Consider the following 72,089-nt stretch of genomic DNA (forward strand, 5'->3'; position numbering starts at 1 on the left):
CTTAAAAATTGCCACTGTGCACTCTTTCACTGATAATGCTCATGTCTGCTGTGGCCCTGTATTATGCAATTTGAATAAACACTATTTTGTCATATCGGAAATGTGTGTTAGTTCAAGCAAAAAACAGGTTCCTCGACAGGTGTGTGACTATTGCTACCTATAATTTAGCATTTAGCACCACAGGTAGTGTGCTATATGAAGGTTGGTCAGCAGCCAATGTACAAACGGAGATCTCTTCAGAGAGCCAGTTGGATAAGGCTTAACATGCATGAGGAATCTGGCCCTTTGGTAGGAATCCTAAAAAGAGATTAAGGCCACAGTCACAGCTGCCCCCTGAACCACCTTACTGTGTCACAATAGTTCTCTGTTGGTACAAAAGGCCATGACTTAATATCAGAGGTTGTTGCCACCTAAGACAAATTGAATGCCTTCCCTTACCCATTATGTGTCTGAACAGGTTGAAAGTCAGCTAAAGAAACAATGTGGCTTACGAAACAATAAAGTAGCAGATTGGTATAGTTAGCAAATAGTCCGAGCCCATGTTACTCCTGTGGTAAGGTCACAGCACACTTGCACTGACTGACATGCATCCATGTTTGGGATCTTCCTTACCTTGATGGCTGTGTTAGTGATGAAAATTAACTGAAAGGGTGCGCTCCACAAAGGAGCAAGAGCAGATTTCGTCTGTAAGCTTCTGACCATCACATTGTTCCAGAAAACAGCAGTATATGGAGCTAACCAAGTAAATACGTCTATTAATATAGACGAGTAAGACATCATCAGCTAGATTAATGTTCATATGAGCAACTTCAACAGCAGGATAAGACATCATTTGTATAGTTCTTCCAAATAGGACTTCATGAGGTTCTGTTTTTCAATTTGGTGCACTGTTGATCATTTCCAAATCCAAAGGAAAGGCATCTGGCCACTTTACCCCAGTCTCTTGACACAATTTGCATCACTGATTGTTTTATAACATTGTTTGGGTTTCTACTACTCATGCAGTTTGTGTATGGCGAGGGCAATGAAGGCTGTGTTGCACATTACAATACGTAAGGAGGTATTAAATGATATGGTTGACAAAGTAGGTCAGCTGGTCACTGTTTATGGTGACTGGGTCATTGAATCTCAGTATTGAATCTCATATTGAGATCTTTGCAACAGTTCTTGAAGCTGCTCAATGGCCTTGGTATGCCGCTACACAACTGGAGGAGAAGTACATGTTGAATGCTAACACAATAGGGTAACTCGAGGAAATCAATTTGAATTGTCCATAAGGGAAGGATGTGCCCCAAAGGTGGTTGGAATAGAGACCACCATTGTTTTGAAGGCAATTGGCACATTGTCTGCAAATTCGATGCAAAAGATGCAATGTCAGGATCAAACCAGTATTTTATGAGGGTGGAAATCGCGTGGCATGTGTGTCCAATGAAAATTGAGAACTTTGATCATATGCAGGATACAAATCATCAAAGCATGTGAAAAGACAATCGATCAGTTTTAGTGCCCCACTCATACATGTTAGGTTATGACTTTGAGGGGGGAGCTAGGTTCCAGGAACCCTGCTTGGTGCATCCATGTAAGGGTGATGTGATAGAGTGCACCCTCCAGGGGAGGCCTACTGCCCCCAGAAAGATCATTCATGATGTATGTGTGGTCCCAACCGACTGACCTTGGTTTTGAGGTGGATGATCAAACATTGTCACTGGTTTGTGATTTGTTCGAATATCAACTCTTTTAAGAAAGGACACACATTGTCAATAATGTTTTATGTGGCTGAACAATAGTTTTCCCATTCGATAATTGATGGAATATAAACTAAAATGCATTCCTCTACTTTACTTTATAATAGGTTGTGGGAAACTCTGCATAGAAGATCAGACTATCTTTGTGTACTATGAAATGGCTGAATTTCACAAGTCTCCACACTTCTGCATTTATTCTACTTGGAATACTCGGAATGGAGTTTGCCCACTTCTGGATTGCATTCTCATTTTGCTTCATGTATGTCTTAGTACTTCTTGGCAACCTTCTTATCCTACTGATTGTACAAATGAAGTGAGCCTTCATGACCCAATGCATTTTTTCCTGTGCATGTTACTGGCCTGACATTGTCCTCTTCTTTTGTGCCCAAAATGCTTGCACATTTCTGGTTTCAATCCAGGGAGATCCTCTTTGAGGTGTGCCTTCTTTAGATGTTTTCCGTTCATTCATTGACAGCCATAGAATCTGGAGTTCTAGTTGCAATGGCCTTTGACCGCTATGTTGCCATTTGTTTTCCACTAAGATATGTGTCCATCTTAACTCACTCCAACATTGGCAAGGTTATCTTATCCATTCGAGCTGTGTTCATGACCATGTCCTTTCTCCTACTTCTGGTGCAAAAAAGGTTTTGTGAAAATAACATCATTGCACACTCCTATTGTGAGCACATGGCAGTTGTGAAACTAGTTTGCGGGGATGCCACAACAAATGTAGTTTATGGTTTGGTTATGGCCCTCCTGTCGGCAGGATCTGATCTGGTGCTTATTGCTGTGTCGTACTTCTTGATCCTGAGAGCTATCCTATGTCTTCCAACCAAGGAGGCATGCTTTAAGTCTTTCAGCACCTGTGGATCACACCTCTGTGCCATGTTGCTCTTTTATGTACCAGCACTATTTTCCTTCATAGCCCACCGGTTTGGTCATCATGTGGCTCTTCACATTCACATTATCTTGGCCAACAGTTACCTACTGCTTCCACCACTCCTCAACCCACTGATTTATGGTGTGAAGACACAGCAGATTCGTAAACGAGTACAAATTATGTTCTGTAGGAACAAAGTATGAACAGTGTTTCCACTCTGAACTTTACATGCTCAATTAGGTTTGTCATAGATCCATTTGGGTTTGAAATTTCATGCACAATGTCAAAGTTTTGTTTTACATTATTTTTAATAAAATGTGTTTATGTCTATATATATATCTTCCTGCATCTTTATTGAAAAACAATGTACAATGTGAGAAATGAGTGACCCCAAATGGTAAGGAATGATTTAAGTTTCAGAATGTTACGGCCATTTTACACCATCCAGTTTGGAAACATGATGTCAAATGCTTGCAATATGTAAATGTTTGAAAATATATGTGGTGAATCAGAAGAAGGACTCTGACTACAGTGGGCCATGATTCAATGGTGTTTATTTGAAATGAAAGAGAAATGCCCAGCTGGCCCTACCGCTATGAGGAAAATTCCCTACCTTCTAAAACAAAACTAAGGGTGTTCATCGAAGTCCAAAATAACTATTCATGAGTCCAAATCCTGGTTAACTAACTACGCCTACCACTTTAGAAAATCTAACTAAACCAAACACTTAGATGACTTAATTTCAGTTTCACAGTTCCTTTAGAATATAAGGACACAGTTCACAGTCTTCTTGTAGATTATGTTAATTAAAAAGACAAATATCCACAGTATTGCTTTTTCTACCACCTAGGAAAAGAATGATTCTCCTTAGATCATTTTTCTCTGATTTTCCGGTCTTCCTCTCTCTTCAGACTTGTGGTTCCTCGTCCTCCATGTGCCCAGTCTCGCTTTTGATCCTTTCAGCTTCTTGTTCCCCTTAACTGGAATGCTGTTCCACTCTCACTTCAATCTATCGCTTCCTACTCTCTGTTTCATGCTTCCCTGAACATTCACCTTCTTCAACATCCCTGAATGAATGCTATCTGGATTTGATTGTTTAACTGTCTAACCATTTTTATTGTACTGTATTCTCTTTTACTTTTTTTTTAGTTAAGTCTGTTTGTTCAGTTTAATAAAACTGCTCTAGATAGATATGTTTCATAAATAAGGCCACCCAATGACCCAATGCATTTTTTCTCCCCCTTTAGTAGGTTCCACCAGGTCTCTTTGTCGTTGGTTGAGGAAGAGTTAAGATTTTTCCGCAGATATATAGATCTTAGTGCCTTTGTTCCTGTACAGGTTAGTAATAGGTGTCGGCTGGTATCGGCTTTTTCTGTGTCTTTACAAAAGCGGCATTTATTCAAGTTCGATTGACCTCTTATTGCCATTATTTCATTCGTTTTCAACAAGTTCAGGCAAAATCGAAGAAATAGTCTGCCCAACTTTTTATCTGGGAATTTTCCTAAATAACCTCTGACTTTGTTTACTTTCATTGGAACTGTTGAAAAGTTTTTGGTCAGCTTGTGTGTCTCCGCAGTCTCTAGGGTTTTTATCCAGTCCATTTCGGTCAGCTTCTTTAAGACCTCATTTGGGTTTGTTAAGAGGTTCTCTCTGGTGGTGCATGGATCGTCAAAGAGTTTGTTGTTTTTCGCGGCCCTGCTTGTCAGCATCTGGTTCCTGCCACTGCCGATTTCTTTCTTTACTATGTCAAGTTTTTTCGGTCTTGGCTGCAGGATGACCTTTCTATACAGCATCAGTGTGTTCCTGGTGTTTGTTGTTTTTAGCGATGTCAGGCATAGTTCACGCCTGATGAGGGCCATTGGAGTTGATTGAGGTAGACCAAGAACTCTTCTCCAAAAGTATCCCTCAAATTTTAGCCATGTTTTTTTGGGAATTTGTGGCATGGCTTCTGTGCCGTATAGTAAGCTTGTCACTACCTTAACCATTTTTGTGCTGGGATCAAGCAAAAGCAGCCAAATTTCCTATCGACGGCCACTTCTTGACTCGTTAGTATTTTTTGTTGGTTAAACAATAAATCTTGCATTGGTATTTGGAGAATGTTTAAAGTCATTCCTAGGTATTTAAAGCAGGTCGCTTTCTCCTGTTGCACTCCTTCACTGTACCAATTTAGTTTTTCTGATTTTTTCGCTCTTTTTTCGAAAGTCATGATTTTGGTTTTTGATTTATTCAGCTCTAGATTGTTGGTCTCTAAATAGGTCTCTAAGTTGTTCAATTGTCTTTTCAGACCGCTGTGAGTGTAGTTCAGGAGAATAATGTCATCTGCATAACAGAGTCTCGAAATCCTAGAGTCCCCTAACAATGGTTGAAAACTTCTTACGTCCCTTTCAGATTAAGCGAAATCGGCAATGTAGGCGTCATATTGGGTTGGTGCCAAAGGGCACCCCTTTTTGACTCCTCAAGCTGTGCAAATTTCTTCTGACAGATGTCAAACCCGGCTGAGTATTGTTGTATCTTGGTAAAGGGCTTTGATGGGTCCCAACACTGGTGGCGGGCAGTTTTCTTTGACCAATTTTTCCCATATGCGTGCTCTGTCGACCCGGTCAAATGCCTGGACCACGTTGACAAAGGCCATGTAGATCAGGGGGCCACCCTGTAGTACTTTCACCTTTAGGCTGCTTAACAAAAGGATACTCATCTTGGTTCCAGTGTTTTCAACAAAACCTGTCTGGAACATGTCGATGTAGCCTGCATCTTTTAGCCATTTCTGGAAGGCGTCTAAGGCAAAAGAACCAAAAACGTTTCCGATGATGTCCATGAGTGATATGGGCTGGTATTGGTACGGATCTTCTTTGGCGCCCCTTTTGAAAATTGGGATGATGTTTGCCGTCTTCCATGATGGGAGAATTACTTTACCCTGATTGCAATTGTAAAAGATTTTGCCAATAAGTCTCACCCATTCTTCCAGACGTTGCTTTAAGTCCATGTTACTGATCACGGCTGGGCCAGGGGCTCTCGAGTTCTTCAGTTTTGTAATTTTGTTCCTGATGGACATGGGATTTCCCAGGCATCGTCTACTGAGGTATCTTATTCAAGCGTGTGGGTTGCTTTAGTTGGTGATTGATATCGTTTTGAAAAATGTTCCACCCACTGTAATTCACCAACATTGTTTTGGAGCTGATCGTTTTTGTTATTGGCGGTTCCCTTTATTAAGGACCAAAACTCCTTTGTCTTCCTCCCGCACACTGTTTGAAGCATTGTTTCTGAATCCTGCTGGTATAGTTCACAACAAAGTGTTCTGGCTAACTTAAATCTTTTTTGATTTTCAAGTGAGTTAGTATTTTTTAATACTCTTTTCGATTGTCGTAGGATTCTTCTTCGTTCTACTACCTGGAGATTATATGCGTGGGTGTGGGAGTTTACCTTGTTTGTCTTGTTTTGTTTTTCACAGTATACATAGTAAATAGGGGTTCATTGTCCACCTCCAGGTAGACAATGTTTGGGCTTTGGTCGTCCCTCGTATTGGTCGCTTGATATACTTCTGCTATTTGTTTAATTATCTTCCCATATAATTTTAAACGGTTTCCCCTGTGTTTACTTCGATGTCTTGATGCATCCGATATTGGAGAGGTTGTAAGGCTGTCCAAGTTGTGATCAAGATGTCATGATCACTATTTAGAGTCCTTTTAACTTCAAAGTTTTCTATCAGAGCTAAAAGCTCCTTCGAGACGTAATTATGGTAGATGGTTCTGCTTTGGTCCGCTCTTTCCCAAGTTGGAACTAGTAAATTTGATTTTTGTCTCATCCATTGAAAATTGTGCATGTCTCTTTCGGCCATCAAGGCCTCACATCTCCTACCTCTCTTGAGAATAGGAGACGATATTGGACGATGTAATTTTACATCTCCTATCTCGGGGCATATTGCGTTTAAATCGCTGTTGATTATCACATTGTTACATTGGTGAGTCAAGGTAGCTTCATCCAACACCATTTCTATTGACTTCAAGTACTAGTTGTCTGTGATTGCGTCAGAGTTCCAGTATGTGTTTATTACGAGGATTGTCTCCTCCCACTCCTCGTTGTTTGGCCCAGATAGATGTTTCCAGTTGATCCAGGATGCTTGTAGTAGTAATGTTGAGCTCAACTGAGTTGAGAATTGAAGACCATTTCCCGAGAATATCGCCGTCAGCAAACTGGCTGTCGGACAACCAGTGAGTCCTTTCTTGGCCGGAGTGAAAAATATTTCATAACCGTCTAAGTGTGGTTTTATAGTCAGCCAAGTCTCCTGTAGGCACAAAACATCCGATTTCCCGAGGGTGACATCAGTGGTTGAGGTTAGATGGCTAAAATCTCTAGTATTCCAAGAGACCATTTGCATGAGTTTTTTTGGGCCATGGAGAAGAGTACCATGTTTACGTTTGTTGATACATGTGTTACCTTTTTTTCTAATTGCTAGTTTTAAAGGTTTAAAGGGTAGGTCAATGATCTCCCTGCCCATTTCTTTTGGACTAGTCCATTCGGCTTGCTCCCTGTATTGGTTGAGGTTTTTGTCAGCCAATGATCAGGGAAATGAGGTCCACTGTTAATTTCAGTTTCTTCAGTGGGCCAGGCGGCCTCCTGTCCGAGTCTTTATCATCTTCGGAGTGCTTTCTTCTTCAAAACAGCGGGCTATTTGACTGTTGTTTTTTTCCAGTTCGAACGTAGTATGCCTCATCTGTTGGTACTGGGCTTTTCTTTGCGTGTTTTCCTGATTGCTTGAAGCGACTTCTTTTGACAGCTTATTAGCCGATTGATTCCGGATCTTTGGCTTTTCGTGGTTAAGACCCAGCCTTTGAGTGTCTCGGTCAAGGGTTTTTCCTGGACAGTGTCTGGGTTTTCCTAGATTGAGATCTGTTCTAACCTGGGGGGCACTGTGGTGGAGTGTGGGCCCCCCCCGGGGTCTGGGCCCCAGCGCGCGTATGCGGTTGGTACCTGGGCGAGCTCCTCTCGAGGTTCTCTGGCCTCCCAGGATCTTCGGGCGGTTCAACGCCTTCCGGCGGCGCCTCTGCCGCTAGTCCTTGGTCGGGATCGGGTTCTTCCTCCGCTGCCACGGGTCCTATGCGCTTGAAGAAGGACACATTTCTGGTCACCGTCCCACGCGCGTTCGCAGCCGTGACCATGGAGCCTTTGACGTGAGTTACTCCCATTGGTTGGGTTTCATAAGTCATTGAGAGTTTTCCTTCCGGTTTCCTGTTCCGGACAAGGACGGTGTCTCCTACTGCTATCTCTTTCTCCGGCAGCCTCCGCCTTGTTGTCTCGCTCTCGTTTCTCACGGCTCTGTCTGCTGCCACCTGTGCGCCATCGATCATTCCTGGATGTCGGTCTCCCGCTTCCGGTATCAGCCCTCTGGGTATTCGCCTGAACAGCGCCTCGGCGGGTGTGATTCCGGTGGACCGATGTGGGGTGGACCGGTACTCACGGAGAAAGTCGATTAAGTTGTGGCGCAGGTCCTCCCCACCATTGACAGAGATACGAAAGATTTTGTTAAGCGTCCGCATGAAACGCTCAACCTCTCCATTGGCCCTCGGCCACAGCGGGGTCACCTTTCGGTGCTTGATGCCTCGTTCCGCGCAGTATCTGGCAAAGCGCTGCCCTTGGAACGGCGCTCCATTGTCTGAGCAGATCTCAAGTGGGAAACCATGGGTGGCGAAGATCTTGTCCATGGCCAGGATGGTGTGATCGCTGGCGGTGGATTCCACGAGTTCCACTTCCGGGTACCTCGACCACTGGTCTGTGACTACCAAGAAGTATAGACCTCTTCCGGTCGAGCCGAAATCTGCGTGTACTGTTCCCCATGGCACGTCGCTCCGTTCCATGGCCTGAATGGGCGGACCCTTTTGCGCCGGACTCGTGGCCTGGCAGGGGATGCAGGTCCTCACGAATTCGGCCACCCTGTGTTCCAGATCGGGGAACCAGATCTTCAGCCTAAGGCGCGCCTTCATCCTCGCCATGCCTTGGTGCCCTGTGTGGGCCAACTGGAGGACTCTCATGACCAGGGACCTGGGGATCACGATCTGGTCTCCACGCAGCAGCAGGCCGTCCGTGGACACCGAGAGCTCGTGTCGAGCTTTCCACAGCAGTTGTAGGTCCCTTTGCACCTCTGGGTTTCTTCTGGCATTGTTAAGGAGGACGTCCCGCCACTCCCCCGTGGCCACCGCCTTTTTCACTCGTAGGAATACCTCGTAAGAGTTTGAGTCGTCCGCAATGTCCTCTCTTGACAGGGCCACTGGCAGGGCTGATTCTACGACGAGATGCACAGCGTCCCCAGCGTCTGACACCTCTACAGGACTCTGGGCGTTCCTCGTGCCTGGGTGGCGAGACAGGTAGTCAGCGGGGTTATGAGTGCCCGGGCGGTACACCAGCTTGACGCCGTATTCGATGAGGGACAGCATCCATCTCTCGATACGGGGAGGCGGCTTGGAAGATGTTCCAGACAGGATAGGAATCAGGGGTTTATGATCTGTAACCACGACGACGAGTTTGCCGAGGATGTAGATTCTGAAGTGTTTGCACCCCCACAGGATGGCAAGGGCCTCTCTTTCAATCTGGGAATACCGCCTTTCCGTGTCGGTGAGGGCTTTGCTGGCGTATGCTATGGGTCTCATGGCCCCTAGTTCGTCTGCCTGCATGAGGACTGCCCCTAGTCCCACTGGGCTGGCATCGACCACAATCTCTGATTCCCGGCTGGGGTGGAAGTAGGCCATTGTCTCCTGCTCTGACAGGGCTTATTTGATGGCATTGAAGGATCTTTGTTCAGTCACTGTCCACTGCCAAGCCACGTCATTTCTCGTAAGTGCCCTCAGTGGTTCTGACAGGGAGGCCAGGTCTTTGATGAATCGGCCGCAGTAGTTGACCATCCCCAAGAAGCTCCGAACCACCGCCGGTGATGTGGGTGGAGGCGCATCTCTTATGTCTTTCACTCTTCCAGGGTCTGGGGATATGCCTCCCGCATGGAAGGTGAACCCGAAGAATTCCAGCCGGTCTTTGAGGAATTCGCACTTTTCTTGGTGCAGGGTTAGGCCTACCGCCTGTAGCCTCTCAAACGTGCGCTCTAGCCGTTTAAGGTGTTCACTTTCCGACCTGGCGAAGACCAAGATGTCGTCGGACATGTTAATGCCACCCTTCAGACCGGACAAGGCTCCTCTGATGGCATTCTGGAAGACCTCAGCCGCGGACGAGATCCCAAAGTTAAGTCTCTTGTACTGGTACAACCCCTCGTGCGTAGTGAACATCGTAATGTACCTCGACTCGGGGTGCAGTTCCAACTGGTGGTACCCAGACCTGAGGTCCAGTTTGGAGAAGACTTTGGCGCCTTGAAGTTCTCCGACGATGTCATCTAGAGTGGGTGTGAGGTGGCGCTCCCTTTTGATGGCGGCATTTGGGAGCCTCATGTCCACGCAGATGCGTACTGCCCCCGGCTGTTTCGGCTTTGGGGCTACTACGATGGGAGAAACCCAAGGGGTGGGGCCTTCCACTCTTTCGATGATGTCTCGGTCGACCAACTGTTGCAGCTCCTCCTCCACTTGGGCCCTTAGGTGAAAAGGGATCCGGCGGTGTTTGAGGGCTGTCGGCCTTACGGACTTGTCGATGTGCAGGCGGATGGGCTCTGCGTTCAGTTTGCCAATGCCCTTGAAGAGACTCTCAAACTTGTGTAGCATGCTTTTCAGATCGGCGTGGTATACCCCAAACGTGAAATGGACAATATCGAGCGCTTCTGACGCCGCACAGCTCAACAAGGAATGTGGGCTGACGTCGGTGACGAAGAATCTTGCTTTGATGGTGTTTTGTCCATGAGAGACTGGGGCAACAAACACGCCTTGGATGGGTAAGGGTGTTTCCCCGCCGAATGCATATATTCTTGCCGTGGATGTTGACAGTTCCGGTGGGCCTGGCAGGGCCACATAATGTTTGGTGGCTAGCACGCAGACTGAAGCCCCAGTGTCGATGAGAATGGGGGTGGGAACGTCATCGATGTTGACAGTGCATGTGGGTTGGCGCCTCGTGCCGGGACCTTTCGTGATGCTGGAGATGGAGAAAACTTCTTCCTCCTCCTCTTCTTCTTCCGCGATATCCAGGTCCTGCAGGCCCTGATCGATCGAGGAGATGCCTCTCACTCTGCGAGCGCCTCCTCGTCCAACTCTCTCTGGTCCCCTTCCTGCTGCAACGGGGGAAGCAGCTCGGCACATCCTGGCAAAGTGCCCCGGTGTGCCACACCGGGCGCATGTTCTCGACTTCGCCGGGCAGTCACCGCTGTGGGGGAGGTCATACCCACAGAATGAGCACAATGGGGCGTTGCTTGGTGTGGGTGTGGCATCAGGCCTTCTTGGCGCCCATCTTGACCTACCCGCAGCCGACCGTCCTACTGCAAATGCGTCTTCGTTATTCCCTGGTCGTGAGGCAGCGTCCATTTTCGCACCTCTGGCATCCGCCAGCTCATGTGCTCTACCCAGGTCCAAAATTTGCTGGAGGGTCAGGCCAGGCTCTCTCAATACCTGCCTCCGAAGTTTTCCGGAGCTGCACCCCTGCAGTAGTTGGTTGCGGACCATTTCCTCCTCGTTGGCCCATCTGCAGGAGGTCGCCAGGTGTCTCAGGCGGACGCAGAATTTGTCTAGGGGCTCGTCGTCCAATTGTCTCTCAGCGCCCATGACAAACCTGTCAAAATCCATGTTAGCCATGGGGAGAAAATGGTCTTTGAGTGCCTGCTTGACTGCGTCATACGTGACCACGGGGATGACGAGGGAGTCATAGATCTTGTGGACTTCTGCGCCTGCCGAGTAGATCATGGTTTCGATTTTGGTGTCATCATCGTCCACCCCAGATGCCCTGAAGAACATATCTAGTCTTTTGACCCACAATAGCCACTTCGGGCCCAGCTTGGAAGGGGGGCCAGTAGTATCGAATTCCGGCATGGGGGCTAGGGAGCTACGAGCTCTGCGAGGGATTGGGGTGGCGGCACCCTCATCGTCAGCTCCTTCACCCATCTCAGCGCCACGTACTCACAGTTGGCTGTCTTGGGAGAAGGGTGGCTTGTCCTGGCCTCGTGGTAGGGTTGGGGTGTGAAACCCCCTTCTTTCTTCTTGATTGCCACAGCCCTGCGGCTGCAGGACTGTGGGCTTTCCAAAAATTATTCTTCTGTGTTCTCCAACACCGCTGGCGAGTGGCGCACGAGCACCCAGTCGGGCCGCAACCACTGTCGCCACGTGTGAAGGGGAGCGAGTGAAAAGAAGATGGCCGCCGGCGCTCCGCGGGTCCGTAATACGGCAGACTTCCGTCTCTCCGAGGTAGTCGGGCACGGAAGCGGACCGTACCTCCTCGTCGCCAGTGTTGTAACCTGGGGGGCACTGTGGTGGAGTGTGGGCCCCCCCTGGGTCTGGGCCCCAGCGCGCGTATCCGGCGCGCAAGAACGCACACCGGAGACGTCTGCCTGTTCCGGCGCTCCGGCGCGAACTGCCCCGGGCGCCGCCTTTATTAACTGGCACGCATGCGCCGGCCCGCTGGGCCGCGCATGCGCGCTTCGTGTACCACGTACACAACAAGATCTATAGGTCTTTGTGTCTCTTGGTTCATTTTGCTCAAGTCATATTCAAAATCAGGAGGCTTTCCGCTGCCTTTACCACTTTTGAGTCTATGTGTAGACTATGGACGTTTTTGCCTTGTTCCACAATATTCAGATCCTCGTTGTCCAGTTGTCTCAGGCAAGGAATGTGCCTGAAGAGGTTGATTATGGTTTTACTGTTCAGTGTCAGGTTAATATCCTGGTTTAGTATGCGTTCCAATAAGAAAATACCAGCATTTTTCTGGTAATTGATCTTTCTGGTTTTTCTTTTCTGTTATAATCTCTTCCTCGATGGGCAGGAGAAAAGGCTCTTGTTTTTCCGATGTGATTTTGATCTTTTGATCTTGAGCTCAATCTTCTAGATCTGATCCTAGTTGTCGGTGTGGTGAGTTTTGAGATTTCTTGTTGGCCTCGAACATGTTCCTTGAGCTTACCTCTTCTTGAGAGGTAAGGTTGGATGTTGCAAATTGTAATTTTGAGGCTTTCTTTGAGGTGATACATGCTAAGGACCAGATAGAGTGCTACATATAGTGTTCTGCGTTATTTTTTCTCTCTTCTCCTCCAGCATTTCGAATATCGGCGAAGGTGGTTCAATCAACTTTACCTACCTGCTAGGCTCATCAGTCGAGGAAGTCTCCTCAATGTCCTCAATTTTCCTTTTTAGGGCCAAGGAGTTTGTCAATTCGATTTCAGAAGTTTCCACTGAATATGTACTAAGCTCCATTAAATCTGCAAGATCAGCTTTTCTGACTCAGTCTCTAAAGGAGAAAATGTACTTTTTGTATCAGTTTGCTTTTTCCCTTTAAGGGATTTGTTTAAATTGCTTAATACTTTTATTCATCTACTCGTAAGGTTGTTTCCTGTTGGTCCATCTGTTTTCGAGTAGTTTGTTGGTTCACTGCAGACTTCTATTTTTTTTATAATTTTCAAGATGGTCCGTCCCTGAGCGGCAAGTTTTTGATGGTTGAATATGTCAAAACAAGGTTGAGTACTTGAATTTAGAGTTCCTGGTTATCCAGCAGCTTCAGTGGTGTTGGTCATTTTCTGTTAAAGGTCCCAATCGGTCGATAATAATGCACCGTTTGATATTTGTCTTCCTAATCTTCCTAAGTTGTTTTTTTATTGCCTCTGAGGGCTCCGTTTCGGCCAGAAAATCATCTGTTTGCGTTTGGGTTACTTTAGTCATTGTAAAGGATGGATTACGGACTTTTGCTTGCCTCAGTACACTGTTTAGCAGTTCCAATTTGCTCCTTCTTGGAGGTTCCTCTTCCATTGTCTGCTGTCCCGCTGAAATACAGGGAGGTTGTTCATTGTGGGGTTGAGAATTCTCCCTGAACATCTCTTCCGTTAATTTTCTTCAGGATTCAGATGTTGAATGAATTTTTTCAAGCCTTTCCGTTTCTCTGGCCGTTATGTATCCCTCCAAGTATGTTAGCATTGAGTGCATATAAGCTATCATTGTTGTCTGGTCTTTCAATGTCCGTTGAGAGCTTCATAAAGCTTGCTAAATGGTGCCATGGTGATTGTCACCGTTGACATGATGGTCATTAAATCCACTTTTTTCTGTGGTGTCTCTTTGTTTACGGTTTGTGGTGTTTCACTTTGTCTCCTTGATTGAATTGGAGTACTTGGAAAGACTGTAGACATAATGTACAAAATAGAAGACAATGAAGATTCCAAGTGGTTCCAATTAGCTCTCTATCTTCTAGCAGAAAACAAATACAAAATGACTGACCGCTTAATACTTTGCAGTTACTGCACTGCAAAACTTGACAACAACCAAACACCTTCATGTGCTATCACAAATAACTTGGAATTATTCCCACTACCAAAACCCCTGTAACAACTCAACTCGTTTGAGAGCATCATAAAACTACCTCACTCTGAATTACTGAAAGGCATTTGTGGCAAAGTAGTTTATTTGCCATTAGATCTCAAAGGAATTGTACACAGTCTGGGAGTGCAACGTCCAATAGATCAATCTTTAATTATCTTAGTAAATGGCGTACCTTCAAAAGACAAAAAATTTGGCAACATCTCGTGGACTTACATAAAGTTAGACAAGCCCTGCAATATCTAAAATACAACAATGAATACTACAAAGAAATACATATTGAAGAAAATCTTACTGAAATAATTCAAGACTCATCAGAAACTGGTGAATTTCAACTTCTAGATCCTGCTACAGAATCCAATATTTTAGACCATTATACATTTCGCCCATTACACTCTAAAGACACCATAGATGTTGCACAGGAAACGTATCAAATGGGACAAGCCAAAGGATCTCCACTCAGCATATGGGAAAAAAGTATAGAAGCATGTGCATTTCCTCTACTCTTTCCAACTGGAAGAGGAGGAAGGTACTATGATAGACCCACACAAAAAACAGCATCAGAATACTGCTCTTTATGAATATATTCTGAAGATCCCAGATTCAGATAAAATGTGGAGTATATATTCCATCTTCTCTTTGAAAGTGAACTAGCAACTATATGCTACGGAGTTGCAAACACATTGAAATCAGGTACCAATATTCAAAATATGCCAGCTATGCAATTACTAAAAAAAGTGCAAGAAAAAGATGAGGTTTTACAGTTAAGCATTAGAAATATTTTAAAAAACATGTGGTACAAAAGAATACTGGTTCCAACGGCACAGAGATGTACGCTGTATGGTAAGAATCCTTGGCCCACCCACTTGGTTTTGACATTAAGTTGTGCAGAATATGCATGGGAAGATTTACATAATTTCCTATGCATAGCAGAAAAAAACAAAACAAATATTGATATAAAAAACTCCAGGAGAACTCTGCGCTCTAGATCCTGTAAATGTAGGAACATATTTCCATCATCACTTCTTTGCTATGCTACACTTCATTTGTAATAAAACTGTTCCTCCCCTCGGAGAAGAGCAACACTTCTTTTGGAGAAAAGAATACCAAGCCAGAGGAGCGACACACATCCACATGCTTTTGTGGATTAAAGATGCTCCTGAATTTGGTCAGAACAGTGTTGCCACTGTTTTGCGGTTTTTCTAAAAATATGCCACTTGTGAAATCCCTTCACAAGCGACAAATAGTGACATTCATGCACATATTTTACAATTTCAAAGACACAAACGTATTGTTGCTGCAAATATAAAAACAAAGGGAAATACTACACCAAATGCCACTATGGTTTCCCTAGACCAGTTTCACAACAGGTCAAGTAAACAACTTAGTGTCTTCAGTTAGACATAGTGTCAAAGGTAAATCAGCTATGAACACATATTAAATAAAAAGAACAGAAGAATCAAAAAACATCAATGATTACAATGCAATCATTGCTCTTTTATGGAATGCAAATATAGATGTGCAGTACATGGCAGACAATTCCACTGCAGTTGCACGATATGTCACAACCTACCTAACTAAAGCAGAAAAAACAGCGTTCCAAGACCTCTGGGATGACATATCATCTAACAAAACACTATCACAGAAATTGTACAGCTTAGGCATACAAATGCTCTCCCATAGAGAATGTGGCTACTATGAAGCTGCTGACTGTTTAACCGGTACTGCCTTGTATGGAAAATCTGAAAATATAGTATGGCTAAGCCTTGGACCTGCTAAATCTAGAAAAAGAGTTCTGAAATCATATGAAGACGTAGAAACAATAGCCAATACATTTTGAAAAACGATTTACTAGACATATAATACCCAAACAGGAGTACCACTTTGGAAACCATGTGTCTATGCCACATAGCCCAAAACTTCACATACAAAAATAATATTAAACCAGATGAGAAGAAAGCTAGATACAGAGTGGAAAATTATGAAGGCAGCTTAATGAAACTTACCAAACAAAGCTGAATTAATCATATCAAATTGTCGTTAAAAACTCCTCACCATAAATAACTGTATTACATGTCCCTGTTACAACTTTTTAAACCATGGAGAAAAGAATAGGATTTACTAGATACCTGTGACTCCTATGAAGACACTTTCAAATCAAATGAAAGCACTATAACAGATGTACACTTTACAAAGTACAAACAATTTTGCACAATGAACAGCAACAAGAAAACGAACTCCAGGTGCAACTAGATGTGGACACTCCTGACAGTAGTCAACCTTCTGTAAAAGGAAGCCAAGAACCACTTGGGCAGCCTCTAATAGCAATTGAGGCAGAATTAGCCATGCCATAAGTAGAAAACACCATGTGTCAATATAAGCAATCTACAGAAGTCTTTGCTCTACTAAAATCACAACTAAACAATGAGCAGCGTAGCATTTTCCAAGAAATAACAAAACAAATTGTACATGGTGTGCAGCATGAAAGTAAAAATTGTACCTGCCAAGACTACAAACCTATATGCTATATGTGAGTGGTCAAGCTGGTTCCAGCAAAACTTTCTTAATCAAAATCATCAGCAAGTTCCTCCACCAATTGACAAACAACAAACTGTCAGTTGTTGTAACTGTCCCCACAGGTTTAGCTGCCTACAACATAGGCAGTGTCACTTTACACCAATTACTACTCCTTCCAGTAGAACACAAAAACAAATTATATTATTACAAATTTTCTCCAGAAGCTGCAATGGAACTACACAGAGTTTCCAAACACATGAAAATGCTGCTATTAGATGACGTAAGCATGGTTTCCAATCTAATGTTAGCCTTCATTCACCGCAGATTACAAGAGTTCCTGAAAACAGACTATGAAGAACTCTTTGGAAGAAAACACATTATAGTTTTGGGAAATATTCTTCAAATAATGCCTGTTAAAGGTGAACCTATTTTTAAAACCTTAGGGCACAAACTATGCTGTAAAACTCTTGGCAGCATAGGAAATGTCAACCTTTGGCAACATTTCCAATACAGAGAATTAACTGAAAACATGTGTCAGTCTGCAGACCGCACATACGCCAACATGTTTTAAAGTATTAGAGTCAGTGTCTCAAGAAGCACAATCTATATTTAAAACCAGGCACATCCATGCACTCTATGGCCATAACTCATGTGCTACCGATGTCATGGAACAATAAGCACACAAACCTGTAAACTGTATGTCCTTGATGCCAACTCTTGCAAGCTGTTCAGAATTCAATGAAACAATGTAAAAAAAAAGAAATGCAACCAATAGTTTAAATTTGCTCCACAGACAAACTGGACGTACATGGTATGGCACTACCCATGCGTCAACAAGCCACAACAAGGCTAAATACCTTAGAAAACTCTATCTCTAACACAGCTGGTTTGGGGCAAATATTAAAATTATCTTTAAACTGTAGAGTAATGCTTGAACAAAACCTTAACGTGGACCAAGGGCTAGTTAATGGAGCACTTGGTACAGTTGTTGTCTTTCAAACATACCCACGTGACAACAATATTCAGTTTGTCAATATTATCTTTGACAAACTAGCAGCAGTTAAAAGGATAGGACACTCAACAGCCCGTGACCATTGTCGCAGGTTGTTCTTAAAGGGGTTAGTGTCGGCATAGATGGTCACGTTCTCGAACATCTCCACATATAGGTTAGCCAAATTTGGAGCCATGGCCGTTCCCTCTACTTGCTGGTAAAAAGTTCCCTCAAACTGGAAAAAATTCATAGTAAGGGCATATTTTGTGCACCATAAAATGAAGCTGTTACTCACAGGGTGATTGTCTTTGCGGCCCAGAAGAGTTTCCTCAACCACCTCAAAGGTGGCATTTTGAGGAATGACTGTGTACAAGGACTGAGTATCCAAAAAGATTAACAAGTTAGTACCCGGTACGAACCTGGCCCCTTCAATTTTGTTGATGGCATCGGTTGTATCTTTAAGATAGCTTTTCATTTGACGAACAAACGGTCTCAGATAAAAGTCGTCAAATTTTGATAATGGCTCTAAAATGGAGTTTAGTCCCGACACTATCGGACGCCCTGGTGGTCTAGTTAGATGTTTATGAATTTTTGGCAGAATATAGAAGACTGGTACTCTACCATTATTTCTTCTTAAATATTCATATTGAGCTCGGGCTTAGGATGTGTATATTGAGGCTCACTATTGGTGTATATGCCTTTATTTGGGGACGCACTTTGTAGATCATTTATGTGCCTTTTTTCGTGGCCTCGGAACTGCAGGAAAATTGTTTGTTTAAATAATACCCTAGTGAACACTAGTGAACACAGCGGTTGATTACTTCTTAATTTGTTTAAACTCCACACATTGTGTTTGAAGATTTAGAACTTGACACAGTAGCTGTTTCACGTTAAAGACTGATCATTCTCCTCAAAGGTTTATTCTCTTTTGGGAACACATTTGGCTACCACATTTTGCAAGGTATGTGCAAGCATGTTCCTTAGGGGGTGTTTTTACTTTTTATACTCCGGTATGATTATAGTGTGACACAGTGTGTCGTTATGTTTTCTTCTCTAGTGTGTTCTTACTCAAATCCATTGAAAAGGATTACTAATATAAGCGGCTGATATCCGGCTGGATGTGACTTTATTATTGGCGACATTGGATCCTTGGAATACACAGATCCCAAGGTATATATGTTTACAGCAGATTTTTGGTGCTAAGGGTTCCCGAATGGGTACTAGGTACGGGTGGCTTTATTAATTCAGGCTTCCGTGTTTGTGTAATGTTGACATATGGCATTAAAAGTAGGTAAATCTTGGGAAATGTTGGTGCACACAAAATTTTTTTTTATTTTTTTTTTTAAATATGGTTGTATGTTTTTATAGATTGCATTAAGGATCAAGTTCAGATCCATGCCCACCAGGACTGGAGGGGACGATCACTGTAGAATTTTAAGAAGAGCTTCCCCTGATGAATGTCAGACATCTAAGAGTCAACAGACAGAAACATGTTGGGTTATATATAGATTGCAACAAATTAATTTTTCACTCATATTTGTATGGTAAATGTTGTTTTTTTAGTTAATGGGGTATGGTTGTTTTTTTATTTTTACATTGATGTTGTGTATGCAATCATCCTGTTTTTTGATAACCCGGTTTTAGGGTTGTTCCTTAATCTGTGTATTATTTAACACAGTTTTAATGAGAATTATATCTTTTTTCTATAATAAAATATTTTTCTTAATGATATAGCTTTTGTGTGTTACACCTTTCCTTCCCATTAAAATGTGAATTTGAACTGTTTTCTTCTATACTGAAAATAATCTAACAACAAACATAGAAAAATCAGAAATTCTGACATTAAGAAATCTACATGGCAGAAACTCCAGAAAGCAGCTCTTTATGTGCAATATGGGGAACGAGCCTGTCAGAGCAGTCAGCACAACTAAATATCTTGGATTGTGTGTCATTGCAAGAGCTCAAGCTCAATTTCTCCACAAGAAATATGGGAAATGGTCAGTCAACTCTGTCATCAAATTCTACAAGCAAAAAGTAACTCCCATTCTGGCATATGGTGCAGAGACTACCTTGTCAACATCATAGGAAACATGGGACTTGCAAGGGGGATCATTTTGGAAAAAGGACCTTGTGTCTTCCCAATTGCCCTCGAATAGCTCTGATGAGACACAAACTAGGCGTACTATCCTTGTACACACAAGAAGTGTGGAGTTCTTTAGCTTTGTTCAGTAAGACAACCATGAATGACAGTCCAATACAGTTCAATATCCTAAAGGGGAACAAGGCATAATCTACAGATCGCACTTTGAACTTATGGACTTTAAGATGCAAAGAAGTACTAGCTAGTATCAATGCAACTGAACACTCTCTTATGAACAACCCAGAAGGGGTAACACAACAAAAACATGATGGTGCATTGACTGGAAAGAAATGGAAAAAACTGTGAACAAGTATAACAGTAATTGCCATGCAACAAATATTGAATATTGCACCAAAATACTTAACAATGTTCCCAAGTACACAACACAGAAAGTTGTTTCTTAGAATCTGAATGAACATTTTTCCAACCAGCGAAGTTCTTTTTCATAGACACGATGTTGAAACCAATACGCTTGTAGATTCTGCAGAAATCACAAAGAAACCTTACAACACCTGGTGCTATCTTGCCACAAATTAAGATCGCAAATTACTAAACGCATGGGTGAACTACTAATGGAAAACTACCAGTTATCATTATATGACTGGTGGGAACGTTGCCAATGAGGACGTGATTTTAAACACATGTTTGTGGTAACAAACCTTTTAATAGAAATATTGCAGATTTAATAACGTTTTAAGAAACTGTGAGATGCAGTGTTGACCACATGGTGAGCCAATGAATTGTAAATCATTTGTTGAAGAATTCATTAATTGATTCTGTACTTTCTTAGGTAAATGTTTGTAATAAACTGAATACTGTTTTAATTAAAACAATATATATATATATATATATATATATATATATATATATATATATATGGTATCATATGCCTCACACAAACACGCCTTCCAGGCAGTGGCTACGGCAGGATGAAATGAGCCACATGGAGCTCTCACAAGCATAGAGTTCCATGCACTACCCCATTTATGAAATCATGAGCTCACTGTCACTCATACCTCTATTCACTCAGGACACAACACATCTCTCTTTCACATAATGCAGAACATGGATGCATCAAGAACCACGAAGAAATCAGGCCTGCACTGGTGGACGAACCCTTTGTTCAAATGTTAAACGTTTCACTTAAGTGTGCACAGTACTTTTCTCCTCAATAAGCATAAACAATTGCATGGTAACGTGATATCTGTAACAGACCAATGTAGGATGGACTCTGCTTCTTGTCACAAGGCCTGTTGACCCATTTGTCCTGAGAAGGTGGGCTACTCCTAACTAATAATCATGAGGGGTAAAGATAAACCCAGCCCTTTCTATAAGGCCTGGAACCTGCCACATGCTGACGTTGCATGTATTAAGGTGTGTCCACTAGATACATGAGTGTGCCTCCAAATCTTCCACATCTGACATGTTTAATGTAATCTTGTCAAGCTAAAAATAAAATTAGTCAGACAATGAATCGAAAATTATGCAACACTGCAAATGATGAACAGTAGCTTTAAGAATTGTTGGCTGATGTGTGATACAATTATGTGATGTAAAGTTAAAGAAAAATGCAATAGGCTAATACATAAATGTATGTCAGGTAAGAAAAACAAGAATGTGTGGTTGGCACATAACCTTAGGATTGGTTATGTCGGAACTATAAAAAGTATACACACTATGGGCCTCATCTCGAGTTGTACGGTATCCCAAGAGGGATACCGCCAAACTGTATTTCTATAAGGATTTATATATTTGTACCTTACTATGGTATGTGTACGTTTCAATTCATCTTTATAAAGCAGAGTATTGTTGAGAGGCAGACATGGGGCCTCATTACAAACCTGGCCGTTTGAGGTTAACGGTGGCGTAAAAGGTGCCAGCGCCGTTTACCCCGTACCGCCTCATTACGAGGTCCCCTCGCGGGATCCAGGAAGTAACGGCTGGTCAAACCAGGCGTACTTACCAGGTCCCGCGAGGGGAAGATGGAGCAAACAATGGGCCAACTCGTAATGGCATGTTGTTTTCTCCCTCTCCCATTCTCATTCAGCCCTATGGGGGCTGAAATGGGAATGGGGAAGGACTGGGTCCAGGTTCTTGGAGGGAGGAATTACCGGCCTTTCCAAACTCGGAATGGCCCGGTAATTCCTCATTCTGTGGACCGGGACTCGGACCCGGACGTGATTTTGGCAGCAGCCATGCCGCCAATAGCGGCATGGCTACCGCCGAGGTCGTAATGAGGGCCATTGGGTTGTGGAGGGGAAATTATGAATATTTGCCCAGGATGTTGCACGACAGGTGTTCAGCAACGGATGCTCCCAGAACAAGCTCAAAAATAGTCAAAAGAAATCCACAGAACTCAAAGAAAGAGTGCACCACTTGCAGCGAACAAATACAAAGTGTATTCACACATTACATCTGGGAAGATGAATTGAACCTATCCAATTCCAACTTCAACAAGCCCATCGAAGGCTGAACATTTGATGAAGGCCAGGGGCAAACCATGAGCATATGCTGAAGAAATGTAACAGAAATACCATCCTAGCAGTATCTTTGGATGGTTGTCAATGGTTCCTTAAACAACTCTATACATTGTTTTTAAAACATCTGGCAGTTGCCTTGTCTTGTCATCACAATAAAGAATACCACCCACCCAACATGATCTCACCCCCCTTGATCAGCAAAAATGCACCAATCCCCTCTGTGGGAATAGTTAGATAAAGGGCTTTTTTTAATGCAACCATCCCAACTCAGACAATTGGGGCACAACGTCCCACTGGGATGGACCAAATGAGCAACAAACCAACATGGCACACACCTCCTTTGTTATGGGGTTGCAGTGAAGGGGAAGGGTGGTATGGGGGACCCCAAACAAACGGAAAAGATATTGCAATGTCTGAATTTGCACCATCTCACACCCAGTTCAGGTTTCCCACTTAATCCTCCTGCCAAACATCTCAACAAACTGCTGCTACAACCTGATGTGCCCTCCTTCTTAACAGTTGGGAAACTGTGGGGTGGATTTTAAGGCAGATACAAGTAGGAAACATAGCATGGTGCCTAATGTGGCATTATTAAAAGCATAATGTAGCCCATACCTATCTTACTGACAGTGTTATCCCACAATGACTGAGAGCAGACCATAGTGTTGGTAAAAATCTATGTTAACGCCATAGCATGCAACTATTGACCTAAAGTGCATGATGTATTTCATGTGATTCATGCAATCATCTCTTTGTTGCCACAGTGTTCTTCTAAGAATGCAAAGCAGTGATCAATAAACAAAACAGATAATCATCATCATTAAAATGCTTCTCTGGTTCACTTTCCAGTTCATCCATTCGGCAACTAACTAGAAATGCCAACTGGTGGCAACCCAGAGATACTTCACTTAAAAATTGCCACTGTGCACTCTTTCACTGATAATGCTCATGTCTGCTGTGGCCCTGTATTATGCAATTTGAATAAACACTATTTTGTCATATCGGAAATGTGTGTTAGTTCAAGCAAAAAACAGGTTCCTCGACAGGTGTGTGACTATTGCTACCTATAATTTAGCATTTAGCACCACAGGTAGTGTGCTATATGAAGGTTGGTCAGCAGCCAATGTACAAACGGAGATCTCTTCAGAGAGCCAGTTGGATAAGGCTTAACATGCATGAGGAATCTGGCCCTTTGGTAGGAATCCTAAAAAGAGATTAAGGCCACAGTCACAGCTGCCCCCTGAACCACCTTACTGTGTCACAATAGTTCTCTGTTGGTACAAAAGGCCATGACTTAATATCAGAGGTTGTTGCCACCTAAGACAAATTGAATGCCTTCCCTTACCCATTATGTGTCTGAACAGGTTGAAAGTCAGCTACAGAAACAATGTGGCTTACGAAACAATAAAGTAGCAGATTGGTATAGTTAGCAAATAGTCCGAGCCCATGTTACTCCTGTGGTAAGGTCACAGCACACTTGCACTGACTGACATGCATCCATGTTTGGGATCTTCCTTACCTTGATGGCTGTGTTAGTGATGAAAATTAACTGAAAGGGTGCGCTCCACAAAGGAGCAAGAGCAGATTTCATCTGTAAGCTTCTGACCATCACATTGTTCCAGAAAACAGCAGTATATGGAGCTAACCAAGTAAATACGTCTATTAATATAGACGAGTAAGACATCATCAGCTAGATTAATGTTCATATGAGCAACTTCAACAGCAGGATAAGACATCATTTGTATAGTTCTTCCAAATAGGACTTCATGAGGTTCTGTTTTTCAATTTGGTGCACTGTTGATCATTTCCAAATCCAAAGGAAAGGCATCTGGCCACTTTACCCCAGTCTCTTGACACAATTTGCATCACTGATTGTTTTATAACATTGTTTGGGTTTCTACTACTCATGCAGTTTGTGTATGGCGAGGGCAATGAAGGCTGTGTTGCACATTACAATACGTAAGGAGGTATTAAATGATATGGTTGACAAAGTAGGTCAGCTGGTCACTGTTTATGGTGACTGGGTCATTGAATCTCAGTATTGAATCTCATATTGAGATCTTTGCAACAGTTCTTGAAGCTGCTCAAAGGCCTTGGTATGCCGCTACACAACTGGAGGAGAAGTACATGTTGAATGCTAACACAATAGGGTAACTCGAGGAAATCAATTTGAATTGTCCATAAGGGAAGGATGTGCCCCAAAGGTGGTTGGAATAGAGACCACCATTGTTTTGAAGGCAATTGGCACATTGTCTGCAAATTCGATGCAAAAGATGCAATGTCAGGATCAAACCAGTATTTTATGAGGGTGGAAATCGCGTGGCATGTGTGTCCAATGAAAATTGAGAACTTTGATCATATGCAGGATACAAATCATCAAAGCATGTGAAAAGACAATCGATCAGTTTTAGTGCGCCACTCATACATGTTAGGTTATGACTTTGAGGGGGGAGCTAGGTTCCAGGAACCCTGCTTGGTGCATCCATGTAAGGGTGATGTGATAGAGTGCACCCTCCAGGGGAGGCCTACTGCCCCCAGAAAGATCATTCATGATGTATGTGTGGTCCCAACCGACTGACCTTGGTTTTGAGGTGGATGATCAAACATTGTCACTGGTTTGTGATTTGTTCGAATATCAACTCTTTTAAGAAAGGACACACATTGTCAATAATGTTTTATGTGGCTGAACAATAGTTTTCCCATTCGATAATTGATGGAATATAAACTAAAATGCATTCCTCTACTTTACTTTATAATAGGTTGTGGGAAACTCTGCATAGAAGATCAGACTATCTTTGTGTACTATGAAATGGCTGAATTTCACAAGTCTCCACACTTCTGCATTTATTCTACTTGGAATACTCGGAATGGAGTTTGCCCACTTCTGGATTGCATTCTCATTTTGCTTCATGTATGTCTTAGTACTTCTTGGCAACCTTCTTATCCTACTGATTGTACAAATGGAAGTGAGCCTTCATGACCCAATGCATTTTTTCCTGTGCATGTTACTGGCCTGACATTGTCCTCTTCTTTTGTGCCCAAAATGCTTGCACATTTCTGGTTTCAATCCAGGGAGATCCTCTTTGAGGTGTGCCTTCTTTAGATGTTTTCCGTTCATTCATTGACAGCCATAGAATCTGGAGTTCTAGTTGCAATGGCCTTTGACCGCTATGTTGCCATTTGTTTTCCACTAAGATATGTGTCCATCTTAACTCACTCCAACATTGGCAAGGTTATCTTATCCATTCGAGCTGTGTTCATGACCATGTCCTTTCTCCTACTTCTGGTGCAAAAAAGGTTTTGTGAAAATAACATCATTGCACACTCCTATTGTGAGCACATGGCAGTTGTGAAACTAGTTTGCGGGGATGCCACAACAAATGTAGTTTATGGTTTGGTTATGGCCCTCCTGTCGGCAGGATCTGATCTGGTGCTTATTGCTGTGTCGTACTTCTTGATCCTGAGAGCTATCCTATGTCTTCCAACCAAGGAGGCATGCTTTAAGTCTTTCAGCACCTGTGGATCACACCTCTGTGCCATGTTGCTCTTTTATGTACCAGCACTATTTTCCTTCATAGCCCACCGGTTTGGTCATCATGTGGCTCTTCACATTCACATTATCTTGGCCAACAGTTACCTACTGCTTCCACCACTCCTCAACCCACTGATTTATGGTGTGAAGACACAGCAGATTCGTAAACGAGTACAAATTATGTTCTGTAGGAACAAAGTATGAACAGTGTTTCCACTCTGAACTTTACATGCTCAATTAGGTTTGTCATAGATCCATTTGGGTTTGAAATTTCATGCACAATGTCAAAGTTTTGTTTTACATTATTTTTAATAAAATGTGTTTATGTCTATATATATATCTTCCTGCATCTTTATTGAAAAACAATGTACAATGTGAGAAATGAGTGACCCCAAATGGTAAGGAATGATTTAAGTTTCAGAATGTTACGGCCATTTTACACCATCCAGTTTGGAAACATGATGTCAAATGCTTGCAATATGTAAATGTTTGAAAATATATGTGGTGAATCAGAAGAAGGACTCTGACTACAGTGGGCCATGATTCAATGGTGTTTATTTGAAATGAAAGAGAAATGCCCAGCTGGCCCTACCGCTATGAGGAAAATTCCCTACCTTCTAAAACAAAACTAAGGGTGTTCATCGAAGTCCAAAATAACTATTCATGAGTCCAAATCCTGGTTAACTAACTACGCCTACCACTTTAGAAAATCTAACTAAACCAAACACTTAGATGACTTAATTTCAGTTTCACAGTTCCTTTAGAATATAAGGACACAGTTCACAGTCTTCTTGTAGATTATGTTAATTAAAAAGACAAATATCCACAGTATTGCTTTTTCTACCACCTAGGAAAAGAATGATTCTCCTTAGATCATTTTTCTCTGATTTTCCGGTCTTCCTCTCTCTTCAGACTTGTGGTTCCTCGTCCTCCATGTGCCCAGTCTCGCTTTTGATCCTTTCAGCTTCTTGTTCCCCTTAACTGGAATGCTGTTCCACTCTCACTTCAATCTATCGCTTCCTACTCTCTGTTTCATGCTTCCCTGAACATTCACCTTCTTCAACATCCCTGAATGAATGCTATCTGGATTTGATTGTTTAACTGTCTAACCATTTTTATTGTACTGTATTCTCTTTTACTTTTTTTTAGTTAAGTCTGTTTGTTCAGTTTAATAAAACTGCTCTAGATAGATATGTTTCATAAATAAGGCCACCCAATGACCCAATGCATTTTTTCTCCCCCTTTAGTAGGTTCCACCAGGTCTCTTTGTCGTTGGTTGAGGAAGAGTTAAGATTTTTCCGCAGATATATAGATCTTAGTGCCTTTGTTCCTGTACAGGTTAGTAATAGGTGTCGGCTGGTATCGGCTTTTTCTGTGTCTTTACAAAAGCGGCATTTATTCAAGTTCGATTGACCTCTTATTGCCATTATTTCATTCGTTTTCAACAAGTTCAGGCAAAATCGAAGAAATAGTCTGCCCAACTTTTTATCTGGGAATTTTCCTAAATAACCTCTGACTTTGTTTACTTTCATTGGAACTGTTGAAAAGTTTTTGGTCAGCTTGTGTGTCTCCGCAGTCTCTAGGGTTTTTATCCAGTCCATTTCGGTCAGCTTCTTTAAGACCTCATTTGGGTTTGTTAAGAGGTTCTCTCTGGTGGTGCATGGATCGTCAAAGAGTTTGTTGTTTTTCGCGGCCCTGCTTGTCAGCATCTGGTTCCTGCCACTGCCGATTTCTTTCTTTACTATGTCAAGTATTTTCGGTCTTGGCTGCAGGATGACCTTTCTATACAGCATCAGTGTGTTCCTGGTGTTTGTTGTTTTTAGCGATGTCAGGCATAGTTCACGCCTGATGAGGGCCATTGGAGTTGATTGAGGTAGACCAAGAACTCTTCTCCAAAAGTATCCCTCAAATTTTAGCCATGTTTTTTTGGGAATTTGTGGCATGGCTTCTGTGCCGTATAGTAAGCTTGTCACTACCTTAACCATTTTTGTGCTGGGATCAAGCAAAAGCAGCCAAATTTCCTATCGACGGCCACTTCTTGACTCGTTAGTATTTTTTGTTGGTTAAACAATAAATCTTGCATTGGTATTTGGAGAATGTTTAAAGTCATTCCTAGGTATTTAAAGCAGGTTGCTTTCTCCTGTTGCACTCCTTCACTGTACCAATTTAGTTTTTCTGATTTTTTCGCTCTTTTTTCGAAAGTCATGATTTTGGTTTTTGATTTATTCAGCTCTAGATTGTTGGTCTCTAAATAGGTCTCTAAGTTGTTCAATTGTCTTTTCAGACCGCTGTGAGTGTAGTTCAGGAGAATAATGTCATCTGCATAACAGAGTCTCGAAATCCTAGAGTCCCCTAACAATGGTTGAAAACTTCTTACGTCCCTTTCAGATTAAGCGAAATCGGCAATGTAGGCGTCATATTGGGTTGGTGCCAAAGGGCACCCCTTTTTGACTCCTCAAGCTGTGCAAATTTCTTCTGACAGATGTCAAACCCGGCTGAGTATTGTTGTATCTTGGTAAAGGGCTTTGATGGGTCCCAACACTGGTGGCGGGCAGTTTTCTTTGACCAATTTTTCCCATATGCGTGCTCTGTCGACCCGGTCAAATGCCTGGACCACGTTGACAAAGGCCATGTAGATCAGGGGGCCACCCTGTAGTACTTTCACCTTTAGGCTGCTTAACAAAAGGATACTCATCTTGGTTCCAGTGTTTTCAACAAAACCTGTCTGGAACATGTCGATGTAGCCTGCATCTTTTAGCCATTTCTGGAAGGCGTCTAAGGCAAAAGAACCAAAAACGTTTCCGATGATGTCCATGAGTGATATGGGCTGGTATTGGTACGGATCTTCTTTGGCGCCCCTTTTGAAAATTGGGATGATGTTTGCCGTCTTCCATGATGGGAGAATTACTTTACCCTGATTGCAATTGTAAAAGATTTTGCCAATAAGTCTCACCCATTCTTCCAGACGTTGCTTTAAGTCCATGTTACTGATCACGGCTGGGCCAGGGGCTCTCGAGTTCTTCAGTTTTGTAATTTTGTTCCTGATGGACATGGGATTTCCCAGGCATCGTCTACTGAGGTATCTTATTCAAGCGTGTGGGTTGCTTTAGTTGGTGATTGATATCGTTTTGAAAAATGTTCCACCCACTGTAATTCACCAACATTGTTTTGGAGCTGATCGTTTTTGTTATTGGCGGTTCCCTTTATTAAGGACCAAAACTCCTTTGTCTTCCTCCCGCACACTGTTTGAAGCATTGTTTCTGAATCCTGCTGGTATAGTTCACAACAAAGTGTTCTGGCTAACTTAAATCTTTTTTGATTTTCAAGTGAGTTAGTATTTTTTAATACTCTTTTCGATTGTCGTAGGATTCTTCTTCGTTCTACTACCTGGAGATTATATGCGTGGGTGTGGGAGTTTACCTTGTTTGTCTTGTTTTGTTTTTCACAGTATACATAGTAAATAGGGGTTCATTGTCCACCTCCAGGTAGACAATGTTTGGGCTTTGGTCGTCCCTCGTATTGGTCGCTTGATATACTTCTGCTATTTGTTTAATTATCTTCCCATATAATTTTAAACGGTTTCCCCTGTGTTTACTTCGATGTCTTGATGCATCCGATATTGGAGAGGTTGTAAGGCTGTCCAAGTTGTGATCAAGATGTCATGATCACTATTTAGAGTCCTTTTAACTTCAAAGTTTTCTATCAGAGCTAAAAGCTCCTTCGAGACGTAATTATGGTAGATGGTTCTGCTTTGGTCCGCTCTTTCCCAAGTTGGAACTAGTAAATTTGATTTTTGTCTCATCCATTGAAAATTGTGCATGTCTCTTTCGGCCATCAAGGCCTCACATCTCCTACCTCTCTTGAGAATAGGAGACGATATTGGACGATGTAATTTTACATCTCCTATCTCGGGGCATATTGCGTTTAAATCGCTGTTGATTATCACATTGTTACATTGGTGAGTCAAGGTAGCTTCATCCAACACCATTTCTATTGACTTCAAGTACTAGTTGTCTGTGATTGCGTCAGAGTTCCAGTATGTGTTTATTACGAGGATTGTCTCCTCCCACTCCTCGTTGTTTGGCCCAGATAGATGTTTCCAGTTGATCCAGGATGCTTGTAGTAGTAATGTTGAGCTCAACTGAGTTGAGAATTGAAGACCATTTCCCGAGAATATCGCCGTCAGCAAACTGGCTGTCGGACAACCAGTGAGTCCTTTCTTGGCCGGAGTGAAAAATATTTCATAACCGTCTAAGTGTGGTTTTATAGTCTGCCAAGTCTCCTGTAGGCACAAAACATCCGATTTCCTGAGGGTGACATCAGTGGTTGAGGTTAGATGGCTAAAATCTCTAGTATTCCAAGAAACCATTTGCATGAGTTTTTTTGGGCCATGGAGAAGAGTACCATGTTTACGTTTGTTGATACATGTGTTACCTTTTTTTCTAATTGCTAGTTTTAAAGGTTTAAAGGGTAGGTCAATGATCTCCCTGCCCATTTCTTTTGGACTAGTCCATTCGGCTTGCTCCCTGTATTGGTTGAGGTTTTTGTCAGCCAATGATCAGGGAAATGAGGTCCACTGTTAATTTCAGTTTCTTCAGTGGGCCAAGCGGCCTCCTGTCCGAGTCTTTATCATCTTCGGAGTGCTTTCTTCTTCAAAACAGCGGGCTATTTGACTGTTGTTTTTTTCCAGTTCGAACGTAGTATGCCTCATCTGTTGGTACTGGGCTTTTCTTTGCGTGTTTTCCTGATTGCTTGAAGCTACTTCTTTTGACAGCTTATTAGCCGATTGATTCCGGATCTTTGGCTTTTCGTGGTTAAGACCCAGCCTTTGAGTGTCTCGGTCAAGGGTTTTTCCTGGACAGTGTCTGGGTTTTCCTAGATTGAGATCTGTTCTAACCTGGGGGGCACTGTGGTGGAGTGTGGGCCCCCCCCGGGGTCTGGGCCCCAGCGCGCGTATGCGGTTGGTACCTGGGCGAGCTCCTCTCGAGGTTCTCTGGCCTCCCAGGATCTTCGGGCGGTTCAACGCCTTCCGGCGGCGCCTCTGCCGCTAGTCCTTGGTCGGGATCGGGTTCTTCCTCCGCTGCCACGGGTCCTATGCGCTTGAAGAAGGACACATTTCTGGTCACCGTCCCACGCGCGTTCGCAGCCGTGACCATGGAGCCTTTGACGTGAGTTACTCCCATTGGTTGGGTTTCATAAGTCATTGAGAGTTTTCCTTCCGGTTTCCTGTTCCGGACAAGGACGGTGTCTCCTACTGCTATCTCTTTCTCCGGCAGCCTCCGCCTTGTTGTCTCGCTCTCGTTTCTCACGGCTCTGTCTGCTGCCACCTGTGCGCCATCGATCATTCCTGGACGTCGGTCTCCCGCTTCCGGTATCAGCCCTCTGGGTATTCGCCTGAACAGCGCCTCGGCGGGTGTGATTCCGGTGGACCGATGTGGGGTGGACCGGTACTCACGGAGAAAGTCGATTAAGTTGTGGCGCAGGTCCTCCCCACCATTGACAGAGATACGAAAGATTTTGTTAAGCGTCCGCATGAAACGCTCAACCTCTCCATTGGCCCTCGGCCACAGCGGGGTCACCTTTCGGTGCTTGATGCCTCGTTCCGCGCAGTATCTGGCAAAGCGCTGCCCTTGGAACGGCGCTCCATTGTCTGAGCAGATCTCAAGTGGGAAGATCTTGTCCATGGCCAGGATGGTGTGATCGCTGGCGGTGGATTCCACGAGTTCCACTTCCGGGTACCTCGACCACTGGTCTGTGACTACCAAGAAGTATAGACCTCTTCCGGTCGAGCCGAAATCTGCGTGTACTGTTCCCCATGGCACGTCGCTCCGTTCCATGGCCTGAATGGGCGGACCCTTTTGCGCCGGACTCGTGGCCTGGCAGGGGATGCAGGTCCTCACGAATTCGGCCACCCTGTGTTCCAGATCGGGGAACCAGATCTTCAGCCTAAGGCGCGCCTTCATCCTCGCCATGCCTTGGTGACCTGTGTGGGCCAACTGGAGGACTCTCATGACCAGGGACCTGGGGATCACGATCTGGTCTCCACGCAGCAGCAGGCCGTCTGTGGACACCGAGAGCTCGTGTCGAGCTTTCCACAGCAGTTGTAGGTCCCTTTGCACCTCTGGGTTTCTTCTGGCATTGTTAAGGAGGACGTCCCGCCACTCCCCCGTGGCCACCGCCTTTTTCACTCGTAGGAATGCCTCGTAAGAGTTTGAGTCGTCCGCAATGTCCTCTCTTGACAGGGCCACTGGCAGGGCTGATTCTACGACGAGATGCACAGCGTCCCCAGCGTCTGACACCTCTACAGGACTCTGGGCGTTCCTCGTGCCTGGGTGGCGAGACAGGTAGTCAGCGGGGTTATGAGTGCCCGGGCGGTACACCAGCTTGACGCCGTATTCGATGAGGGACAGCATCCATCTCTCGATACGGGGAGGCGGCTTGGAAGATGTTCCAGACAGGATAGGAATCAGGGGTTTATGATCTGTAACCACGACGACGAGTTTGCCGAGGATGTAGATTCTGAAGTGTTTGCACCCCCACAGGATGGCAAGGGTCTCTCTTTCAATCTGGGAATACCGCCTTTCCGTGTCGGTGAGGGCTTTGCTGGCGTATGCTATGGGTCTCATGGCCCCTAGTTCGTCTGCCTGCATGAGGACTGCCCCTAGTCCCACTGGGCTGGCATCGACCACAATCTCTGATTCCCGGCTGGGGTGGAAGTAGGCCATTGTCTCCTGCTCTGACAGGGCTTATTTGATGGCATTGAAGGATCTTTGTTCAGTCACTGTCCACTGCCAAGCCACGTCATTTCTCGTAAGTGCCCTCAGTGGTTCTGACAGGGAGGCCAGGTCTTTGATGAATCGGCCGCAGTAGTTGACCATCCCCAAGAAGCTCCGAACCACCGCCGGTGATGTGGGTGGAGGCGCATCTCTTATGTCTTTCACTCTTCCAGGGTCTGGGGATATGCCTCCCGCATGGAAGGTGAACCCGAAGAATTCCAGCCGGTCTTTGAGGAATTCGCACTTTTCTTGGTGCAGGGTTAGGCCTACCGCCTGTAGCCTCTCAAACGTGCGCTCTAGCCGTTTAAGGTGTTCACTTTCCGACCTGGCGAAGACCAAGATGTCGTCGGACATGTTAATGCCACCCTTCAGACCGGACAAGGCTCCTCTGATGGCATTCTGGAAGACCTCAGCCGCGGACGAGATCCCAAAGTTAAGTCTCTTGTACTGGTACAACCCCTCGTGCGTAGTGAACGTCGTAATGTACCTCGACTCGGGGTGCAGTTCCAACTGGTGGTACCCAGACCTGAGGTCCAGTTTGGAGAAGACTTTGGCGCCTTGAAGTTCTCCGACGATGTCATCTAGAGTGGGTGTGAGGTGGCGCTCCCTTTTGATGGCGGCATTTGGGAGCCTCATGTCCACGCAGATGCGTACTGCCCCCGGCTGTTTCGGCTTTGGGGCTACTACGATGGGAGAAACCCAAGGGGTGGGGCCTTCCACTCTTTCGATGATGTCTCGGTCGACCAACTGTTGCAGCTCCTCCTCCACTTGGGCCCTTAGGTGAAAAGGGATCCGGCGGTGTTTGAGGGCTGTCGGCCTTACGGACTTGTCGATGTGCAGGCGGATGGGCTCTGCGTTCAGTTTGCCAATGCCCTTGAAGAGACTCTCAAACTTGTGTAGCATACTTTTCAGATCGGCGTGGTATACCCCAAACGTGAAATGGACAATATCGAGCGCTTCTGACGCCGCACAGCTCAACAAGGAATGTGGGCTGACGTCGGTGATGAAGAATCTTGCTTTGATGGTGTTTTGTCCATGAGAGACTGGGGCAACAAACACGCCTTGGATGGGTAAGGGTGTTTCCCCGCCGAATGCATATATTCTTGCCGTGGATGTTGACAGTTCCGGTGGGCCTGGCAGGGCCACATAATGTTTGGTGGCTAGCACGCAGACTGAAGCCCCAGTGTCGATGAGAATGGGGGTGGGAACGTCATCGATGTTGACAGTGCATGTGGGTTGGCGCCTCGTGCCGGGACCTTTCGTGATGCTGGAGATGGAGAAAACTTCTTCCTCCTCCTCTTCTTCTTCCGCGATATCCAGGTCCTGCAGGCCCTGATCGATCGAGGAGATGCCTCTCACTCTGCGAGCGCCTCCTCGTCCAACTCTCTCTGGTCCCCTTCCTGCTGCAACGGGGGAAGCAGCTCGGCACATCCTGGCAAAGTGCCCCGGTGTGCCACACCGGGCGCATGTTCTCGACTTCGCCGGGCAGTCACCGCTGTGGGGGAGGTCATACCCACAGAATGAGCACAATGGGGCGTTGCTTGGTGTGGGTGTGGCATCAGGCCTTCTTGGCGCCCATCTTGACCTACCCGCAGCCGACCGTCCTACTGCAAATGCGTCTTCGTTATTCCCTGGTCGTGAGGCAGCGTCCATTTTCGCACCTCTGGCATCCGCCAGCTCATGTGCTCTACCCAGGTCCAAAATTTGCTGGAGGGTCAGGCCAGGCTCTCTCAATACCTGCCTCCGAAGTTTTCCGGAGCTGCACCCCTGCAGTAGTTGGTTGCGGACCATTTCCTCCTCGTTGGCCCATCTGCAGGAGGTCGCCAGGTGTCTCAGGCGGACGCAGAATTTGTCTAGGGGCTCGTCGTCCAATTGTCTCTCAGCGCCCATGACAAACCTGTCAAAATCCATGTTAGCCATGGGGAGAAAATGGTCTTTGAGTGCCTGCTTGACTGCGTCATACGTGACCACGGGGATGACGAGGGAGTCATAGATCTTGTGGACTTCTGCGCCTGCCGAGTAGATCATGGTTTCGATTTTGGCGTCATCATCGTCCACCCCAGATGCCCTGAAGAACATATCTAGTCTTTTGACCCACAATAGCCACTTCGGGCCCAGCTTGGAAGGGGGGCCAGTAGTATCGAATTCCGGCATGGGGGCTAGGGAGCTACGAGCTCTGCGAGGGATTGGGGTGGCGGCACCCTCATCGTCAGCTCCTTCACCCATCTCAGCGCCACGTACTCACAGTTGGCTGTCTTGGGAGAAGGGTGGCTTGTCCTGGCCTCGTGGTAGGGTTGGGGTGTGAAACCCACTTCTTTCTTCTTGATTGCCACAGCCCTGCGGCTGCAGGACTGTGGGCTTTCCAAAAATTATTCTTCTGTGTTCTCCAACACCGCTGGCGAGTGGCGCACGAGCACCCAGTCGGGCCGCAACCACTGTCGCCACGTGTGAAGGGGAGCGAGTGAAAAGAAGATGGCCGCCGGCGCTCCGCGGGTCCGTAATACGGCAGACTTCCGTCTCTCCGAGGTAGTCGGGCACGGAAGCGGACCGTACCTCCTCGTCGCCAGTGTTGTAACCTGGGGGGCACTGTGGTGGAGTGTGGGCCCCCCTGGGTCTGGGCCCCAGCGCGCGTATCCGGCGCGCAAGAACGCACACCGGAGACGTCTGCCTGTTCCGGCGCTCCGGCGCGAACTGCCCCGGGCGCCGCCTTTATTAACTGGCACGCATGCGCCGGCCCGCTGGGCCGCGCATGCGCGCTTCGTGTACCACGTACACAACAAGATCTATAGGTCTTTGTGTCTCTTGGTTCATTTTGCTCAAGTCATATTCAAAATCAGGAGGCTTTCCGCTGCCTTTACCACTTTTGAGTCTATGTGTAGACTATGGACGTTTTTGCCTTGTTCCACAATATTCAGATCCTCGTTGTCCAGTTGTCTCAGGCAAGGAATGTGCCTGAAGAGGTTGATTATGGTTTTACTGTTCAGTGTCAGGTTAATATCCTGGTTTAGTATGCGTTCCAATAAGAAAATACCAGCATTTTTCTGGTAATTGATCTTTCTGGTTTTTCTTTTCTGTTATAATCTCTTCCTCGATGGGCAGTAGAAAAGGCTCTTGTTTTTCCGATGTGATTTTGATCTTTTGATCTTGAGCTCAATCTTCTAGATCTGATCCTAGTTGTCGGTGTGGTGAGTTTTGAGATTTCTTGTTGGCCTCGAACATGTTCCTTGAGCTTACCTCTTCTTGAGAGGTAAGGTTGGATGTTGCAAATTGTAATTTTGAGGCTTTCTTTGAGGTGATACATGCTAAGGACCAGATAGAGTGCTACATATAGTGTTCTGCGTTATTTTTTCTCTCTTCTCCTCCAGCATTTCGAATATCGGCGAAGGTGGTTCAATCAACTTTACCTACCTGCTAGGCTCATCGGTCGAGGAAGTCTCCTCAATGTCCTCAATTTTCCTTTTTAGGGCCAAGGAGTTTGTCAATTCGATTTCAGAAGTTTCCACTGAATATGTACTAAGCTCCATTAAATCTGCAAGATCAGCTTTTCTGACTCAGTCTCTAAAGGAGAAAATGTACTTTTTGTATCAGTTTGCTTTTTCCCTTTAAGGGATTTGTTTAAATTGCTTAATACTTTTATTCATCTACTCGTAAGGTTGTTTCCTGTTGGTCCATCTGTTTTCGAGTAGTTTGTTGGTTCACTGCAGACTTCTGTTTTTTTTATAATTTTCAAGATGGTCCGTCCCTGAGCGGCAAGTTTTTGATGGTTGAATATGTCAAAACAAGGTTGAGTACTTGAATTTAGAGTTCCTGGTTATCCAGCAGCTTCAGTGGTGTTGGTCATTTTCTGTTAAAGGTCCCAATCGGTCGATAATAATGCACCGTTTGATATTTGTCTTCCTAATCTTCCTAAGTTGTTTTTTTATTGCATCTGTTTGCGTTTGGGTTACTTTAGTCATTGTAAAGGATGGATTACGGACTTTTGCTTGCCTCAGTACACTGTTTAGCAGTTCCAATTTGCTCCTTCTTGGAGGTTCCTCTTCCATTGTCTGCTGTCCCGCTGAAATACAGGGAGGTTGTTCATTGTGGGGTTGAGAATTCTCCCTGAACATCTCTTCCGTTAATTTTCTTCAGGATTCAGATGTTGAATGAATTTTTTCAAGCCTTTCCGTTTCTCTGGCCGTTATGTATCCCTCCAAGTATGTTAGCATTGAGTGCATATAAGCTATCATTGTTGTCTGGTCTTTCAATGTCCGTTGAGAGCTTCATAAAGCTTGCTAAATGGTGCCATGGTGATTGTCACCGTTGACATGATGGTCATTAAATCCACTTTTTTCTGTGGTGTCTCTTTGTTTACGGTTTGTGGTGTTTCACTTTGTCTCCTTGATTGAATTGGAGTACTTGGAAAGACTGTAGACATAATGTACAAAATAGAAGACAATGAAGATTCCAAGTGGTTCCAATTAGCTCTCTATCTTCTAGCAGAAAACAAATACAAAATGACTGACCGCTTAATACTTTGCAGTTACTGCACTGCAAAACTTGACAACAACCAAACACCTTCATGTGCTATCACAAATAACTTGGAATTATTCCCACTACCAAAACCCCTGTAACAACTCAACTCGTTTGAGAGCATCATAAAACTACCTCACTCTGAATTACTGAAAGGCATTTGTGGCAAAGTAGTTTATTTGCCATTAGATCTCAAAGGAATTGTACACAGTCTGGGAGTGCAACGTCCAATAGATCAATCTTTAATTATCTTAGTAAATGGCGTACCTTCAAAAGACAAAAAATTTGGCAACATCTCGTGGACTTACATAAAGTTAGACAAGCCCTGCAATATCTAAAATACAACAATGAATACTACAAAGAAATACATATTGAAGAAAATCTTACTGAAATAATTCAAGACTCATCAGAAACTAGTGAATTTCAACTTCTAGATCCTGCTACAGAATCCAATATTTTAGACCATTATACATTTCGCCCATTACACTCTAAAGACACCATAGATGTTGCACAGGAAACGTATCAAATGCGACAAGCCAAAGGATCTCCACTCAGCATATGGGAAAAAAGTATAGAAGCATGTGCATTTCCTCTACTCTTTCCAACTGGAAGAGGAGGAAGGTACTATGATAGACCCACACAAAAAACAGCATCAGAATACTGCTCTTTATGAATGTATTCTGAAGATCCCAGATTCAGATAAAACGTGGAGTATATATTCCATCTTCTCTTTGAAAGTGAACTAGCAACAATATGCTACGGAGTTGCAAACACATTGAAATCAGGTACCAATATTCAAAATATGCCAGCTATGCAATTACTAAAAAAAGTGCAAGAAAAAGATGAGGTTTTACAGTTAAGCATTAGAAATATTTTAAAAAACATGTGGTACAAAAGAATACTGGTTCCAACGGCACAGAGATGTACGCTGTATGGTAAGAATCCTTGGCCCACCCACTTGGTTTTGACATTAAGTTGTGCAGAATATGCATGGGAAGATTTACATAATTTCCTATGCATAGCAGAAAAAAACAAAACAAATATTGATATAAAAAACTCCAGGAGAACTCTGCGCTCTAGATCCTGTAAATGTAGGAACATATTTCCATCATCACTTCTTTGCTATGCTACACTTCATTTGTAATAAAACTGTTCCTCCCCTCGGAGAAGAGCAACACTTCTTTTGGAGAAAAGAATACCAAGCCAGAGGAGCGACACACATCCACATGCTTTTGTGGATTAAAGATGCTCCTGAATTTGGTCAGAACAGTGATGCCACTGTTTTGCGGTTCTTCTAAAAATATGCCACTTGTGAAATCCCTTCACAAGTGACAAATAGTGACATTCATGCACATATTTTACAATTTCAAAGACACAAACGTATTGTTGCTGCAAATATAAAAACAAAGGGAAATACTACACCAAATGCCACTATGGTTTCCCTAGACCAGTTTCACAACAGGTCAAGTAAACAACTTAGTGTCTTCAGTTAGACATAGTGTCAAAGGTAAATCAGCTATGAACACATATTAAATAAAAAGAACAGAAGAATCAAAAAACATCAATGATTACAATGCAATCATTGCTCTTTTATGGAATGCAAATATAGATGTGCAGTACATGGCAGACAATTCCACTGCAGTTGCACGATATGTCACAACCTACCTAACTAAAGCAGAAAAAACAGCGTTCCAAGACCTCTGGGATGACATATTATCTAACAAAACACTATCACAGAAATTGTACAGCTTAGGCATACAAATGCTCTCCCATAGAGAATGTGGCTACTATGAAGCTGCTGACTGTTTAACCGGTACTGCCTTGTATGGAAAATCTGAAAATATAGTATGGCTAAGCCTTGGACCTGCTAAATCTAGAAAAAGAGTTCTGAAATCATATGAAGACGTAGAAACAATAGCCAATACATTTTGAAAAACGATTTACTAGACATATAATACCCAAACAGGAGTACCACTTTGGAAACCATGTGTCTATGCCACATAGCCCAAAACTTCACATACAAAAATAATATTAAACCAGATGAGAAGAAAGCTAGATACAGAGTGGAAAATTATGAAGGCAGCTTAATGAAACTTACCAAACAAAGCTGAATTAATCATATCAAATTGTCGTTAAAAACTCCTCACCATAAATAACTGTATTACATGTCCCTGCTACAACTTTTTAAACCATGGAGAAAAGAATAGGATTTACTAGATACCTGTGACTCCTATGAAGACACTTTCAAATCAAATGAAAGCACTATAACATATGTACACTTTACAAAGTACAAACAATGTTGCACAATGAACAGCAACAAGAAAACGAACTCCAGGTGCAACTAGATGTGGACACTCCTGACAGTAGTCAACCTTCTGTAAAAGGAAGCCAAGAACCACTTGGGCAGCCTCTAATAGCAATTGAGGCAGAATTAGCCATGCCATAAGTAGAAAACACCATGTGTCAATATAAGCAATCTACAGAAGTCTTTGCTCTACTAAAATCACAACTAAACAATGAGCAGCGTAGCATTTTCCAAGAAATAACAAAACAAATTGTACATGGTGTGCAGCATGAAAGTAAAAATTGTACCTGCCAAGACTACAAACCTATATGCTATATGTGAGTGGTCAAGCTGGTTCCAGCAAAACTTTCTTAATCAAAATCATCAGCAAGTTCCTCCACCAATTGACAAACAACAAACTGTCAGTTGTTGTAACTGTCCCCACAGGTTTAGCTGCCTACAACATAGGCAGTGTCACTTTACACCAATTACTACTCCTTCCAGTAGAACACAAAAACAAATTATATTATTACAAATGTTCTCCAGAAGCTGCAATGGAACTACACAGAGTTTCCAAACACATGAAAATGCTGCTATTAGATGACGTAAGCATGGTTTCTAATCTAATGTTAGCCTTCATTCACCGCAGATTACAAGAGTTCCTGAAAACAGACTATGAAGAACTCTTTGGAAGAAAACACATTATAGTTTTGGGAAATATTCTTCAAATAATGCCTGTTAAAGGTGAACCTATTTTTAAAACCTTAGGGCACAAACTATGCTGTAAAACTCTTGGCAGCATAGGAAATGTCAACCTTTGGCAACATTTCCAATACAGAGAATTAACTGAAAACATGTGTCAGTCTGCAGACCGCACATACGCCAACATGTTTTAAAGTATTAGAGTCAGTGTCTCAAGAAGCACAATCTATATTTAAAACCAGGCACATCCATGCACTCTATGGCCATAACTCATGTGCTACCGATGTCATGGAACAATAAGCACACAAACCTGTAAACTGTATGTCCTTGATGCCAACTCTTGCAAGCTGTTCAGAATTCAATGAAACAATGTAAAAAAAAAGAAATGCAACCAATAGTTTAAATTTGCTCCACAGACAAACTGGACGTACATGGTATGGCACTACCCATGCGTCAACAAGCCACAACAAGGCTAAATACCTTAGAAAACTCTATCTCTAACACAGCTGGTTTGGGGCAAATATTAAAATTATCTTTAAACTGTAGAGTAATGCTTGAACCAAACCTTAACGTGGACCAAGGGCTAGTTAATGGAGCACTTGGTACAGTTGTTGTCTTTCAAACATACCCACGTGACAACAATATTCAGTTTGTCAATATTATCTTTGACAAACTAGCAGCAGTTAAAAGGATAGGACACTCAACAGCCCGTGACCATTGTCGCAGGTTGTTCTTAAAGGGGTTAGTGTCGGCATAGATGGTCACGTTCTCGAACATCTCCACATATAGGTTAGCCAAATTTGGAGCCATGGCCGTTCCCTCTACTTGCTGGTAAAAAGTTCCCTCAAACTGGAAAAAATTCATAGTAAGGGCATATTTTGTGCACCATAAAATGAAGCTGTTACTCACAGGGTGATTGTCTTTGCGGCCCAGAAGAGTTTCCTCAACCACCTCAAAGGTGGCATTTTGAGGAATGACTGTGTACAAGGACTGAGTATCCAAAAAGATTAACAAGTTAGTACCCGGTACGAACCTGGCCCCTTCAATTTTGTTGATGGCATCGGTTGTATCTTTAAGATAGCTTTTCATTTGACGAACAAACGGTCTCAGATAAAAGTCGTCAAATTTTGATAATGGCTCTAAAATGGAGTTTCGTCCCGACACTATCGGACGCCCTGGTGGTCTAGTTAGATGTTTATGAATTTTTGGCAGAATATAGAAGACTGGTACTCTACCATTATTTCTTCTTAAATATTCATATTGAGCTCGGGCTTAGGATGTGTATATTGAGGCTCACTATTGGTGTATATGCCTTTATTTGGGGACGCACTTTGTAGATCATTTATGTGCCTTTTTTCGTGGCCTCGGAACTGCAGGAAAATTGTTTGTTTAAATAATACCCTAGTGAACACTAGTGAACACAGCGGTTGATTACTTCTTAATTTGTTTAAACTCCACACATTGTGTTTGAAGATTTAGAACTTGACACAGTAGCCGTTTCACGTTAAAGACTGATCATTCTCCTCAAAGGTTTATTCTCTTTTGGGAACACATTTGGCTACCACATTTTGCAAGGTATGTGCAAGCATGTTCCTTAGGGGGTGTTTTTACTTTTTATACTCCGGTATGATTATAGTGTGACACAGTGTGTCGTTATGTTTTCTTCTCTAGTGTGTTCTTACTCAAATCCATTGAAAAGGATTACTAATATAAGCGGCTGATATCCGGCTGGATGTGACTTTATTATTGGCGACATTGGATCCTTGGAATACACAGATCCCAAGGTATATATGTTTACAGCAGATTTTTGGTGCTAAGGGTTCCCGAATGGGTACTAGGTACGGGTGGCTTTATTAATTCAGGCTTCCGTGTTTGTGTAATGTTGACATATGGCATTAAAAGTAGGTAAATCTTGGGAAATGTTGGTGCACACAAAATTTTTTTTTATTTTTTTTTTTAAATATGGTTGTATGTTTTTATAGATTGCATTAAGGATCAAGTTCAGATCCATGCCCACCAGGACTGGAGGGGACGATCACTGTAGAATTTGAAGAAGAGCTTCCCCTGATGAATGTCAGACATCTAAGAGTCAACAGACAGAAACATGTTGGGTTATATATAGATTGCAACAAATTAATTTTTCACTCATATTTGTATGGTAAATGTTGTTTTTTTAGTTAATGGGGTATGGTTGTTTTTTTATTTTTACATTGATGTTGTGTATGCAATCATCCTGTTTTTTGATAACCCGGTTTTAGGGTTGTTCCTTAATCTGTGTATTATTTAACACAGTTTTAATGAGAATTATATCTTTTTTCTATAATAAAATATTTTTCTTAATGATATAGCTTTTGTGTGTTACACCTTTCCTTCCCATTAAAATGTGAATTTGAACTGTTTTCTTCTATACTGAAAATAATCTAACAACAAACATAGAAAAATCAGAAATTCTGACATTGAGAAATCTACATGGCAGAAACTCCAGAAAGCAGCTCTTTATGTGCAATATGGGGAACGAGCCTGTCAGAGCAGTCAGCACAACTAAATATCTTGGATTGTGTGTCATTGCAAGAGCTCAAGCTCAATTTCTCCACAAGAAATATGGGAAATGGTCAGTCAACTCTGTCATCAAATTCTACAAGCAAAAAGTAACTCCCATTCTGGCATATGGTGCAGAGACTACCTTGTCAACATCATAGGAAACATGGGACTTGCAAGGGGGATCATTTTGGAAAAAGGACCTTGTGTCTTCCCAATTGCCCTCGAATAGCTCTGATGAGACACAAACTAGGCGTACTATCCTTGTACACACAAGAAGTGTGGAGTTCTTTAGCTTTGTTCAGTAAGACAACCATGAATGACAGTCCAATACAGTTCAATATCCTAAAGGGGAACAAGGCATAATCTACAGATCGCACTTTGAACTTATGGACTTTAAGATGCAAAGAAGTACTAGCTAGTATCAATGCAACTGAACACTCTCTTATGAACAACCCAGAAGGGGTAACACAACAAAAACATGATGGTGCATTGACTGGAAAGAAATGGAAAAAACTGTGAACAAGTATAACAGTAATTGCCATGCAACAAATATTGAATATTGCACCAAAATACTTAACAATGTTCCCAAGTACACAACACAGAAAGTTGTTTCTTAGAATCTGAATGAACATTTTTCCAACCAGCGAAGTTCTTTTTCATAGACACGATGTTGAAACCAATACGCTTGTAGATTCTGCAGAAATCACAAAGAAACCTTACAACACCTGGTGCTATCTTGCCACAAATTAAGATCGCAAATTACTAAACGCATGGGTGAACTACTAATGGAAAACTACCAGTTATCATTATATGACTGGTGGGAACGTTGCCAATGAGGACGTGATTTTAAACACATGTTTGTGGTAACAAACCTTTTAATAGAAATATTGCAGATTTAATAACGTTTTAAGAAACTGTGAGATGCAGTGTTGACCACATGGTGAGCCAATGAATTGTAAATCATTTGTTGAAGAATTCATTAATTGATTCTGTACTTTCTTAGGTAAATGTTTGTAATAAACTGAATACTGTTTTAATTAAAACAATATATATATATATATATATATATATATATGGTATCATATGCCTCACACAAACACGCCTTCCAGGCAGTGGCTACGGCAGGATGAAATGAGCCACATGGAGCTCTCACAAGCATAGAGTTCCATGCACTACCCCATTTATGAAATCATGAGCTCACTGTCACTCATACCTCTATTCACTCAGGACACAACACATCTCTCTTTCACATAATGCAGAACATGGATGCATCAAGAACCACGAAGAAATCAGGCCTGCACTGGTGGACGAACCCTTTGTTCAAATGTTAAACGTTTCACTTAAGTGTGCACAGTACTTTTCTCCTCAATAAGCATAAACAATTGCATGGTAACGTGATATCTGTAACAGACCAATGTAGGATGGACTCTGCTTCTTGTCACAAGGCCTGTTGACCCATTTGTCCTGAGAAGGTGGGCTACTCCTAACTAATAATCATGAGGGGTAAAGATAAACCCAGCCCTTTCTATAAGGCCTGGAACCTGCCACATGCTGACGTTGCATGTATTAAGGTGTGTCCACTAGATACATGAGTGTGCCTCCAAATCTTCCACATCTGACATGTTTAATGTAATCTTGTCAAGCTAAAAATAAAATTAGTCAGACAATGAATCGAAAATTATGCAACACTGCAAATGATGAACAGTAGCTTTAAGAATTGTTGGCTGATGTGTGATAAAATTATGTGATGTAAAGTTAAAGAAAAATGCAATAGGCTAATACATAAATGTATGTCAGGTAAGAAAAACAAGAATGTGTGGTTGGAAAATAACCTTAGGATTGGTTATGTCGGAACTATAAAAAGTATACACACTATGGGCCTCATCTCGAGTTGTACGGTATCCCAAGAGGGATACCGCCAAACTGTATTTCTATAAGGATTTATATATTTGTACCTTACTATGGTATGTGTACGTTTCAATTCATCTTTATAAAGCAGAGTATTGTTGAGAGCCAGACATGGGGCCTCATTACAAACCTGGCGGTATGAGGTTAACGGTGGCATAAAAGGTGCCAGCGCTGTTTACCCCGTACCGCCTCATTACGAGGTCCCCTCGCGGGATCCAGGAAGTAACGGCTGGTCAAACCAGGCGTACTTACCAGGTCCCGCGAGGGGAAGATGGAGCAAACAATGGGCCAACTCGTAATGGCACGTTGTTTTCTCCCTCTCCCATTCTCATTCAGCCCTATGGGGGCTGAAATGGGAATGGGGAAGGACTCGGTCCAGGTTCTTGGAGGGAGGAATTACCGGCCCTTCCGAACTCGGAATGGCCCGGTAATTCCTCATTCTGTGGACCCGGACTCGGACTCGGACTCGGACCCGGACGTGATTTTGGCAGCAGCATGGCTACCGCCGAGGTCGTAATGAGGGCCATTGGGTTGTGGAGGGAAAATTATGAATATTTGCCCAGGATGTTGCACGACAGGTGTTCAGCAACGGATGCTCCCAGAACAAGCCCAAAAATAGTAAAAAGAAATCCACAGAACTCAAAGAAAGAGTGCACCACTTGCAGCGAAAAAATACAAAATGTATTCACACATCACATCTGGGAAGATGAATTGAACCTATCGAATTCCAACTTCAACAAGCCCATCGAAGCCTGAACATTTGATGATGGCCAGGGGCAAACCATGAGCATATGCTGAAGAAATGTAACAGAAATACCATCCTAGCAGTATCTTTGGCTGGTTGTCAATGGTTCCTTAAACAACTCTATACATTGTTTTTAAAACATCTGGCAGTTTCCTTGTCTTGTCATCACAATAAAGAATACCACCCACCCAACATGATCTCACCCCCCTTGATCAGCAAAAATGCACCAATCCCCTCTGTGGGAATAGTTAGATAAAGGGCTTTTTTTTCTACCATCCCACCTCAGACAATTGGGGCACAACGTCCCACTGAGATGGACCAAATGAGCAACAAACCAACATGGCACACACCTCCTTTGTTATGGGGGTGGCAATGAAGGGGAAGGGTGGTATGGGGGACCCCAAACAAACGGAAAAGATATTGCAATGTCTGAATTTGCACCATCTCACACCCAGTTCAGGTTTCCCACTTAATCCTCCTGCCAAACATCTCAACAAACTGCTGCTACAACCTGATGTGCCCTCCTTCTTAACAGTTGGGAAACTGTGGGGTGGACTTTAAGGCAGATACAAGTAGGAAACATAGCATGGTGCCTAATGTGGCATTATTAAAAGCATAATGTAGCCCATACCTATCTTACTGACAGTGTTATCCCACAATGACTGAGAGCAGACCATAGTGTTGGTAAAAATCTATGTTAACGCCATAGCATGCAAGGGTAACTATTGACCTAAAGTGCATGATGTATTTCATGTGATTCATGCAATCATCTCTTTGTTGCCACAGTGTTCGTCTAAGAATGCAAAGCAGTGATCAATAAACAGAACAGATAATCATCATCATTAAAATCCTTCTCTGGTTCACTTTCCAGTTCATCCATTCGGCAACTAACTAGAAATGCCAACTGGTGGCAACCCAGAGATACTTCACTTAAAAATTGCCACTGTGCACTCTTTCACTGATAATGCTCATGTCTCCTGTGGCCCTGTATTATGCAATTTGAATAAACACTATTTTGTCATATCGGAAATGTTTGTTAGTTCAAGCAAAAAACAGGTTCCTCGACAGGTGTGTGACTATTGCTACCTATAATTTAGCATTTATCACCACAGGTAGTGTGCTATATGAAGGTTGGTCAGCAGCCAATGTACAAACGTAGATCTCTTCAGAGAGCCAGTTGAATAAGGCTTAACATGCATGAGGAACCTGGCCCTTTGGTAGGAATCCAAAAAGAGATTAAGGCCACAGTCCCAGCTGCCCCCTGAACCACCTTACTGTGTCACAATAGTTCTCTGTTGGTACAAAAGGCCATGACTTAATATCAGAGGTTGTTGCCACCTAAGACAAATTGAATGCCTTCCCTTACCCATTATGTGTCTGAACAGGTTGAAAGTCAGCTACAGAAACAATGTGGCTTACAAAACAATAAAGTAGCAGATTGATATAGTCAGCAAATAGTCCGTGCACATGTTACTCCTGTGGTAAGGTCACAGCACACTTGCACTGACTGACATGCATCCATGTTTGGGATCTTCCTTACCTTGATGGCTGTGTTAGTGATGAAAAATAACTGAAAGGGTGCGCTCCACAAAGGAGCAAGAGCAGATTTCGTCTGTAAGCTTCTGACCATCACATTGTTCCAGAAAACAGCAGTATATGGAGCTAACAAAGTAAATACGTCTATTAATATAGTCGAGTAAGACATCATCAACTAGATTAATGTTCATATGAGCAACTTCAACAGCAGGATAAGACATCATTTGTATAGTTCTTCCAAATAGGACTTCATGAGGTTCTGTTTTTCAATTTGGTGCCCTGTTGATCATTTCCAAATCCAAAGGAAAGGCATCTGGCCACTTTACCCCAGTCTCTTGACACAATTTGCATCACTGATTGTTTTATAACATTGTTTGGGTTTCTACTACTCATGCAGTTTGTGTATGGCGAGGACAATGAAGGCTGTGTTGCACATTACAATACGTAAGGAGGTATTAAATGATATGGTTGACAAAGTATGTCAGCTGGTCACTGTTTATGGTGACCGGGTCATTGAATCTCAGTATTGAATCTCATATTGAGATCTTTGCAACAGTTCTTGAAGCTGCTCAATGGCCTTGGTATGCCTCTACACAACTGGAGGAGAAGTACATATTGAATGCTAACACAATAGGGTAACTCGAGGAAATCAATTTGAATTGTCCATAAGGGAAGGATGTGCCCCAAAGGTGGTTGGAATAGAGACCACCATTGTTTTGAAGGCAATTGGCACATTGTCTGCGAAGATTCGATGCAAAAGATGCAATGTCAGGATCAAACCAGTATTTTATGAGGGTGGAAATCGCGTGGCATGTGTGTCCAATGAAAATTGAGAACTTTGATCATATGCAGGATACAAATCATCAAAGCATGTGAAAAGACAATCGATCAGTTTTAGTGCCCCACTCATAAATGTTAGGTTATGACTTTGTGGGGGGAGCTAGGTTCCAGGAACCCTGCTTGGTGCATCCATGTAAGGGTGATGTGATAGAGTGCACCCTCCAGGGGAGGCCTACTGCCCCCAGAAAGATCATTCATGATGTATGTGTGGTCCCAACCGACTGACCTTGGTTTTGAGGTGGATGATCAAACATTGTCACTGGTTTGTGATTTGTTCGAATATCAACTCTTTTAAGAAAGGTCACAAATTGTCAATAATGTTTTATGTGGCTGAACAATAGTTTTCCCATTCGATAATTGATGGAATATAAACTAAAATGTATTCCTCTACTTTACTTTATAATAGGTTGTGAGAAACTCTGCATAGAAGATCAGACTATCTTTGTGTACTATGAAATGGCTGAATTTCACAAGTCTCCACCCTTCTGCATTTATTCTACTTGGAATACTCAGGATGGAGTTCGCCCACTTCTGGATTGCATTCTCATTTTGCTTCATGTATGTCTTAGTACTTCTTGGCAACCTTCTTATCCTACTGATTGTACAGATGGAAGTGAGCCTTCTGGACCCAATGCATTTTTTCCTGTGCATGTTACTGGCCTGACATTGTCCTCTTCTTTTGTGCCCAAAATGCTTGCACATTTCTGGTTTCAACCCAGGGAGATCCTCTTTGAGGTGTGCCTTCTTTAGATGTTTTTCGTTCATTCATTCACAGCCATAGAATCTGGAGTTCTAGTTGCAATGGCCTTTGACCGCTATGTTGCCATTTGTTTTCCACTAAGATATGTGTCCATCTTAACTCACTCCAACATTGGCAAGGTTATCTTATCCATTCGAGCTGTGTTCATGACCATGTCCTTTCTCCTACTTCTGGTGCAAAAAAGGTTTTGTGAAAATAACATCATTGCACACTCCTATTGTGAGCACATGGCAGTTGTGAAACTAGTTTGTGGGGATGCCACAACAAATGTAGTTCATGGTTTGGTTATGGCCCTCCTGGGGGCAGGATCTGATCTGGTGCTTATTGCTTTGTCGTACTTCTTGATCATGAGAGCTATCCTATGTCTTCCAACCAAGGAGGCATGCTTTAAGTCTTTCAGCACCTGTGGGTCACACCTCTGTGCCATGTTGCTCTTTTATGTACCAGCACTATTTTCCTTCATAGCCCACCGGTTTGGTCATCATGTGGCTCTTCACATTCACATTATCTTGGCCAACAGTTACCTACTGCTTCCACCACTCCTCAACCCACTGATTTATGGCGTGAAGACACAGCAGATTCGTAAACGAGTACAAATTATGTTCTGTAGGAACAAAGTATGAACAGTGTTTCCACTCTGAACTTTACATGCTCAATTAGGTTTGTCATAGCTCCATTTGGGTTTGAAATTTCATGCACAATGTCAAAGTTTTGTTTTACATTATTTTTAATAAAATGTGATTATGTCTATGTATATATCTTCCTGCATCTTTATTGAAAAACAATGTACATTGTGAGAAATGAGTGACCCCAAATGGTAAGGAATGATTTAAGTTTCAGAATGTTACGACCATTATACACCATCCAGTTTGGAAACATGATGTCAAATGCTTGCAATATGTAAATGTTTGAAAATATATTGTGGTGAATCAGAAGAAGGACTCTGACTACAGTGGGCCATGATTCAATGGTGTTTATTTGAAATGAAAGAGAAATGCCTAGCTGGCCCTACCGCTATGAGGAAAATTCCCTACCTTCTAAAACAAAACTAAGGGTGTTCATCGAAGTCCAAAATAACTATTCATGAGTCCAAATCCTGGTTAACTAACTGCGCCTACCACTTTAGAAAATCCAACTAAACCAAACACTTAGATGACTTAATTTCAGTTTCACAGTTCCTTTAGAATATAAGGACACAGTTCACAGTCTTCTTGTAGATTATGTTAATTAAAAAGACAAATATCCACAGTATTGCTTTTTCTACCACCTAGGAAAAGAATGATTCTCCTTAGATCATTTTTCTCTGATTTTCCGGTCTTCCTCTCTCTTCAGACTTGTGGTTCCTCGTCCTCCATGTGCCCAGTCTCGCTTTTGATCCTTTCAGCTTCTTGTTCCCCTTAACTGGAATGCTCTTCCACTCTCACTTCAATCTATCACTTCCTACTCTCTGTTTCATGCTTCCCTGAAAATTCACCTTCTTCAACATCCCTGAATGAATGCTATCTGGATTTGATTGTTTAACTGTCTAACCATTTTTATTGTACTGTATTCTCTTTTACTTTTTTTTTAGTTAAGTCTGTTCAGTTTAATAAAACTGCTCTAGATAGATATGTTTCATAAATAAGGCCACTCCAATGACCCAATGCAATTTTTCTCCCCATTTAGTAGGTTCCACCAGGTCTCTTTGTCGTTGGTTGAGGAAGAGTTAAGATTTTTCCGCAGATATATAGATCTTAGTGCCTTTGTTCCTGTACAGGTTAGTAATAGGTGTCGGCTGGTATCGGCTTTTTCTGTGTCTTTACAAAAGCGGCATTTATTCAAGTTCGATTGACCTCTTATTGCCATTATTTCATTTGTTTTCAACAAGTTCAGGCAAAATCGAAGAAATAGTCTGCCCAACTTTTTATCTGGGAATTTTCCTAAATAACCTCTGACTTTGCTTACTTTCATTGGAACTGATGAAAAGTTTTTGGTCAGCTTGTGTGTCTCCGCAGTCTTTAGGGTTTTTATCCAGTCCATTTCGGTCAGCTTCTTTAAGACCCCATTTGGGTTTGTTAAGAGGTTCTCTCTGGTGGTGCATAGATCGTCAAAGAGTTTGTTGTTTTTCGCGGCCCTGCTTGTCAGCATCTGGTTCCTGCCACTGCCGATTTCTTTCTTTACTATGTCAAGTATTTTCGGTCTTGGCTGCAGGATGACCTTTCTATACAGCATCAGTGTGTTCCTGGTGTTTGTTGTTTTTAGCGATATCAGGCATAGTTCACGCCTGATGAGGGCCATTGGAGTTGATTGAGGTAGACCAAGAACTCTTCTCCAAAAGTATCCCTCAAATTTTAGCCATGTTTTTTGGGGAATTTGTGGCATGGCTTCTGTGCCGTATAGTAAGCTTGTCACTACTTTAACCTTTTTTGTGCTGGGATCAAAGAAAAGCAGCCAAATTTCCTATCGACGGCCACTTCTTGAGTCGTTAATATTTTTAGTTTGTTAAACAATGAATCTTGCATTGGTATATGGAGAATGTTTAAAGTCATTCCTAGGTATTTAAAGCAGGTCGCTTTCTCCAGTTGCACTCCTTCATTGTACCAATTTAGTTTTTCTGATTTTTTCGCTCTTTTTTCGAAAGTCATGATTTTGGTTTTTGATTTATTCAGCTCTAGATTGTTGGTCTCTAAATAGGTCTCTAAGTTGTTCAATTGTCTTTTCAGACCGATGTGAGTGTAGTTCAGGAGAATAATGTCATCTGCATAACAGAGTCTCGAAATCCTAGAGTCCCCTAACAATGGTTGAAAACTTCTTACGTCCCTTTCAGATTAAGCGAAATCGGCAATGTAGGCGTCATATTGGGCTGGTGCCAAAGGGCACCCCTTTTTGACTCCTCAAGCAGTGCAAATTTCTTCTGACAGATGTCAAACCCGGCTGAGTATTGTTGTATCTTGGTAAAGGGCTTCGATGGGTCCCAACACGGGTGGCGGGCAGTTTTCTTTGACCAATTTTTCCCATAGGCGTGCTCTGTCGACCCGGTCAAATGCCTGGACCAGGTTGACAAAGGCCATGTAGATCAGGGGGCCACCCTGTAGTACTTTCACCTTTAGGCTGCTTAACAAAAGGATACTCATCTCGGTTCCAGTGTTTTCAACAAAACCTGTCTGGAACATGTCGATGTAGCCTGCATCTTTTAGCCATTTCTGGAAGGCGTCTAAGGCAAAAGAACCAAAAACGTTTCCGATGATGTCCATGAGTGCTATGGGCCGGTATTGGTACGGATCTTCTTTGGCGCCCCTTTTGAAAATTGGGATGATGTTTGCCGTCTTCCATGATGGGGGAATTACTTTACCCTGATTGCAATTGTAAAAGATTTTGCCAATAAGGCTCACCCATTCTTCCGGATGTTGCTTTAAGTCCATGTTACTGATCACATCTGGGCCAGGGGCTCTCGAGTTCTTCGGTTTTGTAATTTTGTTCCTGATGGACATGGGATTTCCCAGGCATCGTCTATTGAGGTATCTTATTCAAGCGTGTGGGTTGCTTTAGTTGGTGATTGATATCGTTTTGAAAAATGTTCCACCCACTGTAATTCACCAACATTGTTTTGGAGCTGATCGTTTTTGTTATTGGCGGTTCCCTTTATTAAGGACCAAAACTCCTTTGTCTTCCTCCCGCACTCTGTTTGAAGCATTGTTTCTGAATCCTGCTGGTATAGTTCACAACAAAGTGTTCTGGCTAACTTAAATCTTTTTTGATTTTCAAGTGAGTTAGTATTTTTTAATACTCTTTTCGATTGTCGTAGGATTCTTCTTCGTTCTACTACCTGGAGATTATATGCGTGGGTGTGGGAGTTTACCTTGTTTGTCTTGTTTTGTTTTTCACAGTATACATAGTAAATAGAGGTTCATTGTCCACCTCCAGGTAGACAATGTTTGGGCTTTGGTCGTCCCTCGTATTGGTCGCTTGATATACTTCTGCTATTTGTTTAATTATCTTCCCATATAATTTTAAACAGTTTCCCCTGTGTTTACTTCGATGTCTTGATGCATCCGATATTGAAGAGGTTGTAAGGCTGTCCAAGTTGTGATCAAGATGTCATGATCACTATTTAGAGTCCTTTTAACTTCAAAGTTTTCTATCAGAGCTAAAAGCACCTTCGAGACGTAAGTATGGTAGATGGTTCTGCTTTGGTCTGCTCTTTCCCAAGTTGGAACTAGTAAATTTGATTTTTGTCTCATCCATTGCAAATTGTGCATGTCTCTTTTGGCCATTAAGGACTCACATCTCCTACCTCTCTTGAGAATAGGAGACGATATTGGAAGATGTAATTTTACATCTCCTATCTCGGGGCATATTGCGTTTAAATCGCTGTTGATTATCACATTGTTATATTGGTGAGTCAAGGTAGCTTCATCCAACACCATTTCTATTGACTTCAAGTACTAGTTGTCTGTGATTGCGTCAGAGTTCCAGTATGTGTTTATTACGAGGATTGTCTCCTCCCACTCCTCGTTGTTTGGCCCAGATAGATGTTTCCAGTTGATCCAGGATGCTTGTAGTAGTAATGTTGAGCTCAACTGAGTTGAGAATTGAAGACCATTTCCCGAGAGTATTGCCGTCAGCAAACTGGCTGTCAGACAGCCAGTGAGTCCTTTCTTGGCCGGAGTGAAAAATATTTCATAACCGTCTAAGTGTGGTTTTATAGTCAGCCAAGTCTCCTGTAGGCACAAAACATCAGATTTCCCGAGGGTGACATCAGTGGTTGAGGTTAGATGGCTAAAACCTCTAGTATTCCAAGAGTCCATTTGCATGAGTTTTTTTGGGCCATGGAGAAGAGTACCATGTTGACGTTTGTTGATACATGTGTTACCTTTTTTTCTAATTGCTAGTTTTAAAGGTTTAAAGGGTAGGTCAATGATCTCACTGCCCATTTCTTTTGGACTAGTCCGTTCGGCTTGCTCCCTGTATTGGTTGAGGTTTTTGTCAGCCAATGATCAGGGAAATGAGGTCCACTGTTAATTTCAGTTTCATCAGTGGGCCAAGCGGCCTCCTGTCCGAGTCTTTATCATCTTCGGATTGCTTTCTTCTACAAAACAGCGGGCTATTTGACTGTTGTTTTTTTCCAGTTCGAACGTAGTACGCCTCATCTGTTGGTACTGGGCTTTTCTTTGCGTGTTTTCCTGATTGCTTGAAGCTACTTCTTTTGACAGCTTATTAGCCGATTGATTCCGGATCTTTGGCTTTTCGTGGTTAAGACCCAGCCTTTGAGTGTCTCGGTCAAGGGTTTTTCCTGGACCGTGTCTGGGTTTTCCTAGATTGAGATCTATAGGTCTTTGTGTCTCTTGGTTCATTTTGCTCAAGTCATATTCAAAATCAGGAGACTTTCCGCTGCCTTTACCACTTTTGAGTCTATGTGTAGATACAAACAGTCTGAATGGACGTTTTTGCCTGGTTCCACAATATTCAGATCCTCGTTGTCCAGTTGTCTCAGGCAAGGAATGTGCCTGAAGAGGTTGATTATGGTTTTACTGTTCGGTGTCAGGTTAATATCCTGGTTTAGTATGCGTTCCAATAAGAAAATACCCGCATTTTACTGGTAATTGATCTTTCTGGTTTTTCTTTTCTGTTATAATCTCTTCCTCGATGGGCAGGAGAAAAGGCCCTTGTTTTTCCGATGTGATTTTGATCTTTTGATCTTGAGCTCGATCTTCTAGATCTGATCCTAGTTGTCGGTGTGGTGAGTTTTGAGATTTCTTGTTGGCCTCGAACAAGTTCCTTGAGCTTACCTCTTCTTGAGAGGTAAGGTTGGATGTTGCAAATTGTAATTTTGAGGCTTTCTTTGAGGTGATACATGCTAAGGACCAGATAGAGTGCTACATATAGTGTTCTGCGTTATTTTTTCTCTCTTCTCCTCCAGCATTTCGAATATCGGCGAAGGTGGTTCAATCAACTTTACCTACCTGCTAGGCTCATCGGTCGAGGAAGTCTCCTCAATGTCCTCAATTTTCCTTTTTAGGGCCAAGGAGTTTGTCAATTCGATTTCAGAAGTTTCCACTGAATATGTACTAAGCTCCATTAAATCTGCAAGATCAGCTTTTTCTGACTCGGTCTCTAAAGGAGAAAATGTACTTTTTGTATCAGTTTGCTTTTTCCCTTTAAGGGATTTGTTTAAATTGCTTAATACTTTTATTCATCTACTCGTAAGGTTGTTTCCTGTTAGTCCATCTGTTTTCGAGTAGTTTGTTGGTTCACTGCAGACTTCTGTTTATTTTATAATTTTCAAGATGGTCCGTCCCTGAGCGGCAAGTTTTTGATGGTTGAATATGCCAAAACGAGGTTGAGTACTTGAATTTAGAGTTCCTGGGTATCCAGCAGCTTCAGTGGTGTTGGTCTTTTTCTGTTAAAGGTCCCAATCGGTCAATAATAATGCACCGTTTGATATTTGTCTTCCTAATCTTCCTAAGTTGTTTTTTTATTGCCTCTGAGGGCTCAGTTTCGGCCAGAAAATCATCTGTTTGCGTTTGGGTTACTTTAGTCATTGTCAAGGATGGATTACGGACTTTTGCTTGCCTCAGTACACTGTTTAGCAGTTCCAATTTGCTCCTTCTTGGAGGTTCCTCTTCCATTGTCTGCTGTCCCGCTGAAATACAGGGACGTTGTTCATTGTGGGGTTCAGAATTCTCCCTGAACATCTCTTCCGTTAATTTTCTTCAGGATTCAGATGTTGAATTAATTTTTTCAAGCCTTTCCGTTTCTCTGGCCGTTATGTATCCCTCCAAGTATGTTAGCATTGAGTGCATATAAGCTAGCATTGTTGTCTGGTCTTTCAATGTCTCGTTGAGAGCTTCATAAAGCTTGCAAAATGGTGCCATGGTGATTGTCACCGTTGACATGATGGTCATTAAATCCACTTTTTTCTGTGGTGTCTCTTTGTTTACGGTTTGTGGTGTTTCACTTTGTCTCCTTGATTGAATTGGAGTACTTGGAAAGACTGTAGACATAATGTACAAAATAGAAGACAATGAAGATTCCAAGTGGTTCCAATTAGCTCTCTATCTTCTAGCAGAAAACAAATACAAAATGACTGACCGCTTAATACTTTGCAGTTACTGCACTGCAAAACTTGACAACAACCAAACACCTTCATGTGCTATCACAAATAACTTGGAATTATTCCCACTACCAAAACCCCTGTAACAACTCAACTCGTTTGAGAGCATCATAAAACTACCTCACTCTGAATTACTGAAAGGCATTTGTGGCAAAGTAGTTTATTTGCCATTAGATCTCAAAGGAAATGTACACAGTCTGGGAGTGCAACGTCCAATAGATCAATCTTTAATTATCTTAGTAAATGGCGTACCTTCAAAAGACAAAAAATTTGGCAACAACTCGTGGACTTACATAAAGTTAGACAAGCCCTGCAATATCTAAAATACAACAATGAATACTACAAAGAAATACATATTGAAGAAAATCTTAGGGAAACTACTGAAATAATTCAAGACTCATCAGAAACTGGTGAATTTCAACTTCTAGATCCTGCTACAGAATCCAATATTTTAGACCATTATACATTTCGCCCATTACACTCTAAAGACACCATAGATGTTGCACAGGAAACGTATCAAATGCGACAAGCCAAAGGATCTCCAATCAGCATATGGGAAAAAAGTATAGAAGCATGTGCCTTTCCTCTACTCTTTCCAACTGGAAGAGGAGGAAGGTACTATGATAGACCCACACAAAAAACAGCATCAGAATACTGCTCTTTATGAATGTATTCTGAAGGCCCCAGATTCAGATAAAACGTGGAGTATATATTCCATCTTCTCTTTGAAAGTGAACTAGCAACTATATGCTACGGAGTTGCACACACATTGAAATCAGGTACCAATATTCAAAATATGCCAGCTATGCAATTACTAAAAAAGTGCAAGAAAAAGATGAGGTTTTACAGTCAAGCATTAGAAATATTTTAAAAAACATGTGGTACAAAAGAATACTGGTTCCAACGGCACAGAGATGTACGCTGTATGGTAAGAATCCTTGGCCCACCCACTTGGTTTGTGGCATTAAGTTGTGCAGAATATGCATGGGAAGATTTACATAATTTCCTATGCATAGCAGAAAAAAACAAAACAAATATTGATATAAAATACTCCAGGAGAACTCTGCGCTCTAGATCCTGTAAATGTAGGAACATATTTCCATCATCACTTCATTGCTATGCTACACTTCATTTGTAATAAAACTGTTCCTCCCCTCGGAGAAGAGCAACACTTCTTTTGGAGAAAAGAATACCAAGCCAGAGGAGCGCCACACATCCACATGCTTTTGTGGATTAAAGATGCTCCTGAATTTGGTCAGAACAGTGACGCCACTGTTTTGCGGTTCATCTAAAAATACGCCACTTGTGAAATCCCTTCACAAGCGACAAATAGTGACATTCATGCACATATTTTACAATTTCAAAGACACAAATGTATTGTTGCTGCAAATATAAAAACAAAGGGAAATACTACACCAAATGCCACTTTGGTTTCCCTAGACCAGTTTCACAACAGGTCAAGTAAACAACTGTGTGTCTTCAGTTAGACATAGTGTCAAAGGTAAATCAGCTATGAACACATATTAAATAAAAAGAACAGAAGAATCAAAAAACATCAATGATTACAATGCAATCATTGCTCTTTTATGGAATGCAAATATAGATGTGCAGTACATGGCAGACAATTCCACTGCAGTTGCACGATATGTCACAGCCTACTTAACTAAAGCAGAAAAAACAGAGCTCCAAGACCTCTGGGATGACATATCATCTAACAAAACACTATCACAGAAATTGTACAGCTTAGGCATACAAATGCTCTCCCATAGAGAATGTGGCTACTATGAAGCTGCTGACTGTTTAACCGGTACTGCCTTGTATGGAAAATCTGAAAATATAGTATGGCTAAGCCTTGGACCTGCTAAATCTAGAAAAAGAGTTCTAAAATCATATGAAGACATAGAAACAATAGCCAAGACATTTTGAAAAACTATTTACTAGACATATAATACCCAAACAGGAGTACCACTTTGGAAACCATGTGTCTATGCCACATAGCCCAAAACTTCACATACAAAAATAATATTAAACCAGATGGGATGAAAGCTAGATACAGAGTGGAAAATTATGAAGGCAGCTTAATGAAACTTACCAAACAAAGCTGAATTAATCATATCAAATTGTCGTTAAAAACTCCTCACCATAAATAACTGTATTACATGTCCCTGCTACAACTTTTTAAACCATGGAGAAAAGAATAGGATTTACTAGATACCTATGACTCCTATGAAGACACTTTCAAATCAAATGAAAGCACTATAACAGATGTACACTTTACAAAGTACAAACAATGTTGCAAAATGAACAGCAACAAGAAAACGAACTCCAGGTGCAACTAGATGTGGACACTCCTAAAAGTAGTCTACCTTCTGTAAAAGGAAGCCAAGAACCACTTGGGCAGCCTCTAATAGCAATTGAGGCAGAATTAGCCATGCCATAAGTAGAAAACACCATGTGTCAATATAAGCAATCTAGCGAAGTCTTTGCTCTACTAAAATCACAACTAAACAATGAGCAGCGTAGCATTTTCCAAGAAATAACAAAACAAATTGTACATGGTGTGCAGCATGAAAGTAAAAATTGTACCTGCCAAGACTACAAACCTATACTGCTATATGTGAGTGGTCAAGCTGGTTCCAGCAAAACTTTCTTAATCAAAATCATCAGCAAGTTCCTCCACCAATTGACAAACAACAAACTGTCAGTTGTTGTAACTGTCCCCACAGGTTTAGCTGCCTACAACATAGGCAGTGTCACTTTACACCAATTACTACTCCTTCCAGTAGAACACAAAAACAAATTAGATTATTACAAACTTTCTCCAGAAGCTGCAATGGAACTACACAGAGTTTCCAAACAAATGAAAATGCTGCTAATAGATGAGGTAAGCATGGTTTCCAATCTAATGTTAGCCTTCATTCACCGCAGATTACAAGAGTTCCTGAAAACAGACTGTGAAGAACTCTTTGGAAGAAAACACATTATAGTTTTGGGAGATATTCTTCAAATAATGCCTGTCAAAGGTGAACCTATTTTTAAAACCTTAGGGCACAAACTATGCTGTAAAACTCTTGGCAGCATAGGAAATGTCAACCTTTGGCAACATTTCCAATACAGAGAATTAACTGAAAACATGGGTCAGTCTGCAGACCGCACATACGCCAACATGTTTTAAAGTATTAGAGTCGGTGTCTCAAGAAGCACAATCTATATTTAAAACCAGGCACATCCATGCACTCTATGGCCATAACTCATGTGCTACCGATGTCATGGAACAATAAGCACACACACCTGTAAACTGAATGTCCTTGATGCCAACTCTTGCAAGCTGTTCAGAATTCAATGAAACAATGTAAAAAAAAAAGAAATGCAACCAATAGTTTAAATTTGCTCCACAGACAAACTGGACGTACATGGTATGGCACTACCCATGCGTCAACAAGCCACAACAAGGCTAAATACCTTAGAAAACTCTATCTCTAACACAGCTGGTTTGGGGCAAATATTAAAATTATCTTTAAACTGTAGAGTAATGCTTGAACAAAACCTTAACGTGGACCAAGGGCTAGTTAATGGAGCACTTGGTACAGTTGTTGTCTTTCAAACATACCCACGTGACAACAATATTCAGTTTGTCAATATTATCTTTGACAAACTAGCAGCAGTTAAAAGGATAGGACACTCAACAGCCCGCTTCCTTCTTTTCAAAAACATGTATGTACGCAGAGAAAAATGTTCTCTAACTCTAGCATACGCAGTCACCATTCGCAAATCGCAAGGTCTTACCCTAGATAAATCATTGATAGAAATTGGTAGCACAGTGTTAAAAGAAGACATGTGCTATGTAGCACTATCACGCTTATGTACACTTGATGGACCATATCTAATCAACTTTGATGCAAGTAAAGTAAATGCTGATGTTCCTTGCATTCTAGAATAAAATAGGCTGTGTTCACTCTACACCCCATCTAAAAACCTGTCCTGTTCCGCAAAAAGCAAAACTTTGTAAAAGAAAACTACTTCACTCTGAAATTATGCAGGATCTCACAGCAATTCCTCCAAAGAAATTAAAAGAACTTACTACCTCTTCAAAGAAACAACACGGACTCCGAACAAATGACTAGGACACAGAACTGTCAGGTCCATTCGAATTTTCTAATACAACTGGTGTAAATTACTACACGAATGTAGCAATCAATATTCTATTCCTACTGCCACCAATTATTGACAACATTTAATTACGCGGGACAGACCAATTGTGTTTGCAAATGTTAGTCCTTCATAGAAATGCAACCAACAATCCTGACAACACTTACAGTGTTTCTGGAATAAGGCAGGAATGGACTACTGTGCTGGAATGGTCAAATTCACTATGAACACACAAGACGACCCATAAGAATTTCTAATGTACTTACTTCAAGTACTAGAAAACAAAAACATACCTATAAATAAAATCTTCCAGATTTCATACATGTGGAAACATACATGCAATCTTTGCAGCCATGTAACACAAGAAGAAGTTCCTAATGAATGCTTTGTATATGTATCTATACCTAAGTGTGTATCCATTCCATTTCAGCAACTTGTACAAAATGTAAACCATGGCAGATTATTTACTACCTGCAATTCCGATAATCGTTCCACCTTACAAATACAGACACATAGTAAATATGTAATAGTAATGCTTTTATGTTATAATGCAGATGGTACCAAAAACAACTGCAAGCTGACTGGATTCACACATGGTCAAGTATCACTTGGTATGAAAACCTTCGCAACAATAGGTATAATCTACCACGCAGGAGCCACAACCAATGCAGGTCACAACACTGCAGATATAAAAAAGAATGCTGGATGGTTTGAATGTAATGATACTACCATTTCTCTAAAACAGAGATTACCAGCAAATCTTGTAAATGCTTACTTAATATTCTTAAAACCAAAATTGTATAACTAATATGCGTATGAACATAAACAAAACTTCAACTTCAAAACTATGAACAGTTAGAATACGCCAACAGGTATCTAACTGCCCCAATATTATTCAACAAGCAAACAGATAAATTAATACCACTAAAATGAAACAAGAAATAAACAGTTAGAATACACCAACAGGTATCTAACTGCCCCAAGATTCTGCAACAAGCAAACAGATAAATGAATACCACTAAAATGAAACAAGAAATAAACAGTTAGAATATGCCAAAAGGTATCTAACTGCCCCCAAAATCTGCAACAAGCCAACAGATAGATGAATACCAATAAAATAGAAATAAAAATAACAAATAAAATACACCAACTGCTTTCTAATTGCAACAATACTACCACCACTTCCAAATCAAAAACCATACACCAATCAATTCCTCCTACTGAAACCAATGAAAAAAATATATTGTACCACAACGTGGAAAGTTTTTTTTTTAATCCAGCATGGATTTTTTTCCCACAGACCCAATGATTTAATGAACAAAAACAGGAACTGAGCAATTTGCACAGTACACTGGTTTGAACTATAGTACTTCTAAAGTACTAACTATGAGGGTCAACAACATACAGAAATGTCTACTATGCAATGCGATTCTCATTATAAACTACCTACACTAACATGTGTTTTTTTCTTTTATCACAGTGATTGAAAAAAAATGTCTGCTCCAACTACCGATGTCATAAAAAAACTGCATACAACCACAAAAAGTCAAACAGTAAGTATATAATGATTGGACTCACAAACACCACAGAATAACACACCCATTCAAGCAAACACCTGACCATAGACCACAATCCAAAATGTTTGCTTCCATGGGTGTCTTATGCTGCAGTGCTTGTTGCCAAACGCTCCAATCTTGACTGGATGGCCTGGCCAAAACTCAACATACAGCTTCAACAAAGGAAACAGTGAGTATATAATAATTAGACTAACAAACACTGCAACATAACACAGCCATGCAAACAAACCCCTCATCAATAAATACAACCCAAAATGCCTACAGTCTTCAATACCAACATTCTGAACACAATCCAACAAACGAACACACATCATCTCACTATCCTATAAACACTATTACAATACTGCCAATCAGTACTCACATTTTTGAAAACATATCCTATAAGTAGCCCACGTACCACAGGCAAAATATTTGGTAGCATTGGTGTGTTATGCTACGGTGGTTGTGGGCAGGGCCTAGAGTGGCCACAACCACCGCAGCATAATACACCCATAGAAACAAACACCTACCAAATGACCACAACCCAAAAACATAACACATCCACCTCAAAATCTATCCACTTCAATTAACATTCTAAAATAATAATTACAACCAATGCACAAACTCTTCAATACATACCCTCTTCACCCAATGCTCTACTAACGACCCAAAATCAACATCATAGTAAAGTAAAATAACCAGTAGTGTGCTCAGTGTTTAGTATGTCCACGGACAACTGCGGTGACCGCGGACTCCGCAAACACATCACAACCTTCTCCCACTTAAACAAATACATCATCTCTTACTCCCCCAACCTCTCCAAGCACTCCTACACACGAACACAATCCCCAAAATTGGATTTATGCTGACTTTCACGCTGCGCTAGCCCCATATCCAATATGGTGGGTGCATTGAAAGAATGTGACGCACCTCACGCTTCACCCCAACACCTGTCCGCAGACACGACGCAGACACGACGCAAGCCGATTATCCAATCGGTGTCCTGTCCGCGGAGCGAACAGGGAAGTGTGTCCGCATAGCGGACATAGATATCACTAATTTTTTAAGACCCACTTTTTAGTCGTTTTTAAAAAAAATACTGGATGGATTTTCAACAAATTTACAAAAGCACACTTTCGGGACCAAGCCGCTGCTCCTGTCGAAAATTGGGTGAAAATCTTTCCAGCGGTTTGGGCTGTAGACATGCGCAAATTCTTTTCTCCATTCAGTCTATGGGAAAAAAGACATTTTGGGACCCCCCTATAACTTTGCCCCTCCCTTGACCAAACCTCACCAAACTTTGCAACACAATTCCGAGTGGGCCATATACTTTGTATGCAAAGTTTGGTGTGGACTCGTCCAGTGGGAGCGAAGTTATAAACTGCCCAAAAAGTGCTCTTCCTATGGGGTGAGCAACTTAACCATAACTACATGGCCGCTACCGCAGTCCATGTAATATATGGTTTTACTCGCTGTGGATATTAATATGAGTGCGGTGATGGATCTGAGCTCTTGCTGAAGTTTAAAGAGAAACGTAACTGTAATATGTTAAAAGCCCTTTTACAGGATCATTTCCTGTCGATGACTTGGGTGCATTTGGGGGACTGTAGTCACTGATGGCCACTGGAATGCTTGAATTTGTGGACGCTCCACTTCCCTCAGACACAGTAGAATGGGTTACATCATCTGATCAGCTGGAGTAACCAATTTTCTATGCCAACACCATGAGATTCCATGCACAGATTAACGGCAGGCGTTAATTATGCCCTCAGTAAATCCACCCATTTTCAGAGGTGAAGTGGAAGACTGACCGACAGCATTATCCTGGACGTCGGTCCTCCACTTTAACTCCAAAGTCGGAATTCAGCATTGTGTGAAACTGCGAGTAAAGGTGCAGTAAATCTGTAAATCCATTATCAGAGTTGTATTGGTATTTTTCCCTGCACGGATGAATTCGTAATGGGTACCACACAGTTATGATCCCCACCGAGTGCAAATGTACGTTTCTGTAGAAGAGGTTTAATTATTTATTTATTTTTACATTTATATTTATAACGTGCACCTAACCCTCAGGCATCTGGGCGCTTGGATTTAAGACATCGGTTGCATTACATTCATAGTCAAGTTACAACATCAGTTACATGAGTTACGTAGATGGGTTCAGTATATTCCTTGCATGCATGGTTAGTCAGTGGTTGCATTCATGGGGAGGTGCAATATGTTAGATAACAATTTCCCTATCAATTCTCCAAGCGCAAGGTCATTGATTGGGTGTTGAAGTCTGAAACTCCCTGTCACCTGAACCAATGTGTCCGGAAGCTGGTTTAGGATGTGGAAAGTGGAAAAGCAGAATCTGGTGTCTCGGGACCCGGACATGGGTCTGGCTAAATTGATACATTTCTATCAACACCCTTAAGGATGTGTGTTCTCCTGCTGGGGGAGGAGGTAACACAGGGTTAATAGTGGCTCGGTGCACATCCTGAATCGCAGAGGATTCTGCATACTGAGCCTGCCCTAAGAATTCATTGAGTGTATCAGATGGGTGGCAGTCAGTCAAGATGACATTGGAGAACAAACCAGCCAAAATGAATATTGGGCACACTAACAAGTGTGAACTCTGCAGCTGCCAGGTGAGATATCTCTTTATTCCACCCATTTCAGAAGTGTGCCACACCCTAAATTATCACATTTCTGTTGTCCTATACTGTCAACCTTTTGGGCATGCAGACACATTCTGCTGTAATAAGGATATACATCGGTAGATGCTTGAACTGGCACTCGTTGTGATTTAATCTATTTCTCCTTTAAGGGTATGGTGTAATATATTTATTATTTTGTTTACTTAATACATTTAAAATGCTGAAATCTGTTAGTTTATCTATGCTCTGTACAGTTTTCTCAGTGCAACTAAACATATAGGGGCCGATTCATGGAATAAATGTGTGCCGGAAATCATGGCGCAAGCTGCCGCAAGCGTGAAAAAGCAAGCGCATTTCCACGCGTGTGATTCATGGACGGCCCTGTGCGTGTTTTCCCCGGGGTGTGCGCCAAATCCATGCATGGCACACACGGGCGCACATGGGCGCACACGTCATTGCAAGATCCAGAACGCCATGCGCAACGTGCACAGCGAAAGCGCACAATGTTAGCGCACACACCAAAAAGGGGACGGAACCTGGGGCGTAACGCGCGGAATGGGGAACAACACGTGAAAATAAGGGCGTAACTGGAGAAGTACTGCTGAGAAGTACACGGAATGCCCACACGCACGCAAACTACACGTATTCATGAAATCGAATAGGGGAAACCTGCGCATGGCCAAAGACACACACAGGCCTAAACACGTCCGTCACACAAAAGCAGGCGGTAGCGTCCCTGCGCATTTCAAAAGTGCCCGCAAACAACAAACACATATATACAGCTACGATGAATGTCCCATTCTGTGGCCCCCTATGAGAAATGACGTGTCACGCAACGCTCAGGCATCCCAAAAAAGCAAGAAAAAGAGATAAGCGACCCCTGTATCCCACATGCGTGTAAAAAAACACATGCTGTACGCTGTGGCACCCAGGAATACATAAAATATGTACGTGATCAACACGCAGGCTAGTATGCCCGAAAAAAAGGGGTACGCTACTAATAGGGACACCCGCATTAGGAAAAATAGCATGTGCGACTCACCGTCTGCCAACACCCACGCCAAAAGAAGAAGTACGCACTGTAGCCGCTGTGAGGTAAACGCGTGTGAACCCCAACGCATGGAAAACACACGCACCGCATTCCACGAAAAGCGCATACAGACCGATGGAAACCCACGTGGGACCTTCAACCCGTGCCGTGAAGGGCTCTTCCGCAGAATTCACGCAAACGTGCTGTTTTTCACGTGCCAAATCACTCCGTATCAAGCTGGCCACGCGACAACACACGGAAGACCAGGCTCCTGCCCAGAAAGCCAACTGCTGCTGCCTGCCTGCCTGCTGCCACTGTACCCTGCCATTTGGTGCCTGCACATCTGCCATCTGCAGGGGTCCAGTTGCTGTGACCAGCCCTGCTGGAACAGAAGCCTCCCAACTGGTGTTTCATCACTCCACAGTCCAGCCCAAGGCCCCAGTTACCCACCCACACCTGCCTCGGAGGTTGCCATGTCCGACATCACACCTTCCGGCACCAGTGGCAACCCCCCAGCACAGAGGCAGAGGGCTACCAGTTTCAGTGAAAAGGAAGTTGGTATCCTGGTGGAGCAAGTTCTGGGGCATTATGATGCCCTCTTCAAACCATTGCGCGCCGACAATGAAGGACGGAAGAGGATCTCGAAGGACATAGTTGGTGCATCCACGCGGAGGGGGTGGCACCCCGTGACATGAAACACATCCAGAAGCGCTGGGAGGACTACACGTCCAGGACCCTTAAGAAGGCCCAGCACCTCTTGGAAGCAGCGGATGCAGGGGGGCGCCGGGCCCCGCTTTCCACCCAGCAGATGAGGGTCCTGGAGCGCATTCGCCCAGTGCTTCACCACCAGATCCTCAGGATGCAGGCCCGTCTGGAGTCTAGCGGTAAGTGGCCATGCATTCACATTTAAAACAAAGCATGTTGCAGCGTGCTGGTAGTTAGCTACTTGGCTGCATGTGTGACATGGGTCATGTATGGATGTGTGTGTGCAGGGACATGATGGTGCTGCATGTGGGTCCAGTCAGGCGTGACCCACATGGATGGTGTATGTGTTACAATGCATCATGCGGAGCAGCATGCAGAAGGCACACATGTATGCATGCCTGTGTCTGTACTTTGATATGTTTGGGGTGTGAGAGATGTGTGCTGCTGTCATGGACATGCATGATGTACATGTCCGTGTGTATGAGTAGTGTGTGCGCCATGGATGCATGACACATGCCCGTGACGATGTGTTGATTCACTGATACAGCCTGCTCATCCTTGTATCCACTGTGTCTGTGGGTATACGGGGCCAGATGCATGACCCTCTGGTGATGTGTGTGCATGTGATCAGAATGTCCTATGAGCATGTGAGTTTCAGCCCAACATTGGATCTTTCTACGGTGCGGTGGACATGGATGAAAATGTTTGATGCATGTGCCATGCCGGTTCCTGCATGTGTGTTGCCTGCACTGACCCATGTGTTGTTGGGAGACATGATTGAAGTGACCTTTGACAGTGCCACTCATGTGCTATTGCTTTCTGTCTAGGGGACTATTGTTCAGTACCCTGAAGCTTGTGTTCAAAGTCTCCCTTTACACTGCGGCGAGTGAAGAAGAGGGCGGAGACGGCGCTGTGGAGGAAAGTGGCACGGATGCCTTCACTGGCCAGTGACTCAAGGCCCAGTCACCCTCCCAAGAAATTCCATCATCCGGGAGCGAGGGGACTGGTGCTGCGCCTGCCACTACGGAAGGGGCGGATGAGCCCCCACAGGGCCTTGCAATGGCAGAAGACGGTGTGGAAGCATCCCGGTTGGTGGTGTCTATAGAGGAGGAGGAGGCCAGTACAGAGCCGCACATTGGGCCTGGTGGGGGTGGTACCACTGGTGCAAGTGGTGCAGTCCAGGGGTAGGGGCAGGAGGCAGCACAGGTTGCCGTGGAGGTGCTTGTGCATGTCTCTGTCTCTGAAACTGTGACTGCATCATCGGCACCAGCAGGGATGCCCCGTCCGCAGGTAGGGGGGAGGCCAACGCCATCTGGCACTCTTCTACCTGCAGACGAGGGGACCCATGACCGGATAGAGTCCGTCCTGATTGGTGTTGCGTTGCGCACATGTGACATTCGTGATGACATGCATGCTTCCTGGGGGGACCACGCACGTCATCACGAAGAGCAGTGTGCCAACGTGGCCCAGTTGGGAGGGTCCATGGTTGAGGGTTTCCTCCATGTGTCAGCCAGTCTTGCGGCCCTCTCCTCCTCTGTGCACACTATACACCAGTCATTCTCCGTGCCGTCTTCCGGCCCAGATGCCACCAGGGCCCCCTGTGGATCTGCCCCAACCAAAGCAGCCAGCCAGGTGGAGATCCCATCCCTGCCGCAGTCAGGAGTCGGAGGTCCAGCCGGGGTGGCCACCCCACCAACTGGACCCCAGCGGATGGAGGATGTGCCGGCATCATCAGGCAGGGCACATGCACGAGGGCGCCAGGGGATTCCATCAGCCTGGATATCGTTGTGGTGGCAGAGGCAGTTGCGTCAGAGGCAGCAGCAGGCTCAGCGTTGGAGGTATCATGGCTTGGGGCCATCAACACCCCGGGGGCAGGCTTTGGACCCCGGACTGGGAGTGTCTTCCGTGTGGCAGCTGTTGGGCTGGTAAATAGATGCGGAGAGGTGGCGGACGGAGAGGACACGGCTCAGGGTGGTCAGGGCGGAGAACTCCATGGACCGGGCTTTGAGGCCGGCAGAGGGCCTCAAGACCTTGAGTCCAGGGAACAGGCCCGCCTTTGAAACATCGACGTGGAGTTCAATGATGCCCTGGCCCAGAATATCAAACAGTGAGCCGCATGGACTATGCCCCACCTTTTTGTAAATAGTTATTTATTAGGTTGGTTTTTTCTTAGGTTTCCTTTGGATTGTTGGGCACATGGACCCTTGATTTTTACATTGTATATAGTCATGGACCTGATTTTACATATTTATTTTTACCATGGAGGAATGATTTTGTTTTTATTTTGACTTTGGATTTGGTGTTATGGACACTTTGGAGGCCTTTTTCTTTGCATTTTATTGATTTCACCATTAATATTTTTACCTTCATTTCAGACATCCTTTTATTTATCATTTTTTTCTTGTGTGCTTTTGTTTCATTCATTCATTTTTGTACATAATACATTTTTTATTTTTTACTTCATTTGTGTGGTCTTCTCTCATTGGTTTTGTGCATGTCACAATGTGGGTTTTCTCAGTCGTGTGTCGCCATTGTGTGGGTCTGACGGACTTGTACTTATGCGCATACCGGTTATTTGGGATCTATCATGACATGGGGATTTCAATGTGGAGTGGATGGAATGCTTGGTTGGATGTTTGGACTGGGGTGGCGTGGGGTGGGATTTGGGTGGCCATAAGGGACATGGATCTGGATTGTGAGGACGTGTTGGGTGGGGGACATAAGTCGTGGCCTGCTGACAGGTGTCCGTCACTGGGGGTGGGGTGGGGACCTGAGTCGGGTCCAATTTGGCCTGCCTGCGGGTCATGTTCAGGGATGATGGGCTGCCTGCGGGGCATGAGGAGGGTGGATGGGCTGTCAGCGGGGCATGAGGAGGGTGGATGGGCTGCTTGCAGGGCATGCCCAGGGATGTGGGGTGGTCCCCTGTGGTGTTGGCTACCTGCGGGGCATGGGGAGGAGGGGGGCACACCCGGGAGGTCACACAATGCCAAATCGCATGTAAAATTTCAGATGCATCCTTCTAAATACACGTACCCCGCTCGCGCCAGCGGAAATGCGTGTTAAACTCACTGTGCACCCCTTGGAATACACGTACCCCGCTTGCGCCAGTGAAAATGCTTGTAAAACTCCCCACGCACCCCTCGGAATACACGGACCCACTCGCGCCATCAAAAATGTGTGCAAATCTCCCCCCGCACCCCTCAGAATACACGTACCCCGCTCGCACCAGCAAAAATGCATGTAAAGCTCCCTGCGCACCCCTCGGAATACACGTAACCTGCTCGCGCCAGTGAAAATGCATGTAAAACTCCCAGCGCACCCCTCGGAATACACGTACCCCGCTTGCACAAGTGAAAATGCGTGTAAAACTCCCTGCGCACCCCTCGGAATACATGTACCCTGCTTGCGCCAGTGAAATCGCGTGTGAAACTCCACGCACCCCCCTCATCTCATGCCCTGAAGGTAGCCAACACCACAGGGGACCACCCCACACCCCTGGGCATTCCCTGCAGGCAGCCCATCCACCCTCCCCATGCCCCGCTGGCAGCCCATCACCCCTGGGCATGCCCCGCAGGCAGCCCACTCCACAGGGGGGACTGTTTTAATGTGTTTTTGCTGGCACGAGCGGGGTACGTGTATTCCGGGGGGGTGCGTGGGGAGTTTTACACGTGATTTCGCTGGCGCGATGAGGTACGTGTATTCCCTGGGGTGCGCAGGGAGTTTTACATGCATTTTCGTGGTTGGGGGGCTGTATGCTGGTCCACTGGCCTTTGCGCCATGTACTGGATTTGTGCAATGTTTTTGGTGCACAGGGCAGCGTTGGGGGCGTAACTGGCGCTGCTGCAGGGTTGCTGCGCCACTCTGTGCCACGGCTGCTTATGGATGTATATATCCATGAATGCGCTGTGCGCCAAAATGGGTTTTGACGCATGCGGCTGGCGCAGACTGCCGCACGCGCACTCTGTGCACCAGCCCCGTGTGCCACTTGTGCACCGAATTCTATGAATTACCCCCATAATTACCTAAGGATATCTAGCCTCTCCTGTCAGACACTCTTCTTCTAAAAGTGAAACATGAAACGCAGAGCTGTTTTCTCCTTACACCCAAATTCTGAGGCTTTCCAAAGGAATATATCTAGTTCATTGTTACAATCACTGCAAAGTTAGAGGGAGTGTTGTGAAAAATGAAATGAGCACCAAGCTCAGTATACATTATGCACTGTTTGATTCATCCATACAAACCTTCTATCACAGGCCTATCTGTCAAAAACGGTTCCATGTCATTTATTCGCGGGATGTTTTTGTCGCAGGGTTTTTTACCGCAATTTTTTAATGAAAAAACCCATCTAATTTTTTTTACATTATTTTTTGGCGATTTCCCCCAAATCCCCCATTTTCTAAAAAATGTGATGGGTTTTTTGCAAAAAAAAATGTGCAGTAAAAAACGTCGCGAGAAAACATCCCGCAATGAAAGGACGTTGAGCCGTCAAAAACAGAGGTCTGTGGCCATTCTTATGCTCCCAAAATGCTCTTTGATTTTATGAAAAGCAGTCATGAACCTTCATCCTTGCTCTTTGATGCTCCCTGTTTGTCATAGGGCTATATGAAAATAAATACAACAGGGGTGTAGCACGCCATATCATATTTGGTATGATAGTAGTCTATAAGAAAATCATTTAAATGGTTATTTTATGTTTTGGTAATGTGCTTTCCTCAGTAACATTATTATTATGACTACAAAATATACCTAAAGTGATTATTTTATAAAAACCCAGCTTATAATATCAATACATATAAATAACGTCCATATTTTAAAATAGTATCTGTTTCAAAGAATAAACACCACTGTGTTTCACAAACAATCTTTCCTTCTTTAAAATGGTCATGGTCAGATTAAAACAGGAATATGTTTCTTCAGTGAGTAGCATGGGAATGGAAGATTGTGTGCTGTACACTGATTGGTTGGTAGTGCTTTTGACTCCCCACATTTGTTACAGTATGGATAAAAACTGATGAAAAATACAAAATAGAAAGGACCAAACGCAATTGTAGAAGCTGTAGCCGAATTCCCAGGTCCTTTACATTGTCGGTCAGAACCCAAGCACCCCTGCACAAGTGTATATGTATCCTGTTGACTCCCCTAGTACAACCATTACACCCTCAATACGATGGCCACATCACTGCAGGAAACAAGTGATGACAATGTATATCTCCACGTACCAGTCCAGTCGCCACATTGAGTGAGGCCTCTGTGGCTGCTGCTTTCATTCTGCGTTTGCTCTGCACATTGGCAAAAGTGGCATATCAATCGAAATAAAATACAGAAATACACACATGAAAATGTGTACGTGTAAGCATAAAAGCACAGCATTGCCACCTTCAAGTGCTTTTCTCTGGTCTTGCTGCTGTAAGAAATGGCTGGGGTGGCTCTACAAAATGGCAATTTGACAATGCAATTCACACCCATGGAGAGAGATCAGAGACATAGGGCCTAATTGCGAGTTCGGAGGTAGCCATGCCCTTAATGAGGGCAAGGCTGCCTCCAAACTCGGGTCCGGGTCCGTGGTCCCTGAATGGGGAAATACCGGGCCATTCCGACATTTGAGGGCGCAGTATTTCCCCATTCAGGGAACCCGGACCCAGACCATCCCCATTCCCATTTGAGCCCCCATGCTAACAACAGGCCCGCTAATCATAGCCCTGTTGTTAGCATGCTGGTCCCCTCGCCGGACCCGCAAAGGACGTCTGGTCTGACTAGACGTCCAGAGAGGGTCCCGCAAGGGGACCTCGTAATAGGGCAGAATGGGTTTAACGGCACTGACAGTTCTACCGGCGCTGTTAAACCCATTCCGCCAGGGTCGTAAATGGGACTGAGAGAGATAGAGGTAGAGAGAGAGATAGAGAGAGGGGGTAGGGTGGTATAGTGGGTTAGAGAGAGTGGGGTAGGGTGGATGGGTTTAGAGAGCATGGGGTGGGTGTGAGGGGTTAGAGAGACTGGGGCAGGGTAGGTGGGGGTAGAGAGAGTGGGGGTAGAAGGAGTGGAGTTAGAGTGGTGCGTGGCAGTAGGGAGAGCTCGGTTAGGGTGGGTGGATGGTGGTTTAGCGAGTGGGGTTAGGGCAGGAGGGGGTAGAGGGAGTGGACATAGGGTGGGCATGGGTAGAGATGGTGGGGGTAGTGTGGGTGAGAGGGGGTAGAGTAGGTGTGGGTAGTGTGGGTGGGTAGGTGATAGAGATGGTGAGTGTAGAGAGGGTGTGGTTTCGGTAGGTGGGTAGAGAGGCAGTTGCTACAGTGGGTAGAGGTGGGTGAGTGGGTGGGGTTAGTGAGAGTGGGGGTGGGTGGGTGATGGAAATTGTTTGGAGACAAAAATCATGAAGAACAAAACACCCTCTGGGGAATTGTTAAAGGTACCCAGAAATAGCCCAAACAAAACTGAACCAGCCCACGTAATGGGGGTATAGTGGGAGGAGCGAGTGGGGGTGTAGACACTGGGAATGGGGTGAGTTTGGCTATAGAGAGTGTGGGGTGGTTAGAGTGGGTATTGGGCGGGTGGGTGTTTGCAGAAAGGCAGCCTCAGGAGCACAAAAATACAGATCTGCTATCAAA

General features: G+C 43.4%; 3 pseudogenes; all 3 read left to right on the forward strand.

The window, feature by feature from the left end:
* Nucleotides 1–1,960: 1,960 nt before the first annotated feature.
* LOC138528143 (olfactory receptor 52D1-like) lies at nucleotides 1,961–2,828 on the forward strand (annotated as a pseudogene).
* Nucleotides 2,829–25,046: 22,218 nt separating this feature from the next.
* On the forward strand, nucleotides 25,047–25,915 carry LOC138528144 (olfactory receptor 52D1-like; annotated as a pseudogene).
* Nucleotides 25,916–48,006: 22,091 nt separating this feature from the next.
* On the forward strand, nucleotides 48,007–48,938 carry LOC138527968 (olfactory receptor 52D1-like; annotated as a pseudogene).
* The last annotated feature ends 23,151 nt before the right edge of the window (nucleotides 48,939–72,089 follow it).

This window comes from Ambystoma mexicanum, chromosome 7q (genome assembly GCF_040938575.1).
Source record: "Ambystoma mexicanum isolate Mex_15411 chromosome 7q, UKY_AmexF1_1, whole genome shotgun sequence".
NCBI classification, from domain to species: Eukaryota; Metazoa; Chordata; class Amphibia; order Caudata; family Ambystomatidae; genus Ambystoma; species Ambystoma mexicanum.